This window comes from Sprattus sprattus (genome assembly GCF_963457725.1).
Source record: "Sprattus sprattus genome assembly, chromosome: 4".
NCBI classification, from domain to species: Eukaryota; Metazoa; Chordata; class Actinopteri; order Clupeiformes; family Clupeidae; genus Sprattus; species Sprattus sprattus.
Genome location: NC_137923.1, coordinates 35,319,527 through 35,391,615, shown reverse-complemented (window position 1 = coordinate 35,391,615; position 72,089 = coordinate 35,319,527). Strand labels below are relative to the sequence as shown.

The following is a 72,089-nucleotide window of genomic DNA, read 5'->3' as shown; positions in this document are numbered from 1 at the left end:
GTGGGTGCCATCGATGGAACACACATTAAAATAATTGCTCCATCCAGAGATGAGGACGTCTTTGTAAACCGCAAAAAGGTACATTCAATTAATACACAGATAGTGTTTGATCCAAATTTCACAATCATGGATATTGTTGCGAAGTGGCCTGGATCTACTCACGATTCGCGCATTTTAATGGAGAGCGCGGTCTGCGCCAGCTTTTTGAGCGGCACCATGTACCTGCTGGATGCCACTTGTTGGGTGACAGTGGCCATCCATGCAAGACATGGCTTTTGACACCCTTCCTCAATCCACAACCGGGAGCACAGTTGAACTACAACATGCAAGTATACGCATGAGGCCTATTTTGGTGACACAATACCTATAGCCGCGACGGCTCTTTTAAAGTCCACTCCGCAATCTCCATCCTACATTGTGACTGGAGCGCATACCACCGCTTCTCGCAGTCATCGACAGAGCGACACACGGCAGGGAATGAAGCATTTATGTTAACACATATGTCCTCCCATGCCTCACGCATAGTTTGCAGGGTGCTTTAATTATTACTTCTTTGATTTCATGCAATTTCCGTGTTTTTTTCGGCAATTTCTCTTTCTCTTAACGTGCAAAGCGTCATTCTCGTTGGATGCACAAACTTGTCATCATGCGTGTGCATTCTGCTAAGTGCACTGTCCATAACTATTTAATATGACTTCATTTGAAGCCTAGGTTATTCTCTTATTTTCTGTTTATTTAGTGGGATCGTTAGGGGGATGTTAGGACTGAGTTTTTAATGAGAGAGCCTGTCAACAACCAATCACCGTCCTCACCCCTTCTAAACTCGTGCATGAGAAGCGACGTCATCCATAGCAACGGAGTTTTTATCTTAAGCTTAGGAGTTGGTATTATCCTTAGTATGAGTAGGTCTCAGAGCCGTTGTGAATCACTTTTAAGAAATTACTCCTACGTAAAAGGTTTTAGCGCGAGTTAGGAGCACTCCTAGTGGTAAGATAAAAGGCTTTGTGAATACGGCCCCAGGTTTACAATCACATAGTTTGTGTCCTGCATGTACTGAAGGAGCTGTCATTCACAGAGAGTAAGACTGCCTGACTGTGATTGTTTCTCTTGCAGTGTTGTCCATTCTCATATTCGTCGCTGTTGCCTTGAACGGGTTTGGGGGAATATGCCTCACTTTTACCTCCCTCACGGTAAGACTGATCAACAATCACACACACACGCACACGCACACGCACACGCACACACACACACACACACACACACGCACACGCACACGCACACGCACACGCACACGCACACACAGACACACACACACACACACACACACACACACAAATACACACACATGCATACAGATTACAAGTGACAGAAACAAACTGCACATCAAATGTATGCCAACAGATATATTTACACCAACATGACCAAACAAACACGATACTTGTCAACATATATAGCACATATGGAAGTGCAACCTAAAGAGGCACAGACACATCATCTGGTTTAACATGTTTGGGCGGCCAGGATGGGAGTTATTTTATTTGGCTTGAATCTCGTCCAAGAGTACAAATATTACTTCAGTTTATTATGTAAGGACAGAGTGTGTTCGCATTGAATGACTTGACGTTTTGTGTGTGTTTGTGTGTGTGTGTACTGTGAAAAATTCAGCTATCTTGTGAGTTTCTCTGTGTCGTCTGAGATGCTCATTCATGTCTGCCATGCTTATTTCTGTGTGATCTGTGAAATACTGAGAAATTGCTATTGAGCAAGGGCCTTGTGCTTTTCATGAACTATATTTAAAGCTATATTAATCCACGTGATTTGTTTTGTGTGTGTGTTTGTACAAGAAGTAAGTGTGTTTTGGCCGCTCTTAGTGCAGCACATGTTGTTCCATATCCCAGCCTTAAATTTTGGCATGCCTGCCCCGGCCAATCACGGCTCAGTCCTGCCTGCACGCCCTCCCCTCTGTCTGTCCCTCCCACTCCCAGCCAACACACACAAGGACACACGTCTCATTCACCTCTCTCGATCTTTTTTTCTGAACTCTCTCTCTCTTTTCCCCTAATTTGGATTTATGTTCTCAGGTGGTACAGGTACCACCTACAGCGGATCACATTACAGCATAGTTCTTTCAACTGTCTTGGCACACGTTCCTGAAAACAAAGAAAAAACAGTCTGTGACTGTGGTGTATCACAGAGAGCAGAAGGTCACGTGTTTGAATGCAGTCCATATCTACTGTTCTAGCTTGACTTTTCCATTGGCTATCTTCCCCTCTCTTTGCTCTTTGTTCTCCTTTACCCTTGAGTCCCTCATTCGGTCTGTGTGACTGTTGGCGTGTTGTTTAATTTGTGTGTGTTACCAAGCCTCTTAATATCACCTTCGTGACTTGACAAACTGGCACAGCTCACTGTCCGGGTCAAGCAGAAAAGGGGAAAGGAGAGAGAGAGAGAGAGAAAGAGAGAGTGTCGGAGGTTGTGAGGGCGCTGGGTTCTGTATGTAGAGGGTGAAACCACAGAGAGGGATAGAGAGTGAAATGGAGCTGCTGCATGGTGTCTGGCCCGCTCACATCCCGTCCCACTGGCATTGGCCTTCGACAATCTTAACTGCGGTGGCTTCACTGAGATTCATTCTGAGATTTGCTCTCTGGAAAACCAGGTTTTTACATGAAAACCAGAAGTCTCCAGTCTCAACTCAGATTACTTTACCGAACATGAATATGTTACCACAATAGTCCAAACGGAGGAGTTATGAAACCATCCCTAACTTACTCTTCTCATACTGCTTTTTCTTATGCGCGGTTCTGTGGAGTCTCTTGTCTTAACATGTGCTCCATTCTCTTGAGTTTGACAAGTCTTATCTCGTCTTGTGTAGATGGTGTGAAAGAGAACGTTTGTACTGTATGTATTTTAGGCTTCTGTGGAACTTGCATGTTTTGTGTTTGTGTATATTTGTTTTCACAGACCCCTGGAAGGCTAGCGGCAGCATTTGCAGAAGTGTATGGAAGCTCAGTAAACAAAAAACAACATGGGGAAAACAGCATACTGTGGAAAAGAGAGAGAGGGAAAGGGAGAAATGAGAGGAGGGTCACAACTATTTGTTAGAGGTCGTTGAAAATGGAATGGATGGTGACAGAGGGAGGGGGCTGGGGCTCGTGTGAGGGGTGAGTGGTGAGGGGGGAGTGTGTGGTGGGAACTGTCCTTAGGTGAACTTGGAAAGATTAGTCGTGAGGTTCATGGGGAAGTCCTTTTCCACACGCAGGGTGTGCGCGTAGATGTGAGTTGCTATGGTGCTGGGTGTGTGTTTAGTTTATGCGTTTATTTGAAAAGGGACAGTGTACAGTGATAAACATTTAAAAAAATTAAAAATTAAATATACCAGAATTAGCTAGGTTAGCTAGTTTTCATCCGTTGTCCCTTGGCAGGGCATGACAAATGTTGTTTGATTGTAACTAAAACCAAAAAAGCAAGCTATGCAGTCCTGCATTCAAAGGATTCTACCTTGTAGGAATCTTGGATTGCATCATCTAATTTGCTCTTCTGGAGTTTTTGTTCCAAATTTGCCAACGATATGTAAGCAGAAGCGCGTGTTAAGCATGATATCTGGCCAGGGTCCTAAAATGCCTTGCATGGATGGTGCAGGAGTTGACTGCGCTGCCAGGGGTCAAGTAGGACCCTGTGCAGGCACCCGATATTCTATACCAAAGGAAAACAGGTGGTGTGAGGGAAGGTGGAAGGTTGAGAATGAGTGCCAGAACAAGAGAAGAGAGGAACTGATTTTGGGTGATTTATATGAGGGGCGGGGGAGATTTGTTATGTCTCCTTCCAAATGCCATTACTGTGCTGTGTTGTGCTGTGCAATACAGTGTTAAGATCAGTGTCAGTTTTGTAGTGTGGAGTGGTACACTTCCTGGTGTGATCATTTGTATGGCATTTTGTGTAAATGTTTTGTTTGCCTTATTTGGTCCTTTGGCTTTTAGAACTTGTCTAGACCTTGTCTAATAGTATAGGTCTGAACAATTCCAGAGTGTTGTTCATATTGGAAGATCATAATATCTGTATTGTACTGTACTGATTGTCTATTTACAACCACATGTTATGTCACAGTGTGGTGTTGCATGTCCCTGTACTCGGTTCACTGTGTGTCCTAATGCTTAGTTTGATTTTGTTGTGCTTGATAGGATATCTGTGTCCTCTCACAGTGACTTGGCACTTTGTCATTGGCAGGGATGCACCGAAATGTTCACAGCTGCTGTGGTTACCAGCACTGTTGCCACCTGCAGATTGTCACACACACACACTGTTTTTCCACACAAGGGGACTGGAGGAGAGATAAGCAAAAGAAAACAGAGGAAGGAAAAGGAAGGAAACGGAAGGAAATCTGTCACATGAACTTGAGGGAAGAATACAGAGGGGACTGTCAGAGACTCTAACTCTTGTTCTGCTCAACCCTAGCTAGCTCCTAAGTGATCTGAAATGGGACGTATTAGGGACGGTTATGAACCAAAGCTGCCCACACATCTACCCGTTGCTGTCGCAGCCCTAAGGCAGCCTCTGTGTGCCAGAGTTTGGAGACAGCTGTGTTCCTGTGTCTTGCCTTAGTTCTCAGCTGTTCTGCAGGCAATACAAGCTTCTCCACGCCACCTGCTGATGAAAAGCATTTATACGGCGATAATAAATCAAATTAAGTGAGTGGCCAAATTGCAGCTGTAGTTATCCCTTAATACAGACTGTAGTTATGAGGTGTTTCCATCACTCTGAATCTCCATCACCACGAGCCAACCCTTGAGAAGTTGACCATATCTTCTTTAAAATGAATGTAATTTACAATGGTATGTTTGAACCGATTTACTGCCAATAAACAGTCAGCAGTCTTACTCCCTCCCTCTCTCTACCCCCCCCCCCCCCCCCCCCCATGTTTTTTTTCTCTCTCCCTTGCCAGTTGCCAAACATGTTTGGCAATGTTCGATCCACCATCCTGTCCATCATGTTTGGTTCCTACGCTTCCTCTGCGGTCACATTCCCAGGGGTCAAGGTGAGATGTACTTTACAATCCTACCATGTGCTTACCTGTGCTCAATCTAGACAGGCAGTATCAGTAAGTAAGACTTTATCAGGGCCCTAGATTACAACAACAGAATCCGCCAGTACTACACTTTTGTTCACCAGCCTACTGATAGGGTGCAATGTCATACATACTACTGCCTGAGGTAAATTTTATTGGCCACCATCAAGAGTTATTCATTAAATGGATTAAATGGTCAGACTTAAGTCTGAATGTTTCACGTATTGGAGTGATGCAAGTTAATTAAAAGGCTGTAGTCAGATGTTAGGTAATTCTCAACTAAGTCTAATTAGTGATGATAAACTGATCTTAAAATTGAATTAATTTAACCTCTAAGCGAACTCACAGTTGACCCTGACCCTCACCTGATTCTAACCCTAACACCAACTCTAAGTTTCAATAAATGTTGATTGTTTGTAATGACCCATTCAAATAAAGCTGTACTCATTACACACAGTATAGCCTTAGACTGTCATTCATCAGATCAGAATAGTGAGCAATCAGACTTGATTTATCTCCTAGCCTCACACTTCTATTTTTTCTCTCTAACCCCACTCCTCTTCAGATGATTTATGATCTGGGGGTGTCCTTCAAAGCGATCTTCTGGGGATGGGCGGGCTTTGCATGCCTTGTCTTCCTCAACTGCTTCGTCAATTGGCCCGCAGAGTCCTTCCCTGCCCCCGAAGACAGTCGCTACACGTGAGTGAATGACTGGCACGGTGATCGCATTCGTGTCAGTGCAGGGTAAAACCAGTGCCACTTTCAGAAACGCTGAGACAGCAGTTGTGCAACAGCTCAGACATGTGGGCTGTGGGACCTTATTATAGCAGACAGGAGGTGGCATCAGGGATGTGTGGGGTTAGAAATGTGGCTGCTGTAGTCCTGAGTCAATTCTGTCTTGTGGTATAACAGTGTAATAACTTTGTCATAGACTTGATGACACAATAACTGTTTTATAAGATTAACTCTCCTTGAAGAATAACTGTCATTCTCTACATGTCTTTCTCTCTCCATATCTTTCGCACACATACACACACACACACACACACACACACACACACACACACACACACACACACACACACACACACACACACACACACACACACACACACACACATACACACACACACACACACACACACACACACACACACACACACACACACACACACACAGTAAAAAAATAAAGCTGACAGGGCTGGTCCTGGAGCACAAGGCGACTGGTGATCTCTGCTTCAGTCATGTGACCACAGTTGGCCAGACACTCAGAGAGAAGGAGTGCCCTACTGATCATCTCCACAGCAATGATGATCCACAGCAAAGCCAGAGTAAGATGCTTTCTGATCCTCTGAACATACACACACACACACACACACACACACACACACACACACACACACACACACACACACACACACACACACACACACACACACACATACCTAGGGTCAACTCAAAAACACCAAGGAACCCTTCGTGCCCTAATGTGATGGTTTTGATGTGGCATTCATGTAATTGCAAGCCCAGACCATGTGTAAACAAACACGGCTAGGTGAACAGCCCATGTTCCCCTGACCCTAGCACACCTGTAAGGAGACATGCACATACAAAAATAAATAACACTCCCTATGCTGAATCATTACCACAGCTTCAAGCCAAAACCCATGAGGCTCAGAGTCTGTAGCAGAACATTCACTGTTGGACACATTAAAATAAATACATTGTTGTATAAAAGAGTTTTCATACCATTTTTTTTATTTAGATGTACCGATTAATTTACCAGTACATCCAGCACTGGAAGTTTATGTTTGGCAAAGTCATGATGCTCATCAGCATCAGGTCCAGCAATCACACTATTGCTCTTCATAAGTTTGATTAGTGTGATTGCTCCACAGTGTCTTATCACCTTATAATTAGCTGTGATAGTGGAGGTTTGCAATCAAGGGACTAACAATCTTTCTGAATCGCAGAACACATCACCAGTAAGTCGACTTGTATTAAGCAGTATCATTTTTATATACTGTACTGTAACAGCCAGTGTTAGCTGACTCATGAGGCCTGAGAACATCCTAGGGCACTATATTTTGTGTCAAAACATCTACTCAAACCTAGCCTTATAGATAGTACCTGACATTAAAAGTCAGTGATGAAAATAAATGATTAGTGGAAATGTTTTCAGTTGAATAATTAGAATTCATAGCTATTAAAGGCCTAGACACTAACACTAAGCCTGGGGAGGCGTTATGTCTGGGCTGAAATGTGTCAGACTTTTCATACCAGTAACCTTGAACGTTTAAATAACTAGAAACATATAAACAAATAATAAGAAACATTCAACAAATCAGTGACACACTGATCATGTTTTGTAGGGCTACGTGTAAGGGATAATGTATAGAACGCAGGTCATTGTCAGGAAAATAAGCTCCGACAGGGCGAACAGCACCCCGACGCGAAGCGGAGGGGTGTTGCTTCACCCCGAAGGGGCTTATTTTCCCGACAATGACCTGCGTGTATCATGCCTTCAGTGTAACATCATCTATAACTGGCCGCAGAACTTTGTGATCCCCTTTCAAGTGAATGGAGGATTCTACAGCATTAAGAAGAGCCGTGTAATAGTGTTGTAAGCTAGTGATCTAACACAAGCTGGCTCGTTCGAATGTATATAGTGATAAACTGAATATAAAATCCATAACTCCAGTAAAAACAAAAGATAGATAGATAGATGGATACTTTATTAATCCCGAGGGAAATTCATGGTTGGGGGGAAAAATTACAGCATAACATTGGGGAGGGGAGGAGAGAAAAAAAGACAATACCCAGACTATGTAAAAAACACACCTCAGCACATAAGCACATACAATTCACAAACAATACATACATGAATGCAAAACACCAGGGGCCGTATTCACAAAGAATCTTAGGGCTAAAAGTAGGTCATAAGTGGCGAATTTAGGAGAAACTCCTAAAAATAATGGGCGTGTCAGTCTTAAATGTAGGACTCCTAATTTTTTTTACTAAGAGCAATTCACAAAATATTTTATCCCTAAAAGTAGCACCTAAGTCTAGGACAGCTTAAAACTCCTCATGAGGACTCTTAAGTCACTAAGACCTATTCACAAAAAATCGTAAGATGGCTGCAGCCGACTTGGAATTGATAAAAGACATTGCTTAAACCGTGAAGGTATTAATATTGTCGTAGAATTAGCGCGGGATGCAATGACGCCTTTAAACAACGATGTGTCCCGAAGTGAAATGTTTGGAAACATAAATATAGCCTATTTGGCTTCGCGGAAAACGCAAATGACGACACTGGGAATCAGTCAGCCGTTTAATTCATCAAACTATCAACGCACTGTAGACCCCACATCATCCAACAGTTTATCCAGTTGCCTTTGCCCTTTGGACAATCGCCAATTACACAAGATCAAAGTAAATTCCATGGTGATCGCAGGAATGTCCACACATTACAATAATTGCCCCATCAAAAGATGAGGACGTTTTCGACTCGTGCATTTCAACGGAGAGCGGTCTGCAGCAGTTTTTTAAGAACTTACCAGCTGGATGCCGCTGGGGTGACGGTGGCTATTGGTCCTGGGACCAGTAGGCTTTCGCTATACGTTTCACGTTCGTTTCGCTTGAAGGGCCGTGTGCGCTGATATTTGAAGTGGTCAAGGGCTGGAAATATAATAACCTTACAGTTTGCTGGGTGCTTTAGTTATTACTGCCTTGATTACATGCAATTGCCATATTTTATATTGATCGTTTTTTATTTCTCTTAACGTGCAAAGTGTCATTCCCGTTGGATGCACAAACTTGTCATCATGCGTGTGCATTCTGCTAACTGCACTGTCCATAACTATTTAATATGACTTAATGTGAAGCCTAGGTTATTCTCTTATTTTCAGTTGATATAGTGGGATTGTTAGAGGGACGTCACGAATGAGTTTTTAATGAGAGAGCCTGTCAACAACCAATCACCGTCCTCACCCCTTCTAAACTTGTGCATGAGAGTCGACGTCATCCATAGCAACGGTGGTTTTATCTTAAGCTTAGGAGTTGGTATTATCCTTAGTATGAGTAGGTCTCAGAGCCGTTGTGAATCACTTTTAAGAAATTACTCCTACGTAAAAGGTTTTAGCGCGAGTTAGGAGCACTCCTAGTGGTAAGATAAAAGGCTTTGTGAATACGGCCCCAGAGCTACATGAGTAAGCTGCCACTTGCGTTGGCTCTAAGGATAGCTAGGAGTCTCGTGACATGTACCTGGACATGACATGAAGCAGGCGAAGGCGTCGGATGGGGGGTCAGGAGGGTGAATATCTCATAAAGCATGCGACAGCTGATAATCTTAGAATACAATGTGGTTAGGATATCTGCATCATCCTATTGCAAAAAATGTGTAGCAATAATACTATGACCGTTACATTACAAAAGTGAAGGCCGGTGGACTTGTGTCACTTCCAACTCTGTTTAACTAGCAAAGTTCCTTTGTAATAATACTGCGTTCATTTGTCCTCAAACCACATGTGCAGGCATACGTTGTTTAACAGAATAGACAATTATACACCAACAGATTGCTTTTATACCTACATCAAATGTATTGATTAATAAAACAGATGTGTTTTGGAGACACAGAGAATATGTTTTTTATGTGATGTGTGTGTGTGTACCCCTGTCCATGCACATGAGATACTGACTGATGTTGAATGACTATTGTAATGTAATGGTGACAATAGAGATGTCTCTACTCATCGATATATGTGTGTTTTTGTATATTGTGTTTGTTCAACACAAATCTGTCAAAATAAAATGTGCACTGCTTTTATTCATCCTTTGATTTGCGCCGTCAGTGGTGCATTAAGGTGGTCATCAGCCCCTTGGCTACTGGTCATGCCTCACCAGTTGTGCTTGGTGCAAAATCACAACATCCTTACAGAGACAAAAATCAGTGTGGTTACTGTTAGTGATCCTCTGCTACTGCTGAGCAATCACACTTTGCATTATCCTGTGGAAATGCATCTTTAGTCTCTCTTTAGAGAGGCACAAGTGCACTAAAATATATGTATTAACTTCATTTTGTATACCTTTAGACTGACATGAGCATGTTACCTTTGACCTCAGGTTCTCCTCCATTCCGCCAATCAGTCTGTTCCCCCATCTTCCTGTGGAGCATCATCACCATGGCGATGACCCAGCTGCGTCTCATCTTCTTCATGGGTTCCATGAACAAGATGATAGAGTTCCTGGTAACCCATGGTGACCCTGACCGTAAGCATCTGTTTGATTTGCCAGAAAGTGACTTGTTAGTGTGACAGCAGTGTGACAGCAGTGTGACAGCAGTGTGACAGCAGTGCTGTTGAACATAGTTAAATCTGCTGATATTTTCTGTTTCTGTTCCAGCCACCGAGGACATGGTGCTGGATGCAGAGGAACAAGGTACTTACTAAGTTCTGAGTCTTCCTGTTCACTGTTATGGTGACGACTGGGTGTTGCATCAGCACAGTGTTTTTTTCATTCGTTTGAGAAGATGAGTACAGTGTTGTGTCCTGTGGTATAGGACCATAGGATGCTGTGGTCATATTTCTTGTAGTTATTGTAGCAACCATGATAGGTATCATGGTGGGTAACATCTGGCATGTCAGCAGCTGGATGTTGCAGATTGTAGACTTCAGGCTGTCATATTGAGATATGTGCTCTTGTGTTTCTTCAGTGAACTTCTACTCGTCCATCTTTGGCACCATGCAGCTGCTGTGTCTGCTCACCTGTCCCCTGATTGGCTACATCATGGACTGGAGGATGAAGGAGTGTGAGGAGGAGGCAAGCCCTCCAGAGGGGGAGAAGAGGTAAGAGTGAAGATCACTGATGGGAAAGGGTTTTTTCATGTGTGCATTCATTTTCGATGTACAAAAAAGACATTCTTTATGACTGCCAACATTTCTTTTGGTAGTCTACCTGGGCCTCCAAAACGTAACAAGAAGATCCAGAAACTGACCAATGCCATCAGAGCCTTCATCTTCACCAACCTGCTGCTGGTCACCTTCGGCATCATTTCCCTCATAGACAGCCTGCCCATACAGGTTCACATATAAAACTTGAGAAGATACTTTCACAAATTCAATTAAATAAGACACATAGTCTCTAAGTCAAAACCCCAAATAACTACCAAAGTACTGTAGTCAGGTGTGTTCATCTCCTCTCTTCTCTCTCTCAGCTGCTGGCTTATGTCCTCCATACTGTGGTGCGTGGCTTCATCCACTCGTGCTGTGGAGGCCTCTACGCTGCTGTGTGAGTACTTCGCCTTGAATTTCTTTTGGGTTTTATAGTGTCATTTAGGGCAGTGGATGGGTTCTCAAACTGATGTCCAGAGTTATTTGCAGTACCAATTATCACTGTATAGAATCACATACCATAATATCCTATGACCAGATGTGATTGTTTCATGTTCTGATGGTGAATGTGTTCTCTTGCAGTTACCCTGCTAATCATTTTGGAACCCTGACGGGAATGCAGTCTCTGATTAGCGCCCTGTTTGCGCTGCTCCAGCAGCCCCTCTTCATGGCCATGCTGGGACCCCTGGAGGGAGACCCCTACTGGGTAAGACCACTGGCCACAAACACACCTTTTATGAGCACACAACATTTTGGCTGATGCTTTCATTTGCCAATGAATGATGCCATCACTTTTGGAAGGGATTAGAGTTTCATCATTGTCAGTGTTCAGCTGTTAGGTCAGTGATAGAAAGGTTTGATTACAATTGCACTTGTTGTGTTTGTGATTTGTTACATTGTAGCCAAGTAAAAGACAAGCAGTGTTCAGCTTTGAAAAACAAGTCATACATATATTTGATGTAACAAATGCTACAAAATAGTGTGGAGTGTTCCTCTGATTCGCCTCTTGTCAACAGATCAACATTGGACTCCTCGCATTGTCAGTGACTGGCTTCCTGTTGCCAGGATACTTGCTGTACCACCGCAGACACCTGGTCCATGAGAAGAAGGAGCTCGAGAGGGAGGCCACTGACCACTCAGCAGACGAGAGGAAAGGGCTCTCAAGCAATGGCCACTCTAAACATCGGAGCAATGGGCACTCAGGCAATGGTCATGTAGATGGCCATGAAGTTTAGATTCTTTTGTGGAAAAAGGAAACTAAGTGTTTTTTTAGTGTTTGCTCTTAGTAATAACACTAGATGCCTAACTCAATAATGATTGTGTACCAAAAATGTCACTATGGGATATAAAAACATTTTCCAAGACATACTCATGTATGACCAAAACTACCATTACTATGGCCATATTCACAAGCACATAATCACTGTGTTATTTGCAGTCCACTTATAGGGAGCCAATGGAACTAACGGATTGGCTGTATTTATTTTGAGCTACCTCCCCCTAAAATCCATTCTCATCACTCTTAAAACAGTTTGTTCTTTTTGGTGAAACAGCCAATCCACGAGTGTGTATCAAAACTGCACTAGTCAATAATCCTAACACTCTGCGTAAGTACGTCCTTTTCTGTGTGTGTGTGTGTCTGTTGCCCACCTCACTTCTAGCCAATGCCCCATCACACTTTGACCTGTCTATTCCTCTTTCATATGTGTTTGTCTTTGGTTGTTCCCTCTTTGTAACTGGCCTGTGTAGTTGCGTCAGTTGTGTCGTATTGTTGCGTCAGTTGTGTCCCAATATCTGATTACTCACCACTTTGGTGGCGACCCACTGCTAGGTTTTTGCCAAAGTTACAGGTTTAGTGCTGGCACAACCAGGTTTCTTCACTTAATGATGCTGTAAAAAGTAACTTTTTATTTGCTTACTGACTGTTTTTTAAGCCTGTTAGTATTGTTTAAAGATATAGTATTGCTTCTCTTAGCTAACTGTTCAGCTAAATATGCATTTATTTAACTTGCTAGAAATGGGTTTTGATGGCAATCCAAAGGCTGGGATTCAAAACCATAAACCTTAAGCATGTTCAGCTGAATAGTTATGTAGGATATCTGAAGTGTTTTTGTTTTTAATGTTATAAAATGGAAAATTAATTGTGAATGAAGAAGGTGACTGTGTTAAAAGAGATTGTTTTGAGGGATAAAGACGATATTGTTGTACACAATCTCATGATCATGAATCTCAGATGCGATGAAGCAGGGCTTCATTCAAATGCAAACATAATATTATGTATTTCCATCTTTTTTGTATATTTCATCTTTCCATCTTATTAGCCTATAAGAAATTGATACAACTTCAGACAAGTACCCATGAGTCTACACCATACTTAAATGTATTAGTGTTGACATAAATAAAACAAATGAACCCTGAGCTTGGGTAATATCAGGGTAAATGTTTAAATATATTATTATGTAGATACCTTCCAAAACTACACAGAGCAGTATTATGTTTATGCATTTATTGTTTTGATGCTTGATATTTCGCTGTTTGGTCTTTTGTGGCATGCTCCATTTTTACTGACATTAATACATATTGCAGTTCTCAATAAATTCTAGGAAATAACGCAGTTTCTAAATGTGACAGTAGTCACAGGTTTCTGTTTAAGGATATGTAAGATATTTAAGGGAAGGACAGAAAGATGACTGTGGATAAAAGACAAAGTGCCTTGTAGCGGTCAAGCTGTTTTTTTTTTTTAGAGTACATGGCTAAATGGAGTTATAGCTCTCCCAGTTGGCAGATATGTGTTTGCAATTTTTTTAATGTATGAACTCATATTGGGCTTTTACATGAAAGATCAGTGTTGTTTGATTACTGTATACAATATGTAAACGTTTAATTGACATGATTCATCAGCATTTTTGGTGCTTTTTTTGGCTTTATGAATGTCTGTTTAATTGTAATAAAAAGACGATCCTGGCTTTGTTCTGTTTATTTACTCTGCCATTTAGGCGAAGCTCAGCAAAACATGAACCCAGGACATTTTTAAGAACTAACTACATAAATTGCTGAAATTATCGTTTTGGCATTAATAAAAAAGAAATGACAGACACATTGAGGACATTTCTCATATTGTCAAATAAATGGCACAAAAATACAACCTACCATACATTCACTTCCCTATTTCGAAGCAGTGTCTACGAAAGTAACTGGCAGAGGAAGTTTTGGCAAAGATCCCTCTCTGTATTTATCTTGCTCATGAACGCCTCACTGATATTTCATCCAGCAGAGGCATGGCTGTGCACGCAGACCCACACACATACCCAAAACATGCCATCATGTGCCCGCCATGTGCATGGCATCTTTTGAACTGTAACCTGATAAGTCTCTCCCTCTGGATTTCCTTCCTCACACATGTCAGTTCTTCCAGTGGACTGGCTGATTGAGGAATCAACTAATTGACATCAAGGCAAATTTCTGTTAGGTGGAGTTCCTGATGTCAGCCTGACAGATCATAACCAACATGGACAGCTCAAACTTAAGAATCATGTTTCAAGAGCAGGGTGAATCAGCTGTGTTATTTTCTTAGTTTTTTCACAATCATTCAATTATAAATTGAGTAGTGTGCATTGATTTTTTTATACAGTTGTGCCCTTTATTAACCTTTTTGTTTAATAGAGTGTGGCAATTCTTTAGTCGTCAGTGATTCATTTGCATTGGTAGCCTATATGACTGATTACTTGAGGTACCCAATCACCCACACACCACGCAGTGTGGTAATGTGAGAGAGAACTCCAATCCCTTGCTGACCCCTGGTGGCTCTAGCTGTCAGCAAAGGCACATGTTAATTTTAGATTCTGTAAAGTAATGCTATAGAGACTTGTTGGATGCTCAACTCTGGTTTAATAACTCACCGTGTGTCTCACTCACATGTTTAACCCACAGTATATGCGCAAGCGCATTAAACTACCGTATATGACATCTTATCAACATGTTCAACATGTACAAACTGTGCAAACTTTCTTTTTTTCACAAATCAACAGTATCACATTAATGTCAATACAACTTCTCTTTTTTTTTCACACATCAACAGTATCACATTAATGTCAATACAACTTTTCTTTTCTTTTTTTTTCACAAGGGCCATATAATCTGCACTTATTTACAGGTCAAGCCTGTCGATTTGCTTGCACACTTGTCCAGATCTGGTCACAGTCTGACTGGGCAGAGGGGTTGTGAGTGTAGCCACACTCTGACTCACAGGAACGGTTTTTGACATGGTGGCTCCGTCAGAGTGTGTGCCTGTCCCTGTGACGGGCTGGGATGGGCTGGGGAACTGGCCATGGTTGGAGGTGATGGCGGTTCCGCCGCAGCTCCGCTCATGACTTTTCATGGTCCAACTTGGAGAATACAACATCTCCTGGTCGCAGGGCAGGTAAGGGCCTGGGCCCATGACGGCGGTTAAAGTAATGAGCCTGTTTAGCCTTTTCCCTTTCGTCCCTCTCTTTCACAGCTGTCCTGCTGGGCCATTTGGGTAGGAGATTTTTCTCCAGAGTGGGGAGTGTGGTTCTGATTTTCCTCCCCATCAACAGCTCGGCTGGACTGAAGCCTGTGGTGGAGCAGGGAGTGGACCTATAGCTCATCAGAGCCATCACAGAATCTTCTTGCTTGAGAATTTTCTTTGCCGTCTGTACGGCTCTCTCTGTGTGCCCATTGCCCTGTGGATGGTGAGGGCTGCATGTGCAGTGCTTGAAGTCGAGCTGCCTCGCGCACTCCTTGAACTCTGCACTTGAAAACTGGGTTCCATTATCACTCACCACTTCATCTGGAATGCCAAACCTGGCAAAGACCGCTTTCAGTCTATGAGTTACCTGTGCACTCGTTGTCGAGGGTAGCTGCAGTATCTCTAGGAACCTGAAGTAATAATCTGAGATTACCAGGTAGTTGTAGTGGTTGTGCTCACAAAGGTCCATTGCAATTCTCTTCCAGGGTCGCTCTGGAAGCGGTGTGGAGATGAGAGGTTCCTTTTGATGTGTTCTTTTCAGTTCACAGCACACCTGACATGACGTCACAAGCTTGTATATCTCCGTAGACCACACAGATGAGCACGCTCTCTCCCTACATTTGACTAGGCCCTGGTGCCCTTTGTGAATCTTCTGAAGGATCTCACCTCTCAATGACCTTGGCACGACAATCCTGCTTCCTCTGAGGACCAGGCCATTGTGTTCTGATAGCTCCGACTTCACTTGGACGTACTCTCGCGTCCATGGGCACATTGCTTAAGTGTTCAGGCCATCCTTTCTTTATGAGCTTCACAACCGACAGCAGTTCGGCATCAGCTGCTGTCGCCCTTCTGATTTCATCCATCTTGCTTGATGATGCAGGGATCCCCTCTACTACACTATCCACGTAGCATGCCACGTCACTGTGTGTGTCTGTCTCTGCACACGTGCTGGCCAGTGGACTGCGTGACAGGGTGTCCGCGGTGACCAGAGTTTTCCCTGGCGCATATTCTGCCACTGGTTTGAATCTCATGAGCATCATTAGAAGACGCTGACATCTTAAAGGTACATTGTCTCTGTTAATGAGAGGCACTAGCGGTTTGTGATCAGTGATGAGCTTGAACTGCTCCAGTCCATTGAGGTATCTGTCAAATTTCTCCCATGCCCACACACCGGCCAGGCCTTCCTTCTCTATCTGGGAGTAGCGTGTTTCTGCCTCAATGAGGCCTCTGGAGCAATATGCCACAGGTTTCCACGGCTCCCCGTGGAGCTGAAGGAGTACACCCCCCAATCCATAACTACTTGCATCCGCTGACACAGCCGTGGGTTTGTTCAAGTCATAGAAAGCGAGTACTGGTGCAGTTGTCAACAGCCCATTGATGTGTTCAAAAGCTGTTTGTTGTGCGTGGCTCCATGTCCATGAATTCTTGTCCCTCAAGAGCTCGTACAGCGGCTGTCCTACGGTAGAGAGTCCGGGGAAGTATCTTTTGAGATAATTCACCATTCCCAGTACCCTTCTCAATTCTTGCACGTCTGCTGGTGGTGACAGCTGCCGAATAGCTTTCACTTTGTCTGGGTCAGGCCGGATCCCAGGCCGGTCAATGAGATGTCCGAGGAACCGCAGCTGACTCTGCCTGATGGCGCACTTCTCACGATTGAGCTTCAGACCAGCTGTCTCAATGCGCTGCATTACCTTCTCCAGGCGACCGTCATGCTGCTCTTGTGTGGTCCCATTGACCAGAATGTCGTCCATGAAGACCTCAACACCCTCCAGCCCCTGCAGGGTCTCTATCATCTTCCTCTGGAAGATTTCTGGTGCGCTCGTAATTCCAAACGGTAGCCGCTTGAAGTTGAATCTGCCAAATGGTGTAATGAAGGTAGTTAGTTTACAGGTGTCTGGGTGCAACGGTATCTGGAAAAACCCACTGGCGGCATCGAGCGAAGAGAAGACAGTGGCCCAACTCTAATCTCATCAGTAGTAGGCAGGATATACTGTTCTCTTTTCACTGCCTCATTCAGCCTCTTGAGATCAACACAGATGCGGGCTTTAGCTGTGCTCTTCTTCAAGACTGGCACCATGGGTGCACACCAGTCCGTTGGCTTTGTCACCCTCTTGATGATGCCATTTCCCTCCATCCTCTGGAGCTCCTCCTTTACTTTTTGCAGCATAGGGAGAGGCACGCGTCGTGCTGTGTATACAGCATATTGATGAGCATTGTCTTTCAGCAGTATTCTCACCGGTTCAGTCTTTAAAGTCCCATGCTCGCCATATGCCTGTGGATGTCCTCTGTTGCACACAGTTTCATTCACTCTCCTGACCAGATTCATTTTCACAGACAGCGGCCTGCTGAGTAGGTTGTTGACAGTACGTCCGCGGATGACATATGCTGTCTTTCCTTTGTAGGTCACAGTGCTCTGGAACTGTCCTATGCACTGCAGTTCGCCCCCTGGGCTGTCCAGTGGTATATCTGCAGGCTGCAGTGCTCTTTCGGGCATGACTGAGTGGTAGGTCTCCTCGCAGATGACGTTAACATCGGCCCCTGTGTCGATTTTAAAGTCAACTGGTGTAGAGCCCACCAGTAACTCGACGGCCCATTGCTCTGGCGACCCACCTGCTTTACTCACAGCCCCAAGAAAGTATGACTGCTGCTGCTCCATTTGCTCTGTAACCTCACTCACTGCCTGCCTCCGCTACACACTCTACTCCAATGTCCAACTTTGTTACATGTAATGTATGTGGATTTTCGAGCCGGGCATTTTTCATCTTTACTGTGCCACGCTTTCCCACACAGTCCACATTGCCCTTTATTTCCCCCTTTTGGCTTACCGTACTGATTGGGTATTTGCAGTGCTGTGAGTGACTTCTTGTATCACCCCTGTTGTCTCTCCTTGTATGCTGACTTAAGGAGCAACTTCTTCCGACTGCCTGACTGTCTCTATAGTCAGCGCTAGTGTTAAGTTCTTTGTCAGCTGCAACTTCCGTGAGACATCTTTGTCGAGTATTCCAACGATTACGATTCGGTCGCGGATATTCTTTTCATCTCTGTTCCCGCCGAATTCGCAATGTTCTGCCAGTTCATACAAAGCCCTGATAAAGGTTTCAGCTTTTTCTCCTGGTCTTTGCACGCGCAGATGGGAACATGCACGTTACATTCCTTCTTGGCACAAAGTAATCATCGAACTGTCCATGCACCCTCTCATAATCATCTTTATGTGCATCTTCTGTGAAGGTAAACCAACGGAAAATGTTCTCCGACTCGCTTCCCATATAGCGTATATCAGACTGCTAACCTGCAGCGCCATCTTCCTTGTCCAGCATGATTGCGATTCTGAATCTCACAAAACGCTGCTTCCACAACTCTGGTTTAATAACTCACCTAGCCTGACGATGTCATACTCATAATTCTAGTCAGAATATGAGTCTGAAACTGAACCATTGGGCTGTGATTATGGGGCGTGTTTCAACGAACCAGGAAAGAAAATTCCTCTTCGCTGAATTGGATACCTAGAACCAATCAGAGCAACGTAGTATTACCATCTGATAGATTAAACTTTTACCTGATCCCGTAGGAAGGACGGCAAAAACACATTTTCAATTGACAAATGCCTTGATCGCGTTTCTCTGTTCCTCTTTCAAAATGAATGCGCTGTCAATATCTGTTGAGATATGCCTGCTCACGTTACTTAATTAGCACTCAAGGCTAGAAGCTATCATTTGTTTCAATGTTTTTTTTGTCTACGCGTTAGCATAACCTACCTAATAATGGTCTAGAGTGCTTCAGTTAAGACCTACAATCCTCGGCAACATTCGGGTTGCACATACACAACTAACCGAGTCAATGTAGACATAAAAAAAAGTCGTGTAGAGAGCTTAAATCATATAAAATATGTCCCACTAAGCTCCCGAGACGGCGCCATCTTTGTTCGATGTATATTCTATCAATCTAATCAACTCAAGCGTTGGTTGGTCATCTGTCCATCAATGTATAAAGCCCGCCCTTACAATTTGATTGTTCAGATCACTTTTCTGAGACGTTTAATCTCTCCCAACTAGCTCAAGTCCAGACTGAATCTCCCAGACCAAAAATTTTGTGGGCGGAGTTCAGGCTGGTATCCAGGCTATCCCCCCATTCCAAAGGTCTTAAAATTCCTTCCTATCAAGAGAGCAAGGAGTGTCCCATTGCTCTTAAACCTTCAGTTCCGCTTTTGTCCGACTCCTTGAAATACGTCACATAACGGTCGTTTTTCAAGAGAGGGTCTGAGCTTCCTTGATGCCCTAATGGCGGCATTTATTACCCATAACTCTGTGCGCCATGCCCAACCGGAGATTTTCGTTTTATTTCGAAAACAATGGCGGACATAATGGTTACGGTGGCTATGATAGTAGAGTCAGAAGACCACAAGGCTACAGACCTTAAATGTACATATCAGCAGTAATTAAACAACTGTACTGATATTAAATGTACATGTACATGCCATTCTCAAATTAAAGCCAGTGACATGAGTATTTTGGTGGTTATTCACGATGTATACCGACAGTTAGCATACCTAGCTAGCCTAGCTTGGTAGCATTACCATTGGTTCTGAATGGCAGTTATGCTAAGCAGCTGGCTATCCCCCCGCCTGGGACTGTACAAAGGGCTATTTTACCACCCGGGAATAGCCCGTTAGTGCACTTTTAATCAGACACTTTTCGCTTGACTAGCGGGGGCAATTATGCCGTGATTGATTAACAAAGAATTGTCTGAATTCGTTGAGGAGGTATACGTTAGCCATGTCGATGTCAGTAGCTTATTATGATTGCTCGCTTGCTAACAACGTGCTTGCTAACGCACAGAGTGACGGCCCCACATACTGCAGTCTGACAGAGCGCGCTAGTGCGAGCAGATACGTACACACAGCGTGATGATGCCACATCCTCTCTGATTAGAGTGTCCCGAATGTTGAAAATTAACGGTCTCTTGATCTCTCGTCACTGACTGGGCATCGAGGAGTCGAGGAGTCGAAGAGTCAAGAGGAGGAGTCAAGAGAGCTCTCTTAGGTTCGGAACGCACGGTATAACTCACCGTGTGTCTCACTCACATGTGTATTACCACCTACCGTTTAACCAACAGTATATGCGCAAGAACATTAAACTACCGTATATGACAGATTCAACCACCAAGCTATCTTTGCTTTTACAAAGAAACTAAAAAACACTGTCATGGTTACATTGGGACGACCTCAAAAATAACCCCGTCTACTCATTCTTGTATTTTCTAATTAGGAGATGATTTCGTGCTGTTATAAATCAGTTAACAGTTAGGACACATAACTACACTTCCTGTTGTCATCCACTTTGTGGGGCATGATCAACCAATAAGGATTCACTTGGCCACTCTGTAACCAATTGTTTGCGCTTTTCAGGAGAGGCGGGACCACCGTTTGTCCGCAGTGACCTCTACATTTGCTTCCGTAGGCCACCTTTAACTAGAGTTTATGCCAGCCGACGGGAAACCTATTCACGACGGGTTTAGCTCCTCACTCTCCGGTCTCATTTAGCGGCCGCTCGCTGTTTGTAGAAAATGGCGTTACTAACCCCTCTTTTAGCGTTTCTTTATCACTTGCCACTGGTCTACAAATGGCTGTTGAAGCCATATTATGTCGCCTCTTTGTTTATGTCTCTTGCTTTCTTTATGGTCCGCAAGACACCAGGAATATGCGAACACCTATCAACTCAACGAGAGGACGGGAACTCCTGCGACTTTGACTGGGTCAGTAACGTTATAATGTTAGTGTTTACGCACACAATCCAACCATTCGTCACGTTTTGTTTTCATTTTAGTTACTGAGTCGTTAAACGTTAATTTGACAGTTACTGGCTTGCTATTCCTATTTTTTTTAGGGGTGGGGTGCGTTTTATGGATAGAATAGTGTTAGCTAACTTTAGCTAATATTAGCGCACACCAGTTTGTCGGGGAGAATACATTGTGGTAGGCCCGTGAATATATAATATAGCTTATGCAAATGAGGAAAGCAAGCAACCCTTTATAATTGTGATAAATAGATAGCTATCATAGCTAGGTCACTGTCTAACGTGAAGTAGTTAAGCTCTACCTTGAAGGGATGGCAGGTAACGTTAGCTTGAGCAGGTGTCAAAGATGCGGGCCAAGTGCGTTAGCGATACACGTGTAATCTCCCAGTTGTGATGGGGATTGTAACATATTAAATACACTTTTTTTGGTGAGGCCCTTTCATGGTAATTTAGTCTCACACGGGCCCGGCTTCAGCTCATAGACATAGGTCAGTCCCTGGATGGGAATTTGTATGTGTGCGAATGGTTCTTAGAGGTGGAATATATGGGTGTTGGGGGTGGGGCAACTAAGCTGCAATGCACAGTTAAAGTAGCCCTGCAACCGTGTCATATTACATTTAGATGGAACTATCTGTCTAGTGTAAGAAGGGCTATTTGCCCTGCCAATCAAAAGGTTTGGAAAAACACCCTTTTTTGTGTAGTTCGGGAACTCTTGTACTTAACAGTTAACTGACTACTGAAGGGGAAGATCTGCCTCAAGCAACCATCAGAGTAATTTTGTCACATCCCTGTTCCCTCTCAGAAAATGGCTTGGTTGGGATGGTGAGATGGGACATTCTCACAGTAATCTAAAAACAGTTGGGCTGTGTTTTTAACAGTTGTGTGATGATTCTTTTTCTTGTAGAGGGAAGTGGAGATTCTCATGTTCCTCAGTGCAATCGTCATGCTGAAGAACAGGAGAGCAAGTAAGAACATAACCACAACCACAGCAGCAAAACCTGTGTTTACCTGCCGACAATGTTTAGATGTCAAATTTTACAGTCTGCATAGGATGCTGATTGTAGTCGAAACAAACGTATTGACAGTGAAGCAATCTGAGACATCTAAAGCAATTCAAATTTTAAGGCATGCATTGTTTAGTCAACATCACTTTACTGCCCACATTGTTGTCAGTAGCAGGTTATTGACTTGATGTTTGGTTTGATTAGATTGTTCTATGCTGTTGGGACACTCACAATGACTGTTCATAGGCTCTTTCTTCTGTTTATTCCTATCTTCTTCATAAATCATGTTACATGCCTCTTTCTCTAAATGGCCCCCAACATCTGTTTTTGTTCAGTCTTAATATGTCCATATCTGTTTGATATTTTAGTTACAGTGGAACAGCATGTAGGAAACATCATCCTCTTCAGCAAGGTGGCCAATGTGTTCCTGTTCTTCAGGCTGGACATTCGTCTGGGCCTGCTCTACCTTACCCTCTGCATTGGTCAGTGTTGGATCAACCTCTACACTTACTGTCTGAGTGACCACCATGCTCTCTTTTGTGTACTACTGTCCCATTACTGTTTAATTAGACTTTATACAGTGCCACTTTAAAGTATGTGAAACCCTTGACCACTTAGGAGTTTTCTGTTGTTTTACCATGATTTTTCATTTTTTTCATCACCAATTTTCCATAGAAGGAATGTCAGGTTTATATTTATCATTTGCATGTACTTTTTTTTAGAGGGAATTGTTTGAGTAGCCAAAAGACTACATGAAACATGGAATTAGTCCATTTCAAAAGTAAGTGAACCCCCAGCTGAATTGGTAAAGTCAAGCAGGTAACAGATTCAGTGAAACTTATTTGGGTGCTTAATTAGTCAATTAAGCAACCCACACATCACCTCTAAAGAGTTTCAGACCTCTCTGGCAGCATCTGGGGTAAATGTACATGGGTCTACAATCAGACGAAAATTGAATAGACATGACATTCATGATCGAGTTGCTAGAAGGAAGCCTCTGCTTTCAAGAAAGAACAAAACTGCCCGTTTCAACTTTGCCCGAGAGCACTTGGATAAACCAAAGGCCTTCTGGAAGTCCCTTCTTTAAACAGATGAGTCCGAGATAGAATTATTTGGTCACGATCAAAACCAACAATTTTCGTCTGATTGTAGACCCATGTACATTTACCCCAGATGCTGCCAGAGAGGTCCAAAACTCTTTAGAGGTGATTTGTGGGTTGACTTTTACCTGATTTATTCTTCTTCTGGTGCTTCTTGGTGATGGTCTTGATGGGCGTCCACTTCTAGGCAGAGATGCGGTCATGTTGAATGCCCTCCATTTCAAAATTATTTGTCTTGGATGGATGGATGGAGCTGGAATCTTTTGGAGATGGTCTTATAGCTTTCCCAAGACTGATGGGCTGTCAGTACCTTCTTCCTGATGTTCTCGGATATCTCGTTTCCTCTCGGCATTGTTGATCTGTGTGGGTACACCTTGGCACTACAGTAGTTTGGTTGGTTTCCTCTCTCTTTTAATCTGTGTTGCCCAAACCTTTCCCTAAGGATGTCTCAGATGATCGGTTTGCTCAATTGACTAATTATTCACCCAAATAAGTTTCACTGAATCTGTTACCTGCTTGACTTTATCAATTCAGCTGGGGGTTCACTTACTTTTGAAATGGACTAATTCCATGTTTCATGTAGTTTTTCAGCTTCTCAAACAATTTCCTCTAAACAAGTACATGCAAATGATAAACATAAACCTGACATTTCATCTATGGAAAATTGGTGATAAAAAAAATGAAAAATCATGGTAAAACAACAGAAAACGCTTAAGTGCTCAAGGGGTTCACATACTTTCAAGTGGCACTGTACATTTGCTCTCAATGCCCCCACCTTGATGGCATTTCAATTGAACCTCCATGAAATCCAATTTGACCATGTGAACTTCAAATACTCCAATGTATAATATGAGCATGACACTCTGTCTCTATTCCTCAGTGTTTCTAATGACCTGTAAGCCACCACTTTATATGGGCCCTGAGTACATCAAGTACTTCAATGACAAGACTATAGATGTGAGTATTAACCTGAAAACATGATTCCATATTTGCCCATAGAGTACAGTGTTCAACACCATAGACTGCTCTGTGCTCTGATCATTTAAATTAGATTAACTAGAGATCTGAATTGGCGCTTTTGTCCCTGTGATGTTGGCAGGAGGAGCTGGAGAAGGACAGCCGCGTGACCTGGATTGTGGAGTTTTTTGCCAACTGGTCTCCAGAGTGCCAGTCCTTTGCCTCTGTCTATGCAGACCTGTCACTGAAGTAAGAGTGTAATCTCTCACACACACCCCCACTCCGCTGAGTGCCACACTCAGGCATGAACGCTCACAGCAGCACTGCAGCCAGAGCCACTCTTGCTCTCATCTCCTCCACCGTGTCAGTATGGCAGACGCCAGTGATCTTTAGGGTTTTTAGGCATTAATCATTAAGGTTGCCACTTCAGCTACAATCTGAATCCACACTCCTTTCACTAAATACACAGAGCTTCTTCTGTCAGTGAGCAGTGTGTGCTGGCCCTTACGCCATGTGGCACTCCCAGTATTTCAAAAAGCAGCTGAAGTTATAACTATTCTGCAGTTGAGCTTAGTTTTTTCCCTTTTTCTTCCCCATCTGGATCTCAAGTCTAGCGAGATAGAGGTGTGTTTTTCAAGCCACCCTGCCTGTAGTACTTTTTTCCTTCATCATCTCTTTGCTACCCTTTCATTGCACAAAAAACATCTGCCCAATGACGGTGGGTAAAGTACAGTATAAAGGTATTATTGCGTTAGGGAATGGGACTTGTACGGGTTTCTGATGTTAAGTGAGAAGTTGTTGCGTCATTTAAACATGAAAAATGTGCCTTTCAAAAGACCAAAACAGTAACGGCTGACATTACATGCTTGAGACAAAGATGATGTACCTATTTGGCTTATTCATCAAATGTTGTAAGGGGTCTTGGAATGTTCTGGATTTTAAGCTGATGAAAGGAGAGGGCTTGTCAGTTTTGTAAATGCAAGTATCCCAATTTCGGAGCATATATAGATCTCAAGGAAAAGCCATTTGAATCTGTTTGGTATAATGGTATATGCCAGCCAGACTCAACCAGCATATCCAGCAAAGTCCAGAACCTTCCATCATCTTTTTCTGTTTATGAATATCTGTCTCTTATACATATTCATTATTTAGATATAATTGCGCTGGTCTCAAATTTGGGAAAGTGGACATTGGCCGATATGGAGAGGTATGCAAGAAGTAAGTGATGTTCCTCTTCCTGACGATACTTATTACAGAAACATTCAAAAAGATTACGGATCAAATGACTGTTCCTTTCTATTGCTCATTTCTTGAATCCATCTTGCGCATAGGTATAGGGTGAGCGCATCTCCCCTATCGAAGCAGCTGCCTTCCCTGGTCCTCTTCCAGGGTGACAAGGAGGTCATGAGGCGCCCCCAAGTGGACAAGAAGGGAAGGGCAGTTTCCTGGAGCTTCACTGAGGTGAGGCAGCCCAATGCACACACAAGCCTGATGACCTCAGTCAAGTCTCACTCTCACTCACACTCACACTCACACACACACACACACTTACACACTACTTTAATATAATTTCCATACCTAATTAAACTGATGAAGGTTAGCTGCACCATCTCTGAATTGTAATAGTGATTTGCCTTTAGTTTCATGTGCTGTTCATGTGATGGTTGGCAATTCCCCATAGCATAGAGTGGCATAGACAATATGATAGTTATCGTGGATTTTTGGTGGCAATGTTCTTATGTTTGTGACACACATGTCAACACACTGGGATGGAATCATTGGTGAAAGGCACTGTTCATGTATATGCCAATGATGGCAACATTGGTGAATGGTACATACATGGCCTTTTTATCGGCACCAATGCACTCAATAGGGCTTTATCAGATGTCATCTCTCTGCTTGTAGGAGAACATCATTAGAGAGTTCAGCTTGAACGAACTCTACCAGAAGTCCAAGAAGCTGGGCAAGACTAAGGGCGAGAAGAGTGAGAAAGTCAATGAAACCCAGTTCCCAACTGTGCCTGAGGAGGAGGAGCCTGAGCCTGAGGTCAACGCCCAGGAGACCAAAAAGGACAAATAGGAGGCCATGCTCTTGAATGTTGTGACATCATCACAGGACTGGCTGGTGTTATGCAAGAAGTATTGAGAGTGGAGTGTGAATTTAATGGTACTGAATGGGAACAAGTTAAAGATTGTGATTTTTTTTAATTTCTTTTGTAGAACTTACAAATTGCAATTCAATTGCAAAATAACATCATTTATATCCTTTTAAAACCACGTGATCAAATTAATTTAAGATGGGCCATAGATGACTACTCCAGTGGTACATAAAGTTTTCTCACTGGACCTCTGCCTATTATACTGTAACTCTAACATTTTTTTTAATAAAGTAGATATAATTTAAGATGATCCAATGAAGCATTTCATGCGCTCTACCTCTGGTAGCATCATTGATTTAAGTGACTTTTTTTTAACAACTACACTTTTTATTATTTACGTGTCAGATACTATTGGTCATGTTTGTCTCTTTTCTTTTGTGTGATATTCATTTCTGTAATTTTGTTGTTACAGCTGCCTACAATTTATCGAGCTAGAATTAAGTTCTTTTTTAGTTTTTTTTTACTGAAAAGGGATAAGGAGGCAGAAGATTTGTAAGTGTTACTTTAATATCACTCCCCTGAATCCATGGTTCTGCCTAGATAAGCAACACTCCAGTCATTCCTGAAGAGTCCTGGTGACCCTATCATTCTCGAAGTAGGTGGCAAGTTTCATTATATTTCTTAGGTGTTATGGTTCACCGTCAGGCTTCATTTTCCCCATTCAACCAGAAAGGACTTGCTTTTTCTCATATTGTGCACATTTCCTGCCCTAAGGGGGTCCGTGTCTGAAAACACTGTAAAATCTAGAGGTCTGTTTTAGCTTAATATATGTTTTCCAGTAAGCCATTATACAATTTTCACACTTTTATTTAAATGAAAGATTATTTTTCGTCTTGGTCCTCAGTATGGGTAATGTCAGGTGATTGGACACCGCTGATTGCAAAAATAAACCTCGCTAAACACGTTACTGAGGTGATGTGGACTTCCTGCTGTCAACCCGTGCTTATGTGTGCTTTGACTGAGCCATGCGTTTTTCATTGATTCATTGTTTTTTTATTTCACCGATCTTGCTCTGTGGTGACTGATTATAGGCAGCGTGCCATGGAAGAGATGTGTTGTTTCTCATGTAAAATAAAACTACATAAATAGCTTCACTTCTCGTTACATGTCTGTCTTTGCTGACAATGTCAGGTTCATGACTTAGCCCACAGAGATTTGGTCAAAGGAGGAGTTTGATTTGTACAGAACCCCAAAGGGATTTGTGGACCCCCTCGAAAACGAGATGGTTCATCTCAAGGGGTTATTCCAAATAAAGAGAATTTCCAACAACATGTTTGATTTCTACAGAACCCCTAAGGGGACACGAGAGAAAGTCAAGTTTATTGTGCTCACGAGATAGTAGCGCGTGTTCACAATGAAGTTGCCTGGTCTCACAGGAAAGTACTGCGTTCGCACGTGATATCTGGTGCGCAGATGGGTGATCTGTGTGTGCTGGATATTGCAAGGGAATGCAAAAATATTGCAAGGTAGCTTAAGTATTGCGATAGAACATAAAAGCAGCTCAGAAATAAAATCACTCATCAAAATGACCCTGTAGCCCCAAAGGGTCATGGTGGTGATTTATTTAGGGTCCGTGCTACTTTTGTGCACCATCACAATAGTTCTACTTTCTGTTTATTCAAACCGGGACATCCTTGTGCACATTCTGTGAAACATTAGATAGATGTACACATTTTCCTTGTCAGTCAGCTAAAGATGTTTTACCACAGCAATGAGTCTCACTATAAAATACTATAGCAAAAGAATTGGTTTGAAAGACAGTAAGCAATGGTGAAATGTGGGACTACAGTGAGTCCGTTACTAGTTTCCTCCCCTGCATTTAGAAAGTGACTCATGCTGAATGCAGAATAGCAGCTTGATGGAGCCATCATTCACAATTCTGTAAAACAGGACTCTGCAATGCAATTTTGAATACCCCTTTTAGGTAGTAAAAGTAAAAACTATTTTATATATATATATACAGCCGCGGAAAAAATTAAGAGACCACTTCAAAATTATCAGTTTCTCTGGTTTTACTATTTATTGGTATGTGTTAAAGTAAAATGTACATTTTAGTTTTATTCTATAACCTACTGGCAACATTCCTACCAAATTTCAAATAAAAATATTGTCATTTAGATAATTTATTTGCAGAAAAATGACAATTGGTCAAAATAGCAAAATTGATGCAGTGTCTTCAGATCTCGAATAATGCAAAGAAAACAAGCTCATATTCATTTTTAAACTACACAATACTAATGCTTACACTTAGGAAGAGTTCAGAAATCAATATTTGGTGGAATAACCTTGATTTAAAATCACAACTTTCATGTGTCTTGGCATGCTCTCCACCAGTCTTTCACATTGCCGTTGGGTGACTTTATGCTACTCCTGGTGCAAGAATTCAAGCAGCTCGGCTTCTTTTCATGGCTTGTGACCATCCATCTTCCTCTTGATCACATTTCAGAGGTTTTTTATGGGATTCAGGTCTCGAAATTGGGCTGGCCATGACAGGGTCCTGATCTGGTGGTACTCCATCCACACCTTTACTGGCCTGGCTGTGTGGCATGGAGCATTGCCCTGCTGGAAAAAACACTTCTCAGAGTTGGGGAACATTGTCAGAGCAAAAGGAAGCAAGTTTTTCTTCCGGGACAACGTTGTACTTTGCCTGGCTGAGGTTTGTAAAAGACCATAAGGATTGAAAAAGCGGACTGGAGGTTCTTCTAAGTTCGTCTTCTCTGATGAGTCCGATTTCACAGTAGGTGCAAGACTCTCTGGCTTGTAGGCCTCTCCAGGTCTCCGTCTAACCATCAGACGACCATGTGTTGGGCAAAGCTGAAAATTGGACTCATCAGAGAAGACGAACTAGAAGACCCTCCAGTCCGCTTTTTTCAATCCTTATGGTCTTTTACAAACCTCAGCCAGGCAAAGTACAACGTTGTCCCGGAAGAAAAACTTGCTTCCTTTAGCTCTGACAATGTTCCCCAACTCTGAGAAATGTTTTTTCCAGCAGGGCAATGCTCCATGCCACACAGCCAGGCCAGTAAAGGTGTGGATGGAGTACCACCAGATCAGGACCCTGTCATGGCCAGCCCAATTTCGAGACCTGAATCCCATCAAAAACCTCTGAAATGTGATCAAGAGGAAGATGGATGGTCACAAGCCATGAAAAGAAGCCGAGCTACTTGAATTCTTGCGCCAGGAGTAACATAAAGTCACCCAACGGCAATGTGAAAGACTGGTGGAGAGCATGCCAAGACACATGAAAGTTGTGATTTTAAATCAAGGTTTTTCCACCAAATATTGATTTCTGAACTCTTCCTAAGTGTAAGCATTAGTATTGTGTAGTTTAAAAATGAATATGAGCTTGTTTTCTTTGCATTATTCGAGATCTGAAGACACTGCATCTTTTTTGCTATTTTGACCAATTGTCATTTTTCTGCAAATAAATTATCTAAATGACAATATTTTTATTTGAAATTTGGTAGGAATGTTGCCAGTAGGTTATAGAATAAAACAAAAATGTACATTTTACTTTAACACATACCAATAAATAGTAAAACCAGAGAAACTGATAATTTTGAAGTGGTCTCTTAATTTTTTCCGCGGCTGTATATATATATATATACATATTTATTTATTGTCAAGTCTGTCCAGTGTGAATTTCCTTACAATAATCAAGTCAAAAGCCCACAGTGTACGTTTCATAAACAGTATTTTTTATTACCAATTCTCAACCACACACACATACACACACACACATACACCCACACTGAGCTATATAGAATACTTCACTCCCATATCCCCTGTGTCCCTGCCTTCCTGTAGACTTTGCCCGTTTCCCTGCAGACTAGGCCTATCTCAACCATCTAGTCTGGGAGGGGTATCCACTGGCCGTGTGTTAACTGTCAGAGATCTGGATATCTCAAAGGGTAATGAGCACTAGGTCAAACTTTCAAGTGGACACTAAATCCTGTGTGTCCGATCGGTTGGTGGATAGATCTATAGCTCCCTGCAAAATGCCTGCAACTCAATGTGAGAGGAAATTAAAATTAACAGAGCTTAAATAAAATATAGAAATAAAAAAAACAACAACTTGTATCCCCCCCCCCCCCCCCCCCAACTGATTTAAACTCCAAATGAAAAGGTATTTTTCAAGGGTTTAAACTTAACCAATCAGGATGGGCTGATATGGTTCTTTTGCCTCTCCATGGCTTGGTGATACAAGCGTGTGTAGTGGTAAGCTGCTGAATACCAATTGGCTAATAAGACTACAAGGCAACATGAGACCGCTGATAAAAAAAAATGATTAAAAAAAAAGCAAGAGGGAAGGGGGAAGAATTGTTGCATACTTTTAAGTGGCAGGCCATCAAAACGTATACAACAGAATCCAAAAAATACAACCCAACATCAGGATGGGTTTCTATATGAAAAGCATTAAAATGCTACATATCACCATGGCGAAATTAACTTCTCCCCATAGGCTGAAATCTTTCTGTGTGTTCAGACCCTATGTAACGCTGAGGCAACATGCTCAGCTTCTGTAAATGACAGAACATCCAGTCCATCAAACAAGGGTCTGTTCTTTGACAGTTATCTCTTTTTTGATTAGCTAAAAATCTCATATCAGCCATTGTAAAAAGAAGAAAAAAAAAGAGGAAATATTGATCTTATCAATAGCTTTATATAAATTCATATAAAATAACATTTTAAAAATTAAATTAAATAAGACATTTCTCCTTGATTCCCCAGGCCACTGCCCCAAAAACACTAGCAGAGATTGGCTGATCCATTTCAAAGCTCAGCTAGGCCGTTTCTGTGCGCTAGCTCTTCTGATTGGTCAATACACAAAGGCAGCATGGCAAGTAGCCAGTATCACAGTGGTCCTAAGTGGCTACGGCATGCCAGTAAGTCCCCCTGTAACTGGTGGAAAACCAAGGGAGCAAAAAACAAACAAACAAAAACCCCAAACCATGTATTTCTGTACAGAACAGATGAGGAGTCATATTACACATATTAAAGGAATCTTCTTGTTTTTCTTGTTTCTTGTAGAATGTTTAAGAAAGGCAACCCAGTCAAAGCAGTCACACCTAACAAAGCTCACACCTCATTAGAGGAAAGATGATGGAGACCCGCCTCTAGCGATTTGTGATTGGCTCCCAGTGCGTCAAACATTAGTCTCATCACTCCACTCCTGCTGGCTGTCTGAGCTGGCAAAACCCAGCCATTTTCTTTAAGAAAAGTCCTCCTTTGGAAAACGAATAAGAAAGGTAAGATCTGGAGTCCACAGCAGCAGGAAGGAGAAAGGAAGTGATTTAAGTCAGTTGGAGAGGTTATGGCCTCCTCTTTGTGTGTGGAATACCAATACATGTCTGCCAACGTAATCCTTGTGTGCCAGCGTCTCCTGAAGATGGCAGAGCTCCGCTACAGTTACAGGTCCAGGGGGTCCAGGGGGTCTATGCTTGATGCTGGTTTGGGGGGCCCAGTCACTCAGACTGAAATCTCGTAAGTGGTTCCACCCACACCGGTCACTTTTTTTACCCCGCCACCGGGCTTGTGGGCGGGAGTGGCAGCTGTGCTGGGATACGCCTGTCCAGGGCGGGTGGAGACACTGATTGGATGGGAAGGTGAGGAGGGTGTGGAGGAGGCGGGTGACTGGGAGAAGGAGGATTTCGGTTGGCCGTTGGTTCGGCTATAGGACTTCATCTGAATTTCATCCCTGGGAAAGACAGCAGGAAAAGAGAAGTAAAGAATGAGTGCACAAGAGACTGGTGAGTTATCAGACATTACACACACACACACACACTTTATTCATTAAAAAACAGCACTCTCTCAACACAACAGCTTTACTCATTTGATCCACTGGATGCAGCACAGCGGGGACTACTGTCCCATACTGAGAGAACAGCTTTGACTCTCAGTGATCAATCTCAGCTCAAGTTATCTGATCTGGTTTAGCCACGTCTGGGACTCCAGCCGCATACCATGTTCAACATGAACAGAACACATTCACACATTGGATTATTTACACAAGAGGGCAAGAAAGTAAAAGTCATCCAAATGCAATGAGCGAGCATATACAAGGAAACAGGGGAATATACGACTGGTATCAGACTGAATGAAATTTGTCCGGAGGTTCATCGATTTTCATCACTAGCACCTTTGAATAAACCTATGAAACTGAATGCATTCCATTGGTGGATTAGCACATGATCACCCTTGTAATAATAAGCCAAGATTTAACAGTAATAATCTTCAAGATTGATAATTATGATTTAATTGATTTGAAGTCTGGCAACAATTACCCCTCATCCTTACATTTGTTTCAATATGAGTGAACTGGCTTCACCTGCTCTGTCTACCCTCTGGACAAACCTCATCCAAAGTTAATAAATAAATATGCAAATAAATAAACAGACAAATGGGTTCCCTACACCATGCAGCTACAGGCAGTACAGACAACAGAGGGCAGAGCTGAGGCAGTTGGGTGTCATGTACAACCAGAGAAAAAAGGTGGATTGAGCAGTGAAGAAGAGAAGAGATGAAATCAAAACAACTCACAAGAGTCTGGGAGGAGGTAGGTAGTAGTAGCAGTAGTAGAAGTAGAAGTAGTAGTAGTAGTAGTAGTAGTGAGAAGAGAGGGAAGGAGGGGGAGGAGAAGGAGGCAGCGGGCTTTTGACGGAGAGAAAGGCGGAGTTCTGCAGACAGGGGGAGGTGTGGGGGGGAGGGGTGCTGTGCGTGTAAGAGAGGTGGGTCGGAGTTGGATAGTGGGGGTAGGGGCTGAGCGCTGGTTGCTAAGGTTACTCACTTCGGAGCCTGGATCCCCCCCACGCCGCCACCTCCTCCTGCCCCCACGCCAGCGGCTGAAGCGGAGGCCTTGCGCACCATGCGGTACTGCATCTCGGCGGCCGCTGCGCTGGAGTAGGACAGGGACTTGCCCAGTGGAGGGGGATGGGGGGAGCGGGGCGGGTGGGTGGTGGGCGGTGCCTCAGTGGAGCGTGTGCGGTAGGGGTAGGCGGGGGGGGGGGCCGGAGTCAGACAGCAGCGGGGGCCGTGAGAAGCGTGGAGCACGCTGGGCGTGGTGGTGGTGGTGCGAGTGGTGGTGATGGTGGTGGTGTGGGGCAGAGGATGAGGAGGCAGAGGACGCAGCCGTGGAGGAGGTGGAAGAGGAGGGTGGGAGTGGGGGCTGGGCGTGGTGGTGGTGCGAGTGGTGGTGGTGGTGGTGGTGGGGGTGGTGGTGGTCGGGGGGCGGGGGAGCGTGTGGCGGGGGGCTGGAGGAGGCGGCACGCAGGTAGGCGGTGCGGTGAGGTGAGCCCAGCAGCCCTGACGGCTGGTGCAGCTCCATCTCCCGCTGCTGCGCGATCTGCGCTGACAGGAACGGCGAGCTGTAACCCAGGGCCACGGGGGTGCGCGTGCACCCCGTAGACAGCTCAGAGGTGGCACCGGCACTGGTGGCTGCCGCAGTGATGCTGGGCTCCAGGTCGGGGCTCTCGGAGGGCGTGAGAAGGCTGTCGTAGGACAGGCTGCCGTTGCGTGGCACGGGCAGCGGTGGCGTCTGATTGGCCAGGCTCTTGTAGCTGGCGGAGGTCGTGGCCTCGGAGGCGGCAGCGGCGCCCAACTGACCCGAGCGCACGCTGGACGAGGAGCGCGAGGGCCCGCCGCCCGACAGCACGGTGGCGTCCGAGAACGAGGGGTACGAGCGCCCCCCAAGGGAGTACCCAGGGATGCCCGAGCCCACTGCCCCCCCACCAGAGCCTACTGACCTCTCAGAACATCCGCCCCGCTCCCCTACCCCACCATCCAGACTGGGCTCCGAGCGGTAGCCTGGCTGCTGGCTCGACTGCAACAGGGTAGAGGACTCCTTCAGACTGTCTCCACGACTCATCTGAGAGAGAGAGAGAGAGAGAGAGAGAGAGAGAGAGAGAGAGAGAGAGAGAGAGAGAGAGAGAGAGAGAGAGAGAGAGAGAGAACGAGGGAGAGAGAGGGAGACAGAGACAGAGAGAGTGAGAGAGTGAGAGAGAGACAGAGAGAGAGAGAATAATATAGGAAATTAATTAGGTTAGCATAAGGCACACTTTACTAAAGTAGAAGCTGTAACAACATCAAGGAGTGTCGAGACAGCACAGGGCTTAGAAGCCTTGAACCCACCATGACACACACACACACACACACACACACACACACACACACACACTGACGGCAAGGTGGCCAGAAGAAACAGCAGGACATTCTAGGCTGCGCTACGGAAGTTTCTGGAGCACAATCACAAGGGAAGGGTCAGGGTCAGTCTTAACATGGAGGGCCATAATGATGATTAAAGCCAGAGGAGAAGGGATTATGTGAAACGCTCATGTGAACATTTGTTTTTAATTTTCCTGTTCTCATCTCAGGAAGACTTGAGACAATTCTGAGAGTAATTACTATGTCTGTGTAGCACATGTTGGGCCAGACTGATCAGTTCACATAATCCTCTGTGGTGCCGTAGGCCTTCAAACACCCCCCCACCCCCACCCCCACCTCCCCCGGAGGCTCTCGGAGACAATGAGGAGCACTGTGAGGCATAAGCGCTGCATCGCGTTGGTGTTACGCCCCTGAGATCCAGTGGTGGGCAGCACAAACAACCTGTCCATCCTTTAGCTTAGCGGGTGTCTGCCATAATACCTAGTGTACCCCCCCCCCCCCCCTTCAACTTCATGTGGACAGATGGCCATGGGTCACCGTGTGTTGCCACTCAATAAGAGGTAATGACATGAAAGCACCCCCGCACCCACCCCACCTCATCCTCCAAAGACTAAAGCCCCTGAAGTCAATATGAGCAAAAGGAGAGCGTAATCTGTTTAGGTGACTGACAGGTCTGCTGTGCTGGGAGGAGAGCGCGAGGGGGCAGAGGCAGCGGCAGAGGCAGAGGCAGCGCCAGCGCCAGCTAAGCATTACTGAGGCGGTCATCTGTGTGCTGTTTGCTGCATCTACTAATGGCCCGTGCTAAGGGGAGGCTTTACTACTTCATGGCGTTCTGTGGGTGAGGTGAAAGCTGGGGGGGGGGAGGCACAGCTTTGAGCGGGCTGCACACAGATTGGAAAGCAGTGGGAACCAGAGAGAGAAGGGGAACAATATGGTGGGGCTGTGAAATGTCATAAAATGCTAGTGCTATTGGGACGGAGAAGCCCTGGAGAACAATGCCCCCTAAAAGGTGGAGGAGAAGGAGGAGGAGGAAGAGGAGGAGGGATTGTTCTAGTGATCGCATCAGAAACTGAGAGAGGAATTCTGAAATTGAGAGCCAATGTTCCAAAATCAATTTCTGATCGATATGAAAACATGGACCAGAGACCAATTCCTTGTGTTCTAAATCAGTAACTGTCTTCAGACAGACCACATTTACTAGAGACCCACATTAAGTACTAGCGAGGAAAAGGCAGTAGGGCAGCACAGACGCTGAGACACACACACACTCATACACAGGTTAATATGGAGACAACAGAAAATTACAAAAAAAATGAGTCCAATGACAACTTACTGATACTGATCAACTGAAAGCCACTGAGTGATCAAATTTAAAAAAAAAGGAGACATTAAATGAATGGTAGATGCACTGGAATGACATTAATCAAAAGAATTACAAGCACATGCTGGCAGGACAGAAATGGTTCAGTCAACTATGGCAGTGAAAATACAGAAATGATTGACATGCATAGATAAAACCTTCTTTATCCAGACACACACCAGTACATACACACAGCTTGTCTGCACACACGCAAACCACAAAACACCTTCAAATGGCATACGAACCCACCAGCGCTGGGCACGTGGCGAGGTAAGCGTACCTGGTTGGCATAGGCGTGGGTGAGGGCGGTGTGGTTCTTTCCTGGGCTGCTGTAGGGAGGTCTGTATTTGTACATGGTGGGCGTGGGGGGAGCCTTATTTAGCAGGCTGCTCTCTGTAGACACAGGAGAGAGACACAGGAGAGAGAGAGAGAGAGACACACAGGAGAGAGAGAGAGAGAGAGAGAGAGTAAGTGTGCTGGGCAGTAGCAGAGGCACCACGCTGAGGTGAGCAACTCTCACACTCTTGTACAGTGTGTAGAGAGATCAATGTGGAAGACCTTTGGTGCAGTGGACATGTCAGTGTCTCCTGTCAGTGAATGGCAGAAAGTGTGTGTTTGTGTGTGTGTGTGTGTGTGTGTACCTTCACTGTGGCTGCCCGCCCCTCTGGAAAGGCCAGGGTAGCGCAGCTCTGGTTTAGGGGGAGGAGGAGGCTCAGCATCAGCTGATTGACTCTCCATCATCTCCAGACTGCTTTTAGACTGAGAAAGAGAAATATATGTACAGAGAGAGAGAGAGAAACAGAGAGGGGGGGGGGGGGGGGGATACAAAGAGAGAATGATGAGGTTTGGCATGACCCGACCCAGGTTCTTTGTCTGACTATATCTCTCTACACACAGTGGGCTTCAGGCCCTTACCCGGTGCATGTCGCCCAAGATACCGTTGTCAAGCACCTTGGCGGTGAGCTGAGATTCGGAGAGCTGCGGCCTGAGGAAGGGCGGCTGCACCGTCAGTGCCGTAGGCTTCCTCTTCCTGCCCAGGTACCTGAGGAGAGGGCCAACAGGACAGTGACCACCACACGGCTATTACATGACAACAGGGAAGACACCTCATCACACTGACACTTAAAGTGGCAACCAAGCACACCCTTTACACCAGAAAATGAGGACCTGAACGGACAAAGTGTCTTAATGTTGGCTGATAAAATAAAATAACAGATACAATGTGTGTGTGTGTGTGTGTGTGTGTGTGTGTGTGTGTTTGTGTGTGTGTGCATCACAACCAACCTTGGTGCCTGGGAGCTACAGAGCACGTGCGAAATGTTCCTGGAGCAGCCGTTAGTGAAAGGGTTCACGCCCCCTCTAAACTTCCCTGTTACCTACAGGACAAGACAAGGCCAGAGGGAGGGAGTGTGAGAGGAAGCTGGATTGTTAAAACTTGTTTTGTTTTAATTGTTATGACTTAAACGGTAATAATTTACTACGCATAAAGATATGATATGATAGAAAGAATCAGGTCAAAAAATCTAAATGAAAACACTCATGTGGAAATATATAATTTTCTAGAAAAAAAGAAGTCACTGAAAACAAAATCATCAAAAATCTAAATGAAAAACGAACCATTCCATAACTATCTAGTGTGAGATCTTTGTATGGTGGGATATGTGGTTAGTATCCCAGTGGATGAGCCATGTTTGCCACTGGCCATGTTACTAGTTATAATGGTGGGGTGATGGCGAGAAACCCGTCACAACAGCAAAGATGATGATGATGACCTCGTCTTTCATTAGATTACAATCCCTTTCTCTTTGTCCCAGAGCAGACGGCTTGGTGTGGGGCCTCATATTCGACATGGATTATATTCTGTTCTAGGAAGATTAAAATTTTGCCCCACAAAAAAAACATCCAAACAAGATTAAACACTCTAATACACCAACACAAACAGTGACGGAGCAAAGAGGGCCGGGCCAGTGGAGAGACGCCAACAGAGCTAAGAGATGTAGAGCTGGACAGGGCGTGTGGGAGTGGGGACACTCGTGGCGAACATAGGGCTCGTAAAGCCCTGCGAATACTCAGTGCCATAGGGTTCGTAAAGCCCTGTGAATACAGTGTGCCACAGGGCTCGTAAAGCCCTGCAAATACACAGTGCTACATGTAAACACGGGAAACCATTCACACGCGCCCATCCCACGTAGGGTGTAACGACATGATATCACCGATGACCTCAATGTTTGCACAGCTTGCGCAATGCCCTTTGTATATTTGAATGGATTCACATCCCACTAATGATATTAAGTTTAGATTCCCCAACTTCCCTAGTCTAAGGATAAAAACACAACAAGCTGACTTAACCTCCTCTTAACAGAGGAGATAAAAATAAAAATAAAAAAAAACACAGTGAATGGGGTACATATACCTGCTCATTGGTGGTCCTGCCTCGTGCCACCAGCACAATGTGGAAGCCAGTGAGGCCAGCCACAGGGATGAAGAACAGCCCTGCCACACACATGACCACCATACTGGAGAGAGCAGGGGAGTCAAGGAAAGGACCACGGACATATACACACAGACATCTGGTGTACAACATGACAACCCTCCAAAGAACTCACTCACTCACTCACTCACACACACACACACACACACACACACACACACACACACACACACACACACACACACACACACACACACACACACACACACACACACACACACACACACACACACACACACACACTTTTGTTCCCTTCCTCCCAACATTTTCTTTATTCTTCATACCACATTATTTTTTTGGTAGTAACACAGAGCCCCATCCCCACTCTCCCCTCTCTCAGGCATCCAGAACAAGCCACAGGAAGGATACGTGACGGCGGAGTGCACATGGTCCAGCTGCTGCGTGTGATAGAGGATGAAGAGCAGGCCGAAGCCAAACACGCCCATGATGTGTGTGGTAAGCGACAGTAGGAACAGGAAGAAGTAGCGGTAGTTCCTGCGCCCGATGCAGTTGTTTACCCATGGACAGTGGTGGTCAAAGTCCTGCAAACAGCACGCACAAACACAAATTTGGTTATCATTTGCCTGAGCAAATATCATATCTTCACAGTACGAAACAGAAAAAACACTACCGATTAATGGCAACACTCACACATATTAAGAATTAACACATTGCCAAGGGATCTCTTTTGCTTGTGTGTGCCTGTGTGTTTGTGTGTTTTAATTAATAAATAAAAGTGATCAATTCAGCCTGTTGGAAATCACTCTGAGGTTTGCCTGATTGATCATATTGATCGTGTGTGTGTGTGTGTGTGTGTGTGTGTGTTTACCTCCACACAGTTGTCGCAGACGGAGCAGTGGGAGCAGCGAGGGGGCCTGTAGAAGCGGCAGGTGGAGCACCACTTCATGCGCACCTGAATCCCCCGGATCTCAACCGTCTTGTAGAGGGGAGCTCGGAAGTCATCCTCCTTATCCTCGTCCTCGTCCGCTACACACACACACACAGACAAACAAAAAAAACACTTCACTTTCTTCACCCACTGATCAGATCTTAAGCCTCCATTTTCACATGAACACAACACAGACAAAAACGGCACTTTAAAGAGAAAGACAACCCATGACTACCAGTCAAGGGGAAATCCTATGAAGTACACAGGCACAGACAGAGAGACAGAAACAGACAGGTGATGGCTGCTGGCTACCTCTGGGGAAGATGCCAGGGTCCATGAAGGTAGCCATGCAGAAGTTGGCCAGCACAAAGAGGAAGATGACTCCATTGTAGATGGGCACTGCCACAGAGAACTGCTCCGTCAGCCACGGACACCTGACAGAGAGAGGTAGGAAGGAAAAGATGAGACTGATATGTGTTGCCAGAGAGAGAGAGAAAGAGAGAGAGAGAGAGAGAGAGAGAAAGAGAGAGAGACAGAGAGAAAGAAAGAAAGAAAGGAGAGCGAGAGAGAGAGAAAGTGAGAGAAAGAGAGATATAAAGGAGAAGTCAAAGGCTCTAAGTGACCAGAGCTAGGCTGAAGTTAATTTGTGAAAGATTGGGTTAGTCAACCAATAGCATTGACGAACAATCCCTTTAACATAATGAGTCAGATTACAGAACGAGATTACAATGGAAGAAGATGGTAATGTCGCCACAGTGAGTTGTTGGACAATGTTTGCCACAAACATGCCAAACAGGTGATGCATGCTCTGACATCCGGGTTCCGTCACTCATTTTACCATATACAGTCGTATGCAAAAGTTTAGGCACCCCTGATAATCTTTATTACTTTCATTTATAAATTGTTGGGCGTTTGGATCAGGAACTTCTTTGTCACATATATTATACTACATGGACACGGTGATATTTTAGAAGTGAAATAAGGTAAATTAGATAAACAGAGAATATGCCAAATGTATAATAATAGAATTAGACAGGTGCATAAATTTGACCCCAACATAAAAATCACAATAATATTTACTGGAGCCTCCTTTTGCCAAAACAACAGCCTCTAGACGCTTCTTATAGCCTCTGATGAGTGTTTGGATTCTGGATGAAGGTATTTTGGACCACTTTTTCTTACAATACAGCTCCAGCTCTGTAAGGTTTGATGGGTGCCTAGCGTGGACAGCCTGCTTCAAGACATCCCATGTATTTTCAATTATATTCAAGTCTGGGGACTGGGATGGCCATTCTAGAACATTGTAGTTGTCCCTCTGCATAAATGGCTTAGTGGATTTGTAGCAATGTTTCGTGTTATTGTCCTGCTGGAACACCCAACTCCGCCGTAACTTCAGCTTGGTTACAGATTCTTGAACATTATTGTCAAGAATTTGCTGGTACTGAGTTGAATCCATGCGACCATCAACTTTAAATAGATTTCCAGTTCCTGTACTACCCACACAGTCCACAGCATGATGGACCCCCCACCTAATTTTACTGTGGGCAGCAAGTGTTTTTCTAGGAATGCTGTATTAATTTGCCTCCATGCATAATGCCTCTTGTTGTGACCAAATATCTCTATCTTTGTTCCAAAATGAGCCTGGCTTGTTCAAATGTAGTTTGGCAAACCTCAAGCGAGCTTGTTTGTGGCGTGTGTGCGGAAAAGGCTTCTTCTGCATCACTCTCCCATACAGCTGTTTTCTGTGTAATGTGCGCTGAATGGTTGAGCAATGCACAGTGACACCATCTGCAGCAAGATGACCTTGCAGATCTTTGGAGGTGGTCTGAGGGTTATTCTTGACCATTCTGACCATTATTCGCCTTTGCCTCTTTGTTATGTTTCTTGGCCTGCCACTTCTAGCCTTAGCAAGAACTGTGCCTGTTGCCTTCCACTTCATGATAAAATTCATCAGAGTGGAAACTGATAGCTGAAACCTCCAGGATAACTTTTTGTAGCCTTCCCCTAAACAAAACTGCTGAACAATCTTTGTTTTCAGATCATTTGATAGCTGTTTTGATGCCCCCATGTTGCCACTGTTCAGAGGAGAATCAAAGAGAAGCACAACTTGCAATTGGCTACCTTAAATACCTTTTCTAATGGTTGGATGCACCTTTCTATGGAATTCAAGGCTTGACGAGCTAACCAGACTAATTCTGTGTTGCATTTTATCAGCATTGAGTAGGTACAGGTATTCAAATCAACAAAATTATGAGGGTGCCCAAACTTTTGCACAGCCTATTTTTCACATTTGATTTAATTTCACACCAATAAATACTGCTACACTAAATATCTTTGTCTGGAAAACACCCTAGCACTCAGTGATAACTACAAAATAAATATTTGACCCTTGTGATCTTTTTTGGTGAAGACAGAGTAAATTATCATGCAGCCTTAGAGGGGTGCCTAAACTTTTGCATACGACTGTAGGATACGTAGGCTACGGTGCAGTGTTGCAAAAGGAGTCTTAAGCGTTTACTGCAACTGCATATTAGGTTCGTCTCAAAAAGACGGTATTCAACATTAACTACCCCTCTAGACCCCTCTCACCCTGGACACAACATGTTCCAACTCCTCCCCTCTGGTAGGCGCTACAGATCTCTGTTCGCCAAAACCTCCAGAAACAAAAACAGTTTCTTCCCTCCTGCTGTCTCTCTTCTGAACAGCTAACCCTCTGTGGCACTGTAAAAAATAACCAATGTACAATTACCCCCGCAACCATATCTATTTATTTCACCCATCCTGTATAACCGTCATACTCATACCATATAGTATTTATTTATTCCTGCTCTTCCTGGACTCTCCACTTTGCACTATTGTACATATATACTCCTTGTATATACTTTTTAAGACTTACTGGATTGTTGACCATTGCACTGTTGTATTGTATTGTTTTGCACTGTTGTATTGTTTTGTGTTGTGTTGTATATTTGAGTAATATGTGTAAGCACAGTGAGAGTCACTGCACCAAGACAAATTCCTTGTTTGTGCAAACTAACTTGGCCAATAAAAGCTGATTCTGACTATGTTAAAATGTTATCCTTTACACAGCAAACTGTAGGCTTTTTGGTGTAGTCCATGTATCCAGAACCTCAGCGAAACCGAACAGGTGAGTAAAAGCCTGTTTAGCTGAGCATTGGGTGAATGGGAAATATAAATGTATTAATTTGCATAACACGTTGCCTATGTTGACTATGTGCAGCTATACTGACGATGTGGGGTATCCCAGCTACAGGAAAATATACGTAGAACGCAAGAGCAGCAGTGACTAGTGTCCCTTATGAATGAGAAGTGCACAATATGGAAAGATGCGACCTATGTTTATGTATTTGAACATCTGAACAAACCTGAATGCAATCCTTTTCTGCATTCCATTGTAGCCCAAACAAATAGATCTTTTGAAGAAAATGCACTGCCCTAGTCTAGTCTTTACACCATGGATGACATTGTTTAGTTAAATTGCACAAATTAGATTATCTCTTCCCTCAAGTCTTTCAAGGGGTTCAACCTTTTAAATCAAAGATTTTATTCTTTTTAAGAAGCCTGCTTGGATATGTGTTATAGATTCATTGCATCAACCCATAACACAGGTTTGTTTCTGCTTCCTTGCCAATACAGACATTTGTAGGCATAATGGACCACTCTTTCAAAAAAGATCTTTTGTCAGATATACAGTCGTATGCAAAAGTTTAGGCACCCCTGATAATCTTTATTACTTTCATTTATAAATTGTTGGGCGTTTGGATCAGGAACTTATTTGTCACATATATAATACTACATGGACACAGTGATATTTTAGAAGTGAAATAAGGTAAATTAGATAAACAGAGAATATGCCAAATGTATAACAACAGAATTAGACAGGTGCATAAATTTGGGCACCCCAACAGAAAAATCACAATAATATTTACTGGAGCCTCCTTTTGCCAAAACAACAGCCTCTAGACGCTTCTTATAGCCTCTGATGAGTGTTTGGATTCTGGATGAAGGTATTTTGGACCACTCTTTCTTACAATACAGCTCCAGCTCTGTAATAAATACTGCTACACTAAATATCTTTGTCTGGAAAACACCCTAGCACTCAGTGATAACTACAAAATAAATATTTGACCACTGTTATCTTTTTTGGTGAAGACAGAGTAAATTATCATGCAGCCTTAGAGGGGTGCCTAAACTTTTGCATACGACTGTATAAATCAGACTTGGGCAGTGATGGTTTGTGATGGGCGCATTCAGATGTAGCTGGATCAGTAACTGTTATCTCATTAAATTAATTACTTACACATTATGTTATTCTCCCTTGTGTTCAGTTGTGAACATGGAAATAGTGTTCCAATATGACATTAAACTAAAGGCATTTGTGTTGCGTCCAACTGTTCATTCAGCAGTTCATCTTGCACAGAGATGGCATTTTAAATGAAAAACCCTTTCCCAAATTCAAATTAAGGCCTATTAAAGGGGGATATAAGTGAGTAGAATATCAGCGAAGTAGGCAGGGCTCGAAATTAACTTTTTGCCTTACCAGCCAACATGGCTGGTAGATGAAAAAATTTACCAGCCAATTATATTTTTTACCAGCCAAAAAAATTCAACCTGCCATTTCAGACCTACTCTGACATTGTTTGATATAAACAATCTTTACCTATGATTTTAATATCATCGTTTATCACTCTCAGAATGGATTTAAAGAAATCAACCAATATTGCCCAATTGGCTGGTGACAGCCGCAACACGTGCTGTATCATGCTGTACCCGGGAATCCTTAAAGGCCCTCCTTCACGATACATTAATTATTTAATTAACTTTTGCATGACCTTTTTTTTAAAAAGCACATTCAAGAGTTGGCTATTAAAAATGTACTTCAAATTAATTAATTTAACCTCATAAGAAGCGCTGCATTAGGTCTACTAAAAAAAAATATCTAAATTAAGCTTTTAAATGACACCTACATGATAGATAAATATTGTCCAACTACCACTACAGCATAGATATTCAAAAGCTTATTATACTATAGTCTTACTGATCTGACAAAAAAACACATTGAAAAAACAGAGGGAAGGCAAGCAGTACCTCTGCTTCACTGAAGGGGGCGTGCGAGGGCCCACTGGTCGGCGATAAGCTTATTCAGCCATTGCTCTTCTACTAAAGGCTGATTCATGCTTCTTTACGTAAGCGTAAGCGCAAGCGCAAGAGGCCGCGCAAGCCCCTTGCGCGACCCTTGCGCGACTTCTTACGTCTTGCGTGCGTCGGCCCCTTTTTCTAGACTAGCGTCATTTTTTACGTAAGCCCTTACGCGAGCCTCGCAGCCTGCATTCTATCAACGAATGATACGAGATGAGGTTACTAAAATATTCTGCATGTCTACTCAGTTTTACAGTGCTTCCCAAGTAAAGGTTTGAAAAGAACTTCAAGCTTCAGACTTTCTGTTAGGGAACCTGCTATCTATCTGCAGAGCAAATGTCAGGCTCATACAAAAACATTAACGTGAATTACTTGATGCTAACACCTAGCGCGGTGTCTATAGGATTTTCCATATACGTTAGCATTAAGCTAACGTATTTTTCCTTAAGGCGGCTGCTTGCTACAGCGTTGGGGGTTAACGGTTGCGCAAAATTTACTCGGTGCAGTTCATGCTCCCAAAGGTTGCGCGTGTTGTCATGAGCCTGCCATTTGCCTGGCAGATAGAAAGCTGTTTCCCTAACAGAAAGTCTGAAGCTTGAAGTTCTTTTCAAACCTTTGCTTGGGTAGCACTGTTAAACTGAGCAGACATGCAGACTACATTTGAGTAATCTCATCACGTAACATTCGTTTTCTAAAAACAATCACATAGTATTGCATGTTTTACTGTGGTAGAAAATACGTTAGCTTAATGCTAACGTATATGGAAAATCCTATAGACACCGCGCTAGGTGTTAGCATCAAGTCATTCACGTTAATGTTTTTGTATGAGCCTGACATTTGCTCTGCAGATAGATAGCAGGTTCCCTAACAGAAAGTCTGAAGCTTGAAGTTCTTTTCAAACCTTTACTTGGGAAGCACTGTAAAACTGAGTAGACATGCAGAATATTTTAGTAACCTCATCTCGTATCATTCGTTGATAGAATGCAGGCTGCGAGGCTCGCGTAAGGGCTTACGTAAAAAATGACGCTAGTCTAGAAAAAGGGGCCGACACACGCAAGACGTAAGAAGTCGCGCAAGGGTCGCGCAAGGGGCTTGCGCGGCCTCTTGCGCTTGCGCTTACGCTTACGTAAAGAAGCATGAATCAGCCTTTAAGCTTATACTACCACCGTCAACGTATTTCGGCTCCCCATTATTTGTAATGAGCCACCTACTGCAACATGCTCTTGGTGTAGCTGTAGCTGCTGTTGTTTCTTCCTCCCTAGATGTTCTCTGCACCTTTGCTTGAGGTGATGCAACGTCAATGAATCGGCACATTATTTTAGCTTTCGTTTAACTGCGTTAACTTGCGTGTGGTCAACTAAGTCGGTTTCAACTTTTGATTCGTGCTCAAAATATTAGAACTTTATAAGCTCAAAGTATTAGAACTTTGTATTCGCTGGCAAAATATTAGAACATTGTATTCGCGTGCAAATTGTTATTGTTGTATTCAAATTCTAAGAACTTTATATTACCCTTTCACTTCTCCTACTGTTCTTGTTGGCGTTGCAAGCTATTTTTAACCATGACGGGCGCAATAGTCGGGAGATTTGCTCCGCAATGTCACTCGCCAAGTGGCGGAGCATCGGAGACAATTTAGTCGCCAGCCCAAAAATCTACACGCCATTGGTGCTTTGCGGGTGCCAATTTCGAGCCCTGGAAGTAGGCCAGGAATACTCAACACATTTTGAATAATCATATTTTCTGTTCAGTTTTCTTTAAACAATAGTACAGGATTACTGTTTTGAATATCAAAAATAAATGTGTGAAATTGGAAGTTACAGTTCAAAGGTTCAAACCAAGGCATGGCATTTTGTTTCAACTTAATTTCAATAACTTTCTGAAATGGATGTAATCATAAAAGTTGGGTAGTGAATATTCTCAGAAATCTGTGAAATCAAATCAGAAACTACGTCCCTATGCCTCCATCGCAGGAAATGAGGGCATAAACGAAGACACCAAAGACAAAAAAATATTAAAATACATTACAGAGAATATTTAAAAACAAAAACCCTCATATAGATAATGTGCCTGATGTATGTATCTCCCATTAATGTATTTTCTGGTAGATATGGAGTTTAATTAAAGAGAAACAAAAATCGCAAAATTTCACACATTTCTAGAAATACGTGGCACTGGCACTCCTGGCACTGGCCTGCACCGGAGGCTCTGACTATGTACGCAAACAGACTAGATAAAGATTGATCATCAAAGAGAGCGTCAAGGGAAAACAGGCTGAGAGACAATGAAAGGCAATATACAGAGACAGCAAAGGAGAGAGGGTAGAGAAAGACAGTGTTTTTATTGGCGCTAGTGACAGATGTTGGCCTATTTTCCTCCATTTTTCAGCACTTAATCGGGAGGATAAATGAAAAGTGACAGATCAACAGGAACAAATGACAGAGAGGAGATGGTTGGAGAGCGAGAGAGAGAGAGAGAGAGACAGAAAGAGAGAGATGAGAAAGTGTCAAATTATGTCTGCATGGGCACCAGAGAGTTTCTGTTCTGTGTGTCCTGCATTGGGAGATGTGTACATGTATTCTTTTGTTCTTTTTGCAGCTGGTAGGCTTTGTATCTGATGATCAGCAACTTTGTATGCGTATATGTGAACAAAGTGATAAGAGATCTACTCAAAATGATAAATTGCTGTCTGCAAAATAAACACAGTGAGGAACTTGACAACAGGAGTCCAAACATTTGTGAAATAATGCTGACTGCAATGGTATTGTTTGTTACTGGTGCAATGACATGCTTGTCTGCTCATATTACTCACGTGAAGCAGAAGAAGAGCGTGGTGGATCCGACCAGGAAGGCAGTTGCTGCGGAGACGGGCACATAGCGGCTCGGCCTGAAGGGTCGGTGTGGAACCGAGGCGTGTGGCGGGGGAGAGGGGCCGGCCACACCCCCTCCACTCTTAGTGCCACCCGCCATCACCTACACCTGACCAAACAGCCACACACACACACACACACACACGCACGCCTGCAGTGGGAGCGTGTGAGTGGACCAAGGAGAGAGATGAGATGGAGAACAACAGGCGCAGAGAAAGGAAACACAAACGGTTAGAGAGGGAGCACAAGCCGTCTCCCTCTACATCGGGTCGGGGGCTTTTGCATGGTCAAGGTGGGATGACTGGAAAGATAGAAAAGCAACAAAGACAGAGAAATGCAGGCAGGAGGGTGCAGGCAGGAGGGGGACTGACCCTATTTAAATATCAAGGCCCAGTTGAGTATTCGAGTACTCAGTTTGTATATCAATGAGAGGCAACACCTCTCCCTGGATTAGGTAGGTATTACATTTGTTTTTGAAGTGTAGAGCTTGGCAGGAGCGGATCATAGGACAGCTTCGATAGCTGAGCTGCTTTAATGGCTGACATGCGTCAAATTAATGTTTTTGGTGACAAGTGCACTAAATAAAGCAAGATAAAAGTAAAAAAAAAGGCTTAGTGATAAAAGAATAGTTCAATGGCAATTTAACAAAAGATATCCGCAATATGGCTTCAATTAGAATAATTTTGTTTTAAAAATAAAACATTGAAAATAACTGATACACTTAGGCAAAAATCACTCAGGCCTAAATGCTGGATGAATTAGAAAAACATGTCTCTTCCTATCAAGTAGGTGGGTCTGAGAGTTCTGGGCATCTATGTCTGTCAGCAATTAAGATGCGACAATGCTCAACCATCTGTGTCACACCTGGGACTACAGTCTTATATATGTCTTCTGTAATACAAAACAATAAGGATTCAAAACGGTAGTGACAGCAAACACTGAGCAAGCTGATCTGGTTCTGCTGAGTGAGTGACTTACAGGACCAAGACAAGTAGAGAGGTAGAGGAGCTGATGATGATTAATGCTAGCGCTAGGCTCCTGAGGCGCTAGCAATAGCACTTGGCCTGTGTACTTGTGGGGCTTTGACCTACAGGAACCAATAATTGGTACACAAGAAAGGTGGAGTGAAGGATATAAGAAACAAGAGGGAGAGAGACAAGTAAAGAGACACAAAGAGAAAGCACTGAATGAATGAATTTGGATGTTAAGGGATGGGTCTTCCCACTCCAGTACTTCTACAACTTTAGAGGTAAAATTGTAATTTAAAAAATTAACAAAACAAGGCTCAGTCACTGGAAAAATTAGAGCAGTTTTGGTATGAACAACTGTTCCAGCAGTTGGGGTTGCTTTCCATTTTTACACATAAAAATCTGAAAAAAAAACCAAACAAACAAAAACAAAACTCAAGTCTCTCAGTCTCCCAGTTAAGTAAGCGGTCCGGAAACCTTTAGGTCGCTTCTGGATGGATCCCAAGTTCTGCTTGTTCGATGATGACTCATCCCCCAATCTAACAGGCTTGGCAGTGACTAATGAACAAGCTCCACAGCCGCTGCACTCACAGGGGGCCCCAGCGCTCTGCAGAGGACTAGAGGGGCCCTAGCAGACTCCCAAGGCCCATGCAACCTTCATGGGGGGCAGTCACCGGTTGAGCCCACAGTCTAGGCTGGCCTTGACTGCAGACGGCGGAGAGTAAGGCAGGAGAGGAAGGGTGTCAGTCTCTAGGCACTACCCTCTGTGGCCAACGTCCTACTAACACAGGTGAACTTTGAATTTGGCTTAAAAACAAAGAAGGAAAAGCACACAGTCCTAAACAAAAAAGTCCTAAACAAAAAAAACAAACAAAGAAGGAACACAGCCAGTCCTCTGGGGAGTGGGTGAGGATTTCCTCTTGGTGTGTCGGCTCCTGGCGTGCCAGTTTGGGTCGAGCCCAGCTGTCGTCTCCTAGCAAGCCAGTGGACGACAAGTGGAGAAAGGGGGGAAGGTTATGGAACCGGCTGGATAACGTGCACTTCTGGGAGAACGCCTCCTTCCCTTGGGTTAATAATGCCGGCAACAGGAGCACTTAGGAGAAAAGAGTTCCTTCCGCCTGACGGTGTGTACGTGTGTGTGAGAGAGATGGAGGTTATCCCTTACATGTCCAAGAGGTCAGCACGGTGGAGTGGTGAGGACGCCACAGTCTGCCTAAGACAGATGCTGTTCCGTGACTGGGATGGGTTGCTGAGAGGCACTTCTGTAGAAAGAGAGGAAAGAGTTCATGGTCAAACAAACAAACAAAAAAATTAAGAAAGTTACCTAAAATACAAAACATCATTCAGTGTATTCAAGTATATAAAAAAAATTGCCATGGCATGTATCCCTGCTCTAGGAACACCTGTTTGAAATCAGTCTCATTAAAAAACTCTTGATTAGCCAAGTCATGCAAGTTCAGCAAAAGAACATTTTGAAATGATCATGTAATTATATAAGTAATTCTGACATTTGCCTATGAAAATGAAGTAATTGGCCTACTCTGTTGTGTGCCAGAGAGACATTTGGGTTGTCAGTATGGGCTCATGCCAAGGCTTTTTTTCAGAGTACACCAATGAGCAATTAGTAGCGCTATTAGGCTGGTTTTGAGTTTGTCAACCGAGCCAGCATTGCATGAAAGTTAAATAATTAACAAGGATATTCTAAATATTCTGATATTGCAGCCTTAATGAAACATTAATTATGAATCTATGCTCTAGCTTAAGCTTGTTGGTGTTAATCACAAGCATTAATTAAGGAAAAATCCACCACGTGGTTATCCCTGCTGAAAGCTAAACTTCTGACACCCCGACCAACCTGATCCTCCCTCGGATCTTGCCCCCCGTGATGGCCCAGCCCTTGATCATTTTGCTGAGGTCACCCAAGCTGAGCTGTCCAGCATTGTTTTAAAAATGAACTCCTCCACCAGCTCTTTGGATCCCATCCCCACAACTCTATTGAAAGCTTGCCTCACAGCCATTGTCCCCACTGCAACCCACATAATAAACAGGTCCCTATCTACTGGTGAAGTTGCCCCCTCCCTCAAACTGGCAGCCATCAAACCTGTGCTTAAAAAGCACAATCTGGACCCTGAGGACCTCTCAAACTATCGTCCCATCTCAAACCTCCCCTTCCTAGGAAAGGTCCTGGAAAAGGTAGTCTCCCTCCAGCTGCATAACCATCTCCACTCCCACCAGCTTTATGAATCCTTCCAGTCTGGTTTCAGACCTTCCCATAGCACAGAAACTGCTCTGGTGAGGGTGGTAAATGACCTCCTAATGTCATCAGACTCTGGCTCACCCAGCCTACTAGTCCTGCTGGATCTAAGCGCCGCTTTTGATACAGTGAGTGGACCATAATATCCTGTTTCGGTGCCTCCAGGAGGTGGGAATTACAGGCACTGCCCTGGACTTCTTTTATCCTATCTCACAGGACGGCAGGAATATGTTGCCCTTGGCAATATCACCTCCAGCATTAGGTGCGTTACCTCTGGTGTCCCCCAGGGGTCAGTCCTGGTGCCCCTGCTTTTCTTAATTTACATGCAACCCCTGGGAAACATACTTCGAGGTCATAACATCCCATTTCACTCCTATGCAGATGACACACAAATCTACATCCGAACTTCACCCGACAAACAACAGGCACTATCAGACTACCAAATGCCTGGATGACATCCAGCACTGGATGAGCAACAACTCACTACAGCTAAATGGTGGCAAGTCTGAAGCCATTCTTATTGGCACGGCCCACCAAATAAAAAAGGCTGGTATCACCCAAATCACCATAAATGGCCACCCCACCCCTCTCTCCTCACTCGTCACAAACCTTGGTGTCAAGCTGGACTCTTCATTGTCCTTTGATGCACACATCAAATCCATCTGCCAAACTTCATTCTACCACCTGAGAAACATCTCAAGGCTGAGACCCTCTCTTCCCAAACATGCTGCAGAAAAGCTGGTGCACTCATTCATCAGCTCCCGTCTGGACTACTGCAACTCTCTGCTGGCAGGTCTTCCAGCAAAAACCATCCAGAGGCTGCAGTATGTTCAAAACAGTGCTGCCCAGGTTCTCACCAAGACACGGAGATCCGAACACATCACCCCAGGCCTCCACTCCCTCCACTGGCTTCCAATCAACCAGAGAATTAACTTCAAAATCCTACTTCTAGTTCACAAGGCCATAAACACCACCGGTCCGGCCTATCTCCAGGATCTCCTCACCCCTCATCTCACACGGACTCTTAGGTCCGGACAAGCAAACCTTCTTGCAGTTCCCCGGACAAATATGTCCAGAATGGGAGATCGTGCCTTCTCCTCGCTGGGTCCACGACTCTGGAACAAGCTCCCGGAGAACATTAGGGCTTTGGACTCCATCACTACTTTTAAATCCCACCTCAAAACCCATCTTTTTATATCTGCCTTCTTCTAAAGTCCTGGTTTCTGTTTTTTATTTATTTTCTGTATTGTTTTTGAATCAGGCTTTTAGCCAGGCATGCGTCCGTGCGTCTTTCGGACGCACTGTTCTAAAATAATAAAAAATTGGACGCACTACTTTAAGGCAGACGCCCTGAGTTTTTCATTTCCCGCGGGCTACTTTTGAAGTGTTGACCCGGGTTGAATTTTTTTGTCCGCTGGTTCAGGCAAACCTATTACAAGAATATCTTAAAATAAAAATGTATTTATACCCAAATCCTACCAACGTGACTTCAGATCAGCACGTAAACACATGGACATGGGAGAAGCTGAAATTATTTTAATTCAGTAAATACATAGCCTTTTGTAACGTGCCGTCATAGTCACCACATAATGCCGTACGGCGGGCGTTGTTCTGTGTTGGGACTGCATTTACACAGGTGTGTGACGGAACACAGTCTGTTCGAGATAACTTGTAACAGGGCATAAAGCCCGTGGCATTTTGAAATTGTGTTGCGTTTAGTGTTTAGTGCAATAAAAAGCCATATTACGCATCCGTGATTTGTAACACTATTTACACATGTATGTAACTATAAGTACATGATTTAAATATAGTGAAGCAACATGATGAGGTGTTTCAGTTGAAATAAGGTAGGCCCTATTGCATTAACTACAGTAAATGCATATGAAGTAAAAACAGTACATTCATGTTGTCCAGGCACGACAATAATATGTCAAAACTCCGTCGCGGGGGAGGGTGCAGGTTCCCCGACAAAGTGTCATCTTTTCCACAAACTCAAATCTGGTCACCCTAGCATATAATACACGTAGCATATAAAAAAAACATAGCTAATAACTGCTAAGTGTCTTGCACAAAATCTATGAAAGATTAACTAAATTGAATATGTAATCACTAGTCAAGGAAGACTCTGGGACTAAGATATTCATAAAAAGTAAAAAATTATTTGGGTCAGCCAAGTCTAACACTATGTTACCATCACCTGACCAGTAGCCCCCTGCATATATACATACAAGATGTACATGGCAGTCCTGGCTTGAATTTCTTCTTTGTTGGTATAATTTTTAGTTTGTGTGGTACACTGATGTACATCATATGTGACAATTAAGCAAAAATACTGCAACAGACACACCAAAAAATATTACCTGAATTCCACAAAATGTGCACCTCAAAATGCAGTAAAATAGCGTTTTAGACAGTTAGGAAAAAAAAAATTGACGGGGGCGAGGGGGTGCAAAAATAGTGATTATAACATTTTGTGGCCTATGTAAAGATTTAGCTAAATCAATACTGAAACCATCTTTATGACAGTTCACAATGGATATTTTATTCTGTTACATGTGATAGCACTATATTTATTGTAGTCAGAAAGAGTGCCATTGCCACCTACTTTTTTTCCTCTGTATTGCTGGTATTAAATACTAAAACCAGTGTAGAATAGGGCTGAAAAGAACCAGGGTGTAGAATAGGAAGGGGTGATATGAAGCCAGTGTAGAATAGGGCGGGGCGATATGGAGCCAGTATATGTAGAATAGGGCGGGGCGATATGGAGCCAGTATGTGTAGAATAGGGCGGGGCGATATGGAGCAAGTATGTGTAGAATAGGGCGGGGCGATATGGAGCCAGTATGTGTAGAATAGGGCGGGGTGATATGGAGCAAGTATGTGTAGAATAGGGCAGGGCGATATGGAGCCAGTATGTGTAGAATAGGGCGGGGCGATATGGTGGGAATGGCTCAGCTTTCATAAAGATTTTTTTTTAATCATGTTTTGCCTTCAGTTCATGTAGAAAATTGATTAAAATCGTAAATCGTCTATAGTTTTGTCCTAAAACTGATGGTTTGGAAAACACTAACTGAGACAATGCACATCTCAAATCTTGCTATTTTTTCTTGTGCTCACAACCATCAGCATCTCGCACCAAATAATACACTGTTTATATACATTGTTAAGAATACACTGTTTATATACATTGTTAAGAATACACTGTTTATATTCATACTAGGGCCGGGACTTTAACGCGTTAATTAAGATTAATTAATTTCACAAAAATTAACGCGTTAAAAAAAATTGACGCATTTTAATCGTATCTATTTTTGCACCGCGGAACGTTTCTCACTGGAAGAGTTCCAGACGGACCGATTATACTGGCGCACCAACTAACGCGCATAAATTCGGTTCAAACAAGTTGAACAAACCACAGTGGTACAGTGGTACAGTGAACATGAACATGAACAAAGAAGCTGATGAGACCGCGTTGGTTGGGCCAATTGATGGGACATTTTGTTACAAAAAACGAACGGATGGAGGCGTCGATAAGAACATGGTTCAGTGCAAGTTATGCAACAAGGATTTTGCATATCACCGCAGCACATCGAGTATCACCTCAATGCAAAAACATATAGCAGCTAGCGTGGACGTTAAGCCTGACTCCGGGTTAGTTACTCCGGGTACAACCCACACACAACCCACACTCCACCAGAGATGTTTTCTAACAGTCAGGGTTTCCAATGTTCTGAATGTACTTGAAAGTATTGTGTTTTACTTAAAACCCCAAAGTATTATAGTTTACAGAAGGTCTACCTATCTATAGGCTACCTGCATTTCTGAAATGTACTACATTTCTAAATATGGTATTGCTACACTTAATGGCAAAAATTGCACTGGTCTGTTGGACTTGAACAAAAATAAACAATATTTTTGTTGCTTAAGCTTATGTATTCAGTCATTATTCAATGGTATACTAAAAATCCATGTGAAAAAAATTACTTCACACTGTTCTCAGGTCAAATATTTATATGCGATTAAAATGCGATTAATTTCGATTAATTAATTACAAAGCCTCTAATTAATTAGATTAATTTTTTTAATCGAGTCCCGGCCCTAATTCATACTATTCGGTGTCTCTCACCGATTCTCAGCCTTGTCAGCCTTGAAAGCTAGCAACTCTGCATTAAAAGTGAACCCATTGCCATGCCCTATGCATACGATTTCATAAACACAGTTTGCGTGGATTGCTCCTTCCATTTAAACAAAACAAACTGAGACAATGCACATTTCAGATCTCTCTTGCTATTTGACCGTACTCACAAATGATCAGAGAAAAACTAAATGAGAAATTATATTTTTCTTTGACACGATTGGCCAATACGCCCATAGATATCTTAGATAAAGGCTAGATAAGTTGCCCGCGTTGCTGGCCGACGGAGTCAAATGTCCGCACAATTCGGCCATTTTGAGACGGAATAGCTCACTCCCCCTTAACATTGTGTTGGTAGTGGTATTTTTAAATAACCAGAACTTCCTCAATTTTCAACCGATTTTCAAACAGGTTGGTTTGTTATAAACGTAATCTTCATTGGCAATAAAGTCAGCAATTTCCTGTCGAAATCATAATGTAAGATGTTTAACAAACCAACCCGATTGGAAATCATGTGCAACTTCAGTTTTATTATGTGCAACTTAAGTTATATTGAAAAGAAAGAACAATTATGCCTCGCCAATTGATGTAAAATGACTGATACACAATAGCCGTGATACTCAATTAAGCTGCCCATTTCAACATGTTCAAGCATCCAGAGTTATTACCAAGGTAATGACGATTGTAAATCAAGTCATTTGTAAATCCGTCAACATTTCTGCGAGATAAGAGTGTAAACGATTGTGAAGATCACTGACGTTACCTAACGTACCACTGATCACTCCCGGAAGCTATTCCGTCCTTAAAATGGCCTCCTGTGCGGACGTTCAAGAGACTGCCGTTGCACCCCCTTGAATACGCCTAAGAGGAGCTAATTTCACTGCATCCCTTCCATCAAATGATAAGATGCACACTTCCCACCCTATCCCAGGTACCGTACAACTGCCGTATGACTGCACCAGAATTATGCTGCCACATAAATGCAAGAGAATGCAAGTTTAAGCCGATGTGTTCTTCATCTCTACATTTGTGTGTGTGTGAGAGAGAGAAAAATAGATGAATAATAGAAGAAAAATAGATGAAAAATCCCTGTTGCAATGCAATTCTTGTTCCACTTTTCATTCTGAAGACAAAACACAAGATAAGATTGAGGAGAGTTGCTTTGCCCAAGAGGAGGAGGATGAGAGGGAGTGGCAACAGCAGGATGGTGCTGTTCCACTCAATAAAATGTTCACATCGATAGTTATTCACTCAAAATGGGAGAAGACATGAATTAAAAAGACAAAAAGAGGAGAGAAAGACAGAAAAGGAGAGAGAAAAAGGACAGAAATGTAGTGACAGAGACAATGGTAGACTGAATAGGGTCAAAGAAATAAGGGAACAATAAAGAAACGCTGTTAATCTAAAACATCGCTTCTCCAGAACTTATCATCTATACAGTGCACACCATTTCTCATAGGTGTCATTTCTGCAAATGCAATGGAATCTGGAGAGCAAACCCAATCGCTGGTTCTCCAGGTGTTATGGGTCACTCTGTATTTATGGTAGCGGCTCACCGGACCCCTGGATTGGCCTCTGACGCCCTACATAGCCTACCTACAACCCAACTTGATCATCAGATGCAGTGTTTTAGTATGTGTGTGTGTGTGTGTGTGTGTGTGTGACAGACACATCTAGGCCTCCATCTGCATAATGTTAGTCTTTCGTTTCGCAGATGTGACGGTCCAGTTTCTCTAGATAGCCGAGTCACCAGGAAAACAGAGCATTGCTCGCTCTCATTCCCTTTACTTACATGTTTTCTCTTATCTTATCATCTAACCCAGTCATAGCAATGCTGGGTACAATGAGCCACACTAAATACTTCCATTCCCACGAATAATACATATCACAAACAATACACACAAACCTTGTCAAACACAAAATACTGTGCATCATCAAAGATGGCAAAACAGAGCCTCACTGGCAGATCCTTACATGATTCAAGGCGGCCTGAATACTTCTACACGTTTTCAACTCTGAACTCTGATTCACCTCACAAACATTCATAGAACTGTTCTCCCCAAACAAGCATAAGCAATAAGAGCTACACTCAAATAAATGCAAACTAAATCTTTTGTTTCTCAACATACTCGGAGGAAAGGAATTGGAACTAGTGTAATCTCCCAACACTATGCTTTTAGAGCTTGTAGGTCAGGTCAGTGCACAATGTGACCCAATCCAAACTCGCAATCTGGTTTCTTACAGGCCAACACTGAGGCTCTCAATGTGCTTCTGACCGCGAGGCTGTTGAACCAACCCATTGCAGATCGACTGAGACTGACACAACAACAGGACTGGTGGGCTTGCATATTTTATTAAACTGTGCAAAGCACAGCCTCACTGCCTACTACAATCCAGTACAAAGAAGATGCAACAGATAAAGAAAACTACAACAGTTCAGTATGTAGAACGATAACACCTACACATGGCATGGAATTCGACACAATTGGTTGATTTGTGAACTAATTTCTGACCCTTTTCTGTAAATAAAGTGATTTTTGGCATCAACAGCTGCTTAGACTAAAAATATCAATACCCTCAATACTACTTTGTATATTACAATTAGCATCCACTAATTTTCCATTTTAGGTTACCTCCTAACCCTTAAGGCCTCAATATACTTCTGCATCCCTCTCCGTCCAAAAAATGGGCGGGCGGGGGCAGGCGGTTGATTCAGAAAAATTTTAACGTACTGGTCGGCCACATACTACTCCGACGGCTATGCGTCCTGAAACCTACTCAACGCCGGACCGTTGGGTGGGGTAACGACTGTTTGTTGAGGCCGTAGCTACCCCCACTACCTCTTTGTTGGAAGACATTGATTGTTTTTCTTCCCAACTGTCACTGACAAGACACGGACGCTAGGGTAAACGTACCTATTAAGCCCACCAAATCTGCTTTTCAGACATTAATAATATATACCGCCTAAATTTAAGTTTGAACATTTTAGTTAAAATGATAATCTAATGTCTCATTTGAACTGTCAATAATTAATTTATACCAATTTTCAATGTTTATATTGTTTAATTTGTCAAAATATGTCAAAAGTCCTTCTAGACCTGTCGGGCAGGTGTCGTCACATGGACCTTGGAGACATGTAGCTCAGTCATAAGTAGCATGTCTAATGCTACATATTCACTTGAGAAGGCAAATGTATCTCCATCGTGGTGGTCATTTTTTTGTGAAAAACATAGTAGCGATTTATAACAAAACGATATGCTTATCTTACATACAATAGAGAAACTATTATAAATAGGGTTGGGTACCGAGAACCGGTACCAATACGGCACCGGTTCCATACAACCGATACCTACCCGGACCGAAATGCAACGCAGATTTCGGTGCTTCCTTTCGGTGCCTGAGCAGATTTTTTTTTTTTTTTTTTAATTTAAATTTTTATAATTTAACAAAACTAGCGATAGCTAACGAGATGTAACGTTAGTGGCGTAGATCTTTCTGAGTACGATCTGTATACTTTTTTGTGTTGCTAACAGATTTCGTGGGGCACATCTAAAACTGCTCCATCTCCCAATGTAGACTCTCGCCTGTGTCGCTCACGCTGCATTCCGTATGGGACTAGTGGAAACGAGATTTGTGTTGAGTAGTTGCCATGGTAATGGGTTGACTTGCGTGTGGTTTCGGTTTCAAGATAAGTGTGGTTGTTCTAAGCAGAAGTTGGATACGCTTTATTAAACGGAGAGCTACCGTCTCATCCAAAGATACTCCTTCTCAATGTGAGTTCTTAAGAGAGCACTCGGACGCTACAATAACATTGCAACAGTCTGACAGCGAAGAGCAGGCAGCCTTGCACAGAGCAAGCACAAACAGAGCTAGCCATCAATATAACGGAGAAAATGGCGAAAGGTAAACGATCAAAAGTGTGGCTGTATTTCGCACAAAAAGATTCAAACAACGCGACGTGCAGCATATGCAACAACAAAATTGCGTGTAAATGAGAGAACTCAAGAGGCTCTGAAGCTAAACTCTTAAAGGGGCAGTACACATTCACGAAACCAGTGGGTTTAAATAAATGCAAACTAATTAATATTTTTTTTACTCTGAAGGCAAACATGCTCATATTTCTGCAAAAGTATTACTGAAGTGTGAAGTGTGTGTACAGAGTGTGTTATGTATTTATTTATATTTATTTAAGTATACTGTAAACAGTTGTTATAAGTTAATATATTGTTCATAGTTGAAGTTAAAAGGTTTGAAGCCAAGTGTTTTGTATTTATTTTTATTTATAGTATACCTTAAACAGTTAATATATTGTTAAATTTGAAGAAAACTATTTGCCTTGCCAATAAATAAGCCTAATGTCTTTAATTAAAAAAAAAAAAAAAGTATCGGTTCTGGCACCGTTTAGGCACCGGTATCGTTTTAAAAGTATCGGTTATGTACCGGTATCGGAAAAAACCCAAACGATACCCATCCCTAATTATAAAACGATCCAATAAAATGAATACGTTCTTATTTTCTTTGGTATTTTTGTCACATTCATATTTGCAATGATTGCTGGGTAACCTTTACATCACTACAACGCTATGACAACGCACGAGACGGTTGCCTTTGTCAAAAAGTGGTAACGTGAATGTGTCACTATGAAACAAAGCATGCACACTTCAAACAAAATTACCCCCCAAACTCTGAGAAAAGGGCCAGAAAAATAAACCCACGGTAATCATCATACCAATCAACATGCAGTTTTATAGATATCAGCCACACAGCAAGAGCATGCATACCTCAATATACAGTTGTGGGACTGCCTTTTCAACCATGAATATGTTGAAAAACACATACAGGAGCACACTTAGGCTACTTATGAGCCTCTCCCTGGACACCTTTAATGCCCAATTTTCAAGAAGACAATCTTAGAGAAATTGTTGTGTGTGTGGTAGTCGTTTATTGTATAAATACCTCCTCCTGGCAATCCTCACATACAGCGAACGATGGTAACTAGACAATGGTTGATGGTGGAGCTGGAGTCTGGACTAGTTTGAGTTTGTTAGCAGAGGACGTGCTTGTAGCTAATTTTTTCGGGCGACAACTACAACAACAACAGAACAGGAGACAGAGGCGCAGGTGGTATGTACGTTTACTAGATTTTCCGCTAAATCAAGCGTTAGCGTGTATTCACAATAACACTCAAAGTGTGCTGCTAATGCTTAGACCAGAAACACATAGCTAGCTAGCCTCGCTGCTAACAAGCACAATGTTCGTGCTGATATGCTCTCAAACGCCACCCTCATTGAGGCAAAAGTAATGTTTGCCTCAAATGTCTTTCACATGCCGTTTTATGTAAAGTCAGACATTCTAAATAGGTTTTACACATACATGAAATACATTTCCTATGTAATGAATGCAAAGTAATGCTAGCAGCATTAGGCTACTCCGTAGCAAATTACGTTAGATGTCAGTTCAAGCTGGTTGGAGAAGGCACTTTCAACACCGAGCCACCAGCCAAGAGACCAACAGTGGTCGGGAGCAATGTACTTTTCGAGGGTTTGTATAAAATACGGTAGCCGTAATGCCCCAAGCGGTGAGGCTTTGTAGTTTACCAAAGTCGTACTAAAACATTTTTGACAGAAAACAGGAAATGTGAGGTCCTGACATGTGTGACTACGGAAATGATGTAGTTTGGAAATGATGCCGTAAGCTGGCCAATCACAGCCAAGGGGGTATCCGACTCTCTCCGACTCTAAGAAAAGTTAGAAAAAAGCGTTCCTCTCCGACCAGCTCTCGGAGGGCTCTCCAACGGCACGGATGGGCGTTAACACCTGGGTGAAGTTGTTGCCAAGGCGTGCCAAAGTGTCCCTCTACGACCGAATCGGAGAGAATCGTAGAAGTAAAAAAAGGCCTTTACTCTGACCTATTTTGGGGTTAATCCCATATTCGCAGTTCCTTACATGAAATATTTTCATAGGTTACACAGGCACAGACACTTGCAGGTTCGCTACTTCACATACAGGCCAGGTGGTCATTGCATTCAGTGGCCTGGACAAATTAATCTGTACATGATCTACACATTCATTACTTCGAAATCAAAGGGCAAGTTAGCTTTGTTAGTGAGAAATCAAAAATGTACGTTTTCAAAGCAGCCTTCACACTCCCTGCTCTGCATGTTACACACCATCCCGTTCTGCATATCTGACAAATACACTCTTGATTAAGAGCACTGTAGTTACACCAAATTTATTGGATGACCAGGAGAGGGACTGAAACCCCACCGCATAACACCAAACCAATTATTGCTAAAAGAGGAGAAATGCTTTTATCACACAATTGATATAATGAAGGTGCATTTAACTTTGAACCAGTTAACTACCAGCCTAAATGGTTCTGTGAGGAGTGAATGCATCTCAATACTCTAAATTGTCCCCAACCACCATGGCACACACAGTTCTGTATTGAGGGGTTGTATTGACAGGATTGTCAAATCTCACGCATTTGGCTTGAGACAGAACTAAAAAAAAAATCCATTGAAGTCTATACATCTCACACCAAAGAATACAAATTTGGTTTCTCACCGATTCTCACAAGTCAGCCTCGAAAGCTAGCAACTAGGGAACCCATTGCCATGCCCTAAGCGAACGATTTCATAAACACAGTGCAGAGGTTACGTTTGTGTGGATTGTCAATTACCATGCCACAGAATGTTATTGTAGCACTGATGTGATGCCAACGGACCGCATCCAAATTTCGTCTCCAAAAAGTTTTATGGTGTCTCTAACGTTAGCTGTGTGGATGCCAAAGAAACAACCGAGTTATCATTTTAAGGCGCACGCTGAACTTGATTGCATCCCAACACGTAGACTACGAAGTAATCACAATGATTCAACATTAACGTTAGTTCAAACTTCACCCAAAGAATAACGTTATATTTCGTGACCCCTCCTAATTTGTGGAGAAGACTTAGATTATCTTCCAGAAACTACGATGAAAATGTGTAGTGTTTATCGCCAGTTACACAGATAACTAACCACTCGACAACAACTACTAGTCTGAAACACGTATTTATTGTATAAAGATGATTTTATATTTGTATCGTTTTAATTGCCCAATAGCGTTTTACTACCTGGTAATTTAGCTTGGTATGAACCAGACTGTCTATTAATGTAGGGTGTGTTTTCGTTGCGGCTCCACATTTCATTAGGCCACAAGATGAATCCTCGGATTTCCTTGGTCCGTCTCCCTCACAGGATTGCGTTCCCACCTCGACAATCTTTGTCGAACAGGCCGATGTGTCACTTGGCCCAGGGTGGAGAAGGCAAATCCAGATAGAGATCACTGACCAACGCTATTTTGGCTAACTAGTTAGCGTTACCGAATATGCAACGTTAACGAATCATGTCAGTATTTGGATTGCTACTACAATTAACCTTTGCTCTGTCTGATAATATTTGACAACTACAACTGTTACCCACTTAGTTGACAGGGTAGACAATGTGCAATTAACAAGGTAACCAAAAACCAATACGTGGTATCAACTGGGGTTACTTGCCGGCGTTTACCAGCTTTCCTTCTATATTTAACGTTATTAGCAAGTACCACGGGCAAGTTAACCACCAGTATTCCAGACGGTGAAAAAATGATTAGAAAGTCACGACAGTGTAACCCATCTTAGGTAACGTTAATCTAACCGCGAGATAGTTGGCTAATGCCGTTTCGTGGACAGTTTTATTACACTTATCTGTTAACGATAACTGACGCTTAATGTCAAATCACCGGGCGAGCAAATTGGTCACAGCTCCCTAGTTACCAGCTAAAATCACAGGTAAAATGCTAGTTGGCTAGCTATATAGACAGTTCTTGAACCTGCCACTCAGCTGTATACAAATCTAGCTAACAGGGCACGTCGATTACTACGGGACACTGGACGTTAACATTAGCCTCATATCATGCACTGTGGTCAGTTAAAATAGTCTGTGCTAGTTAGCTAAACAGGTAAGAAACAGTATTGATGGTTCAATTGACAGATAATATGTACCGCAGCTAGTTATCTGCTCCGGTAGCTAAGTGAGTATGCAATCTAACACAACAATGTTAAGAAATGTATGTTAACGTTAGCTAATGGTCTCACCAAATCTTCAACGTCGTCCAGAAGAAACAGAATTTGCCTTTATTCTGTTCTCCTGTGATGGGATGATGTTGATATTTTATAAGTCCATTTTGTTCACTCTGTACTGAATATTGTCAGAGTAAAACACAGAGCCCACCTAACGTAAGCTAGCTATGTTAATGTTTGCCATCCAGTGTATATGGGTAGTTAGCAAAGTAACTTACTGGAAAGCTAGCTAGCTGTGATACCTAACTAGCCAGCTAGGGCAGCCACCTAGCGTTAGCTTTTCCATCAAAATGTAATGACATTCACTTTGGAAGAAAGGAACACAGCTTTGAATCTTGTTTCATTCGGTAGCTCTACGTGTAGCCATATCTCGCTGCGAATATGACAAGCTATTTCTAACCCTATACGAATGATTTTCGGTTGAATTAAACCAGGTTGGGAGGTTGACTATCTTGCAACGCCTTTTCGTCTTCAACCAGTTACATTTTTCGAATCACTTCGGCCACGAGCCTGCCCGAACGATCTTCGTGTCCCACCTAATGCGTCACTATTGGCTGAGTTGGCAGTCAATAGAATTAGGACAACCAATGGAATATCGTTTCATGTGTTTCCCCCAACCAACCCAGAAGAGAGTAGGTACGAGCTATCTGTTTTTTCTTCTATGGTACTGCCATCCGAGAGGCTGTAAAGTCAGGAAGTAAATCAGCTAAGTAAATTCGAAAGTGGGAAGCCCACACATTCACCTCGATTCTACAACAATTGAGGTATTGCCATTAGAATTATGTAGAGACAATTATTTGACATTTTAGTTTTTAATTTCACATGCATGTAGCTTAGAAGAGAACCTGACATACTGACATACTGTGTGTGTGTGTGTGTGTGTGTGTGTGTGTGTGTGTGTGTGTGTGTGTGTGTGTGTGTGTGTGTGTGTGTACAAGCTAACACAGAGGATTACTGTGACAGCAGGCTTTTTGCAGATAAGCCCACCAAGGGCCTATACTTTATATCCCTACAAAGCTGACCAACATCTGTCACCACCAGGCAGACATAATGATATAAATCTGAAACTATAAAATCACTCAAGCACAAAGGCCTTGGCAAGACTCAGCACTGGACTCCGACCTCACAGACCTAACAGATGAGGTGCCTGACATAAAGAAAAAAATCAGAAGGCACTAGCAGGTACCAGTGGGCTGGTTTAGGGGGAACCGCCACCTAAAGGAAGTTTTCCACAGGAACAGCCCCATGTATGACCTCTTTCAAGGCCGTTTTTGGGGGTGAAAAAATACTTAAAAATAGGTACTTCTGTGTTGCACTGAAAGTGCTGGGTGGCGCTTGTGATGTGAGTGGAAGACAACATCGAGCTCAAGATTTACCGTTAACATGGTGAATACAGGAAAATAAAGTATAGCTCACATTTATAGCCTGTTGATGTTATTAACTGTATGAACACAAGGAAAACGTCAGATGAGATATAGGCTTTAATGAATCATCATCGAATGTTATCAACTTTATAGCTAAATTCAACTGTCGACTCAACTTTGAGGTAATCCTTACATCATTTACATTATCTCTGCTTTAACATTTTAATGCTGGTGCTGCTGTTGAAGAAATATATCTTTATTTTGCCATGCTCAGAATTGACGTAGCGATCGAACATCAAAATATTATTATACATCAGAACATCACTATATTACTTATTAGTCTAGTTCCTGTACCGCATTGGAAACAGATAGGCTGAAAGGGCCGGTTAGGTTGTTTCTGTAAAGGTTAGTGCCACCTGGAAAGTGCCCCTGCAGTGGAAAAGAGCCCAGTATCAAATACTGTACCATAATATTACTACATCTACATCCACTCCGTCGCACATGCACACAGACTGAAAGCAAGAGATAGATAGATAGATAGATCGATCATTAGAGAGAGAGATATTCATGCACAAACACACACAGACACACAGACACACACAAACACACACACACACACACACACACACACACACAGGGATATTAAAAGTGCACAGATTCTCATTTTACCTTATCTTAGCTCCTTCTTGTGGACCACGACACAAATTATGAGTTAATGGTGTTCAGTTGAAGATACTTTTGTTTTTCAATTCTAAGCAATTTTTCGATAAGCAATTTATTTATTTTAAAGAAATACATTAGTTTATACATTTTTCATTAATGAATCAATCTATTTTTAAAACGTTCTCAGTCCTCATCATCATCTCCTATATAACCCTAGTTTCACCAGTTTCACTATCAACTGTGGCATGTTTTTTTGAAAGGTGCAGATTGCAGACTTATAGAAAAAGTACATCTAGATAAACGATGTGTAAAGTGGAAAAACGTCTTCAAAATATTTGTCCTTGATTCTTTGTTTGTGGTAATATTTGTCCTTGATTCTTTGTTTGTGGTATTTTTATATATTTGGTTGTTTTTGGAAGGAAATACATTTAAAGCCCTGCAGAAGACTGACAAAATAAACAGAAATAGGGAAATGTTCTCTATTACACTTTCAGGATAGCATCAATTCAATTATCGTTTTAAGTCCACACACATTTTACGTTTTGGACTATGAGAAATAGCCTATACTCTGCACCTTTAACAGGAAGCAAGACTGAAATAATTTAAAGGGGCTGGTAGCATGGACCATACATAAAGTAAAAGACTGTGTGTGTGTGGATGTGGGTGTGCATGGGTGCATGGGTGCATGGGTGCGCGGGTTTGGATGTGGGTGTCGCACACGCATGTGTAAGGCAGAGAGAGAGCAAAACTGTCACTTTCTTTTTTTACAGGCTCAAAACTACATACCCCGATCAACACATTTTATTGTTTTGAACAATAGAAAAAGCACTGTGGTTTATATGGTGGACTGTTCAGATGCCTTACTTTGGGATCTCTGACACATCGGTTTGCTTGGAAATTGTATGAGTCTTTGACTCAGTGCCTTTGACCTAACCTTGAATATTTGTATGAGGAGATCATTTTTTTGTGGAACAGTGCATATGTGTCCTTGGTTTCTGCCAGCCGTCTTCACTCTCCAGTTGGGGCCGCCATGAGGTGTGAATATCATTCATGTATCATTCATGGAGTGTGAGAGATAAAGTCTGCTGTGGGTGTGTTTGTGTGTGTGTGTGTGTGTGTGTGTGTGCGTGTGTGTGTGTGTGTGTGTGTGTGTGTGTGTGTGTGTGTGTGTGTGTGGTGTGTGTGTGTGTGTGTCACAGAAAGAGAGAGAATCAAGGAGAGAGAGAGAGAGAGAAAGGGACCCAGAAAGAGACAAAAGAGAAGCATACAGTATATATACAGTGCTGCTTGAAAGTATGTGAACCCCTTGAGCAGGGTAGAGTTTTCTGTTTTACAAAGATTTTTCTATTTTATCACCAGTTCTCCATATATAAAATGTCAGGTTTATGTTTATCAATTGTATGTACTTGTTAAAGGCACCCAGTGCAACTTTATATAAACATTCAATGAAAAATAAACATTCAATTTTTACACGTAGTACGTTTCAATAACTCCATACCATTACATATCGACATTCAAGGAGCAAAGATGAGACGTCGTTGTGTGGTGAGAACTGATAGAAAATCATAAACAACAACAATCACCGGTGGGGAGAGGCCATTTTTCCATGAACCCACAGCTGCATTTGTAAAGTCAAGTAGGTACCAGATACGGTGAAACACTTTTGGGTGCTTAATTATTCAATTAAGCAAACCAATCAAATAAGACACCCTTAGGAAAAGGGTTGGGCAACACAGATTAAAAGAGATAGTAAACCTACCAAACTACTGTAGTGCCAAGGTGTATCCACACAGATCAAGAATGCAGAGAGGAGAGGAGATATCCGAGGGATGTCCCATTTGATTGGTTTGATTAATTGACTAATCTGTTACCTTTTTGAATTTACCAATGCAGCTGGGGGTTCACTTACTTTTGCACAGACACTAATTCCATGTTTTTTGGCTACTCTCACAATTCCCTCTAAACAAGTACATGCAATTGATAAACATAAACCTGACATTTCATGTATGGAAAACTGGTGAAGATCAAATAGAAAAATCACGATAGAACAGAATCTAAACTGCTTAAGGGTTCACATACTTTCAAGCAGCACTGTATGGTATATATGCATACATACCTACATACATGAATACATTCACACACAGACACACACACATACCTATAGTGCAGACCTGGGCAAACTGCGGCCCCTTGGCTGTCCCTGACCGACCTGCGGAGGTCAATGGTAAGTTGGAAATCAAACGTTAAACGATCTGATGCTGGCCTCCCGGGGTCAGCCCACCCAAAAGAGGGACGCCAATAAGAATAGAATTGAATAGAATATATTTATTTGTCATTGCACAAGTGCAACAAAATTGAGGTGGCAGCTCTCAGACTTCAGTGGTATTGAAAAATAAATACAAATATATACAATATAACTATACAAATTTACACTATGAATTCTCAGCTTAAGTAAAACAAGTTAAAAAAAAAACACAAGACATATTACACATCAAAGAGACAAATACAGGTTAGTTTTGTGCATTGTTAAGTGCTATGATGGCTCTTGGATAGAAGCTGTTTCTCAGCCTGTCTGTTTTTGCTTTGATGGTGCGAAAGCGCCTCCCTGAGGGCAACAGTTCAAAAAGGTGGTGACCAGGGTGTGTTAAGTCTCTGAGGATGCTGTGGGCCTTCCTGAGGCAGCGTGTTCTATAGATGTCCTCCAGAGGTGTCAGAGAGCATCCAATGACTCTTGGAGATGCCTGTCGGGTAATAGCTCAGAGAGTGGACCTCGCCACACAGGCCTGCCGTGGAGTGTGTGCATGACCCTGTAAATCAATAGAACTTCAACAAACACACATGCAGGCTTCAGCGACCCCCCTGCAAAGGGTATCACAGTAATCAATATGGCAAGGAAAGCAACATAGAGCCACATGTATCTGTTTGCATGCTTTGGCATACCACATACTGTATATCTACTCAGACAGTGTGTGAGATCTGTCTTTACCTTGATATGTGGAAAGATGTAGTTGTAGAACCACACACAAACAAAGTGACACACACACTCAGAAATGCATACTCTCACGCTCACTCACTCACAGACTTGTCCTCTTTACTGACATGCTCTCCAAAACAGTTTGTGTGTGTGTGTGTATGTGAGTGTGTGTGTGTGTGTGTGTGTGTGTGTGTGTGTGTGTGTGTGTGTGTGTGTGTGTGCGTGTGTGTGTGTGTGTCTCTCTCTCTCTAGGTAAGTAAAGAAAGAATAACAGGAGACACCCCTCTCTCTCAGTAAAGAAAGAATAACAGGAGACACCCCTTTCTCTCTCTAGGTAAGTAAAGAAAGAATAACAGGAGACATGGGGTAAAGTTCAAGTTAGAGGTTAGCTAAAGGCCAGCAGGAGGTTGAATGAATTGAAGCAGGCAATTTATGACCATTTTTTCAAGACTGACATCTTGGTGAATTTAAATATAAGAATGTTCTTTACCTTAACGTATGACTTGTGAGTTGTAATAGTGCTGATGAAATAAACATTTATTGCCATATGCTTTACAGTTTAAACCATCAAAACAAGATTCTTCCTTAGAGTAAAAGTTTGATGTAATTTTTACATGAAGGGCAGCTCTGTGGTGATATCATGCATTGAACCAGTGACTTTTTCTTGTGCTCATTACACCACACCCATTAGTGAAGCAATTGCAGTTGCTCCAGCTTGCCACATGATGGCAGTCTAACCTGAGCTATCACTGCCACTTATGGAATATGGACCAGACTACTGAGAACTGAAGAAGGAGAAAAGGCTCAGAGAGGGAGGGGGACCAAGGGGGAGGAGGGGAGAGGGAGAGGGAAAGGAGGGGAGGGAGATGGGGAGATGGAGAGGGAGAGGGAGAGGGAGAGGGAGAGGGAGAGGGAGAGGGAGAGGGAGAGGGAGATGGAGATGGAGATGGAGAGGATGGGAGAGGGGAGAGGGGAGAGGGAGAGGTCAACAGACTGAGAAACAGATGAATGAAGGGGTGTCAGGAGCGTGAGTCATGACGCGATTGCCATCTGTGGTAGGATTGGAGGAGATCAGCAAGCCCCATGGGGGCCACAGAGGCAAGACACAGGCTCTATTTTTACCCCAAGTCTGTTCTCCTCTTCTGCTGATCTGCTCCAGGGGAGTAAGGGTTGGAGGAGAGGATAGAAATAATACCCACAGGAAGAGAAGGCTTATGGAGGAGAGCAGAAGAAGGAGTTTGACAGATGGAGAGGAGTGTGGAGGAAAGACTAGGGAAACAGGAGTGACGAGAAGAGCAGCAGAAGAGATGAGGCTGAGTGGGAGAAACTGAACAGGGAGACAGGAACAGAGAGACAGGAGCAGGGAGACAGGAACAGAGAGACAGAGAGACAGAGAGACAGAGACTGAGAGACAGGAGCAGGGAGACAGGAACAGAGAGACAGAGAGCAGAGAGGGAGAGAGACAGAGAGACAGAGGGAGCAGGGATGTGCATCTTCATCACTGAGGACGATGCGATACACATCAATGTTTTTAGTAAAGGGGAATGTACAAAAACATCAAGACATGTCAGACAACTTAGAAAAGTCTAAAAGGCCTTGGTCTGTAGAGTGTAAACAGTCCTTTATCCAGGGTTGCCGCACTGTCTTTGCCTATGAGAGCGCCAAAGTTTCGTAGCGGCCGAGAGCGGTATTGCAGACAGATAGAGATTTTAGAAAAAGTATAGACTTAACAAGATTCGGCCATTGACAGCAGTGGAGATGAGAGCGCACTTAAGAAACAGTTAGAGAGGAGGAATCTATCTAAAGATAAAATGATTGGACTTATATTCGGATTATACCGATGCAAAAATGTTAGAAACGATGCATTGTGATTCATCCCACATTGTATCCGGTGCACACTTTTTTGATCCGGGCCATCGCATCGTGAGCTTTTATGCCTGTGCATCGATGCAAACCGGTGAATCTTCCCATCCCTAACAGGGAGACAGAGACAGAGAGAGAGGAACAGAGAGACAGGGACAGAGAGACAGAAACAGAGAGGGAGAGAGACAGAGACAGAGACAGAGAGACAGGGACAGAGAGACGGAAACAGAGAGCAGAGAGCAGAGAGGGAGAGACAGGAGCAGGGAGACAGGAACACAGAGACAGAGAGACAGGGAGAGAGAGACAGGAGCAGGGAGACAGGAACACAGAGACAGAGAGACAGAGAGACAGGAGAGGATGAGGGAAGATTACCTTTCCTTTGAGGCAAAGGCAAAAGCGAGTAAGAGGACATGAGAGGACAGGACAGGACAGGACATGAGAGGAGAGGAGAGGAGTAGAGAGGAGAGGAGAGGAGAGAGGAGAGGAGAGGAGAGGAGAGGAGAGGAGAGGAGAGGAGAGGAGAGGAGAGGAGAGGACATGACATGACATGACATGACATGACATGACATGACATGACATGACATGACATGACATGACATGACATGACATGACATGACATGACAGGGCAGGACAGGACAGGGCAGGACAGGACAGGACAGGACAGGACAGGACAAGACAAGACAAGACAAGACAGGACAGGACAGGACAGGACAGGACAGGACAGGACAGGACAGGACAGGACAGGACAGGACAGGACAGGGCAGGAAAGGAGGGAAGAGGACAGGAGAGTTGTGAGGAGAAATGAACGCAACAAGGAGGAAAACAGGAATGAGTGAGTTGACAGGGTAGATAATGTGTGGAGAGGTGTGAGAAGGTGTAGGAAGAGGGTGTTATAAAGATGTATTTCCATTCAGTTAATAAGGATGTGTTTCCATTCAAACTGTGAGAAATACGTCAGTGGAGTGATAAATATGTTGCTGGAGGTGTTGGGTGTCCATTTTCAAAACAGTAAGCACATTTCTCGATACAATACGTACAAACAGTACCACACAACTAATTACCTACAAAAGCCTGTAACTCGCTCAAAATGCTTAGTTTATGTCTCAAAAGGAAATGCCTTCAAAATACTTAGTCATGTGGTGAATACAAAATAATATCCTGAAAGTGTATTCCTTATTTATATAAAAATGGCCATTCTGTTTGCGACATGTGACTAACTATTTGATCAATTACTAAAGTTGTTTAATTGAACAAGAATGTCATGCAGATTTCTTTCAAACCCCTGTATAAACGCAAACCCCACCTGTCGGTCTGGACTGTATCTGTTCTTTTCCTCCATTAAAAACAAATGTTTACCATGTTTTTCAGTCAATATTCAAATACCTGTCATGGAATTCTAACTTGGCGTCAACTAACGCCATACCAAGTATTTCATGGTTATTTAAACAGACAGAAACAGGTTAAGGAGATGTCACACATGAGTACACTTTTAATTCAGTATAGACTTGTTATTTAGTGTGTGTTGCAGCTGGTGTGTGTAGTGTGTGTTGCAGCTGGTGGTAAGACAAAGCAATGATCATTATGCCATTATCGGTAAGACATTTTCAAAACAGTAACCTGGTACAGTTTTGTGTCTGCAGTAAATATGCGTCCTCTGGCCATGCTAAAGACTAGGCATGTTATGTTAGAAGGCAATCAATTAGAGTATATCAATATAAACTAGACGTAACGCAAAGCGTTACAAAATATGACCGCCAAACTGTTCAGTAGGTTTTGGCACAGAATGAGTCATGGTTGTCAGTGTGTATGTGTGTTTTTATGTGTGTTGTGTGTGTAAATTGGTTGGTGTTTCATTTCTATGTATTAAAGGAATTATTTGTGATAGATTTTGATGATTTGGTTATGTAATGTTTTGTGTACTACTTTTTTGTGGATTGTTTTTGTTTATTTTTCTTTTGCAATGTTGTTTGTTAAAACAGGTCACATAAAGAGGTGTGGAAACAAAGTGAAGTTTCCAACCACCAACAGGTGGCGCTATAGATGATATCAGTCAGGCATATGTACGCGTTCGGGCCGGATCCAGCGTCCACTCTAAGACATTTTCTCTGGATCAAACAATGTACGCAAGAGTTATAAGAGACTTTGTGTTTTGTGGCAAGCACTGGCAAGTTGGCAAAGTTTGAGGGTCTGCCACGCCCAAATCTTCCGACTAATGAGAAAATCTTCTATAACTTTTAGTCGCCCATGGCTGAAGAGTAACCTGACCACATTTCAAGGCGTTACCATTAAATTTGTCGGAGGAGTTCAATCAGATGCGAGGTGTGCAAACGCCGTCAAAATGCGTCTTCCACTCAAAATGGCCGACTTCCTGTGGACCTGCCACCATGGCGT

General features: G+C 43.0%; 3 protein-coding genes across 4 annotated transcripts in view; 2 read left to right on the top strand and 1 right to left on the bottom strand.

Annotated features, from left to right (window-relative positions):
- The window catches only part of slc43a1b (solute carrier family 43 member 1b), an 18,696-nt gene extending 4,785 nt beyond the window's left edge, over window positions 1-13,911 (top strand). For both annotated transcript variants that reach the window (XM_080836698.1, XM_080836697.1), the window contains exons 5-15: window positions 1,114-1,190; window positions 4,937-5,029; window positions 5,625-5,758; window positions 6,239-6,390; window positions 10,181-10,327; window positions 10,460-10,495; window positions 10,770-10,902; window positions 11,007-11,136; window positions 11,271-11,344; window positions 11,530-11,653; window positions 11,964-13,911. In XM_080836698.1, coding sequence (XP_080692824.1) covers window positions 1,114-1,190; window positions 4,937-5,029; window positions 5,625-5,758; window positions 6,239-6,390; window positions 10,181-10,327; window positions 10,460-10,495; window positions 10,770-10,902; window positions 11,007-11,136; window positions 11,271-11,344; window positions 11,530-11,653; window positions 11,964-12,182 — 1,319 coding nt within the window. In that variant the 3' untranslated portion in view covers window positions 12,183-13,911. The remainder of the gene's footprint in view (window positions 1-1,113; window positions 1,191-4,936; window positions 5,030-5,624; window positions 5,759-6,238; window positions 6,391-10,180; window positions 10,328-10,459; window positions 10,496-10,769; window positions 10,903-11,006; window positions 11,137-11,270; window positions 11,345-11,529; window positions 11,654-11,963) is intronic.
- Window positions 13,912-20,931: 7,020 nt separating this feature from the next.
- On the top strand, window positions 20,932-27,629 carry tmx2b (thioredoxin-related transmembrane protein 2b). Its single transcript, XM_080838033.1, has 8 exons — window positions 20,932-21,187; window positions 22,133-22,193; window positions 22,601-22,714; window positions 24,213-24,289; window positions 24,432-24,538; window positions 25,442-25,507; window positions 25,621-25,750; window positions 26,195-27,629. The coding sequence occupies exons 1-8, from the start codon at window positions 20,999-21,001 to the stop codon at window positions 26,366-26,368; spliced, it is 918 nt and encodes a 305-aa protein (XP_080694159.1). The 5' UTR covers window positions 20,932-20,998; the 3' UTR covers window positions 26,369-27,629.
- A 2,915-nt stretch (window positions 27,630-30,544) lies between these two features.
- Window positions 30,545-63,295, bottom strand: zdhhc5a (zDHHC palmitoyltransferase 5a). The gene is given in 13 exon segments (XM_080837119.1): window positions 30,545-32,145; window positions 33,235-33,450; window positions 33,452-34,311; window positions 36,248-36,360; window positions 36,609-36,726; window positions 36,883-37,009; window positions 37,252-37,343; window positions 38,381-38,483; window positions 38,828-39,000; window positions 39,288-39,445; window positions 39,660-39,781; window positions 47,317-49,604; window positions 62,850-63,295. Coding segments are annotated over 12 exon segments (2,469 nt in total). The 5' UTR covers window positions 47,475-49,604; window positions 62,850-63,295; the 3' UTR covers window positions 30,545-31,916.
- Window positions 63,296-72,089: the final 8,794 nt, after the last annotated feature.

Bases quoted from the DNA above. Each gene is read 5' to 3' on its own strand.
- tmx2b (XM_080838033.1), top strand. From the start codon at position 20,999: ATGGCGTTACTAACCCCTCTTTTAGCGTTTCTTTATCACTTGCCACTG. The intron at 24,290-24,431 runs GTGAGTATTAAC...TGATGTTGGCAG, and splicing joins TCAATGACAAGACTATAGAT to GAGGAGCTGGAGAAGGACAG. The intron at 25,508-25,620 runs GTAAGTGATGTT...TCTTGCGCATAG, and splicing joins TATGGAGAGGTATGCAAGAA to GTATAGGGTGAGCGCATCTC.